Consider the following 72,089-nt stretch of genomic DNA (forward strand, 5'->3'; position numbering starts at 1 on the left):
CAGAATGGGTTCAATCCCAGCAGATGGATCCAGAGCCAGGTGGCCGCCACAAGCTGTCGACGAGGCTGAAGAGAGAAATACAGATGGTGAGTGCTGAGCCAGTCACTTCCAGAAGCGGTTCACACAGTCAGTCAGTGACAACTTATCACAGCTGGTCCAGATAAGCAGGCAGTTAGGCAGAAAGATTCTCTTCAGTTTCTTCAAATCGTTCTTAGTCAGGAAAAGTTCTCAGTTCAGTTTGAATCAGTGATAATTAATCACAGCTGGTCCTGGTAAGCAGGCAATTTGACAAAAATGATTCAGTGCTATTTCTTCCAGTTGCTCCTCTTCAGGAAAAGTTCACAGTTCAACTTGTATTACGTTTTAAGCACAGTTCAGTATGCAGTAGCTTGTAAAAGCAAAAGAGAGCAAACACTTAACTTGGCTGATGTGGAGCATGAGAGCTCCGTCACAGGCTACAGGAAAGTCTTGGTTTGCTTCAGCCACAAGCTGCGTCTTTTCAGGCTGGTGTGTGGAAACACCAAGAGAAAAAAATAGTTGAGCAAGAGAAAAATGACCAGTCTTACCGTGGAAGGTTTTCAGAGTTTCTGGCCAGGATGGAGTGAAGAGCCAAGGTCATATACTACAGTTGATGAGATGTGGAACAGGTGTGTCGATCAGCTTGCGGCACGCCACCTGTGCAGAAAAGTAAAAAAAGCAGCAGCAGACAGAGCAGGCAGCCCACAACACTTCACCAGGTTTGCACACACTGTAGCTGGTATTTTGGCCCATTCCTTTGGGCCGACTGCGCTGGAAATTATTAATGTCATTAACCTCTGCATCTGTTCCAAAATGTTCTAAATCAGCAGTGATTAGACCATTACTTAAGAAATCTAATCTTGACCCTAGTGTATTGAAAAATTACAGGCCGATATCAAATCTATCATTCTGTTCCAAAATTTTAGAAAAGGTGGTTTCACGGCAGCTTGTAGACCACCTTACTGAGAATGATCTTTTTGAGCCGCTGCAGTCTGCTTTTAGGAAATATCACTCCACAGAGACAGCGCTCACTAAAGTAGTGAATGATCTTCTGCGAGCAATGGACTCAGACACCACTACGGTTTTGGTGTTGTTAGATCTCAGTGCTGCGTTTGATACTGTGGATCATCATATTTTGCTCAATAGGTTGGAGAACTTTTTTGGGATTACTGGAAGTGCCCTTGCCTGGTTGACGTCATATCTGTCCAGTCGTTCTCAATGTGTCTTGTATAATGGCACTACCTCTGACCTTGCTGACATGAGATTTGGGGTTCCACAGGGATCTGTTTTAGGCCCCTTGCTTTTCTCCTTGTATGTGGCACCCCTTCGGTGTAAACTGCGGAGTTTTGGGATTGCCTTTCATTGTTATGCTGATGATACTCAGTTGTACATGCCGATAACTGCAGGAAATCTCACGCCCATAAAATCCCTGGAGGACTGTCTTCTATCAGTGAGAAGTTGGATGTCTAGTAACTTCCTTCTTTTGAACTTTGATAAGACTGAAATGATTGTTCTTGGTCCAGCGAGACATCGGCATCAGTTTGACCAGCTGGTGCTCAGCCTGGGTTCGTGTGTCATACATCATACGGACAAAATGAGGAACCTTGGGGTAATTTTTGATCCCACGTTGTCTTTTGACCTCCACATCAGGGATGTTACTAGGACTGCTTCTTTCCATCTGAGGAATATAGCGAGGATCCGCCCCATCCTGTCCATGGCTGATGCTGAGACCCTGATTCATGCTTTTGTTTCTTCTAGACTAGATTATTGTAATGTTCTATTTTCAGGGTTACCACAGTCCAGCATTAGGGGTCTTCAGCTGGTTCAGAACACTGCCGCCAGGCTTCTGACACGTAGCAGAAGGTTTGAACATATCACACCCATTTTGGCATCTTTGCACTGGCTCCCTGTCTCTATGAGAGCACATTTTAAGGTTTTGCTATTGACTTATAAGGTTGTTCATGGACTGGCGCCATTTTATCTGGCTGATCTGGTGGAACTCTACGTGCCGGCCCGGGCGTTGCGGTTGCAGGATGCGGGACTTCTCTGTGTTCCCAGGGTGAAGAAGAAGTCAGCAGGTTAAAGAGCCTTTTCGTATCGTGCACCCACCCTGTGGAACAGGCTGTGGAACAGCGGCCGTGAGGCAGGACATTTTTAAGTCAAGGCTCAAAACCTATTTTTATTCTCTTTCAATCAATCAATCAATCAATTTTTTTATATAGCGCCAAATCACAACAAACAGTTGCCCCAAGGCACTTTATATTGTAAGGCAAGGCCATACAATAATTATGTAAAACCCCAACGGTCAAAACGACCCCCTGTGAGCAAGCACTTGGCTACAGTGGGAAGGAAAAACTCCCTTTTAACAGGAAGAAACCTCCAGCAGAACCAGGCTCAGGGAGGGGCAGTCTTCTGCTGGGACTGGTTGGGGCTGAGGGAGAGAACCAGGAAAAAGACATGCTGTGGAGGGGAGCAGAGATCGATCACTAATGATTAAATGCAGAGTGGTGCATACAGAGCAAAAAGAGAAAGAAACAGTGCATCATGGGAACCCCCAGCAGTCTACGTCTATAGCAGCATAACTAAGGGATGGTTCAGGGTCACCTGATCCAGCCCTAACTATAAGCTTTAGCAAAAAGGAAAGTTTTAAGCCTAATCTTAAAAGTAGAGAGGGTGTCTGTCTCCCTGATCTGAATTGGGAGCTGGTTCCACAGGAGAGGAGCCTGAAAGCTGAAGGCTCTGCCTCCCATTCTACTCTTACAAACCCTAGGAACTACAAGTAAGCCTGCAGTCTGAGAGCGAAGCGCTCTATTGGGGTGATATGGTACTACGAGGTCCCTAAGATAAGATGGGACCTGATTATTCAAAACCTTATAAGTAAGAAGAAGAATTTTAAATTCTATTCTAGAATTAACAGGAAGCCAATGAAGAGAGGCCAATATGGGTGAGATATGCTCTCTCCTTCTAGTCCCCGTCAGTACTCTAGCTGCAGCATTTTGAATTAACTGAAGGCTTTTTAGGGAACTTTTAGGACAACCTGATAATAATGAATTACAATAGTCCAGCCTAGAGGAAATAAATGCATGAATTAGTTTTTCAGCATCACTCTGAGACAAGACCTTTCTGATTTTAGAGATATTGCGTAAATGCAAAAAAGCAGTCCTACATATTTGTTTAATATGCGCTTTGAATGACATATCCTGATCAAAAATGACTCCAAGATTTCTCACAGTATTACTAGAGGTCAGGGTAATGCCATCCAGAGTAAGGATCCGGTTAGACACCATGTTTCTATGATTTGTGGGGCCAAGTACAATAACTTCAGTTTTATCTGAGTTTAAAAGCAGGAAATTAGAGGTCATCCATGTCTTTATGTCTGTAAGACAATCCTGCAGTTTAGCTAATTGGTGTGTGTCCTCTGGCTTCATGGATAGATAAAGCTGGGTATCATCTGCGTAACAATGAAAATTTAAGCAATACCGTCTAATAATACTGCCTAAGGGAAGCATGTATAAAGTGAATAAAATTGGTCCTAGCACAGAACCTTGTGGAACTCCATAATTAACTTTAGTCTGTGAAGAAGATTCCCCATTTACATGAACAAATTGTAATCTATTAGACAAATATGATTCAAACCACCGCAGCGCAGTGCCTTTAATACCTATGGCATGCTCTAATCTCTGTAATAAAATTTTATGGTCAACAGTATCAAAAGCAGCACTGAGGTCCAACAGAACAAGCACAGAGACGAGTCCACTGTCCGAGGCCATAAGAAGATCATTTGTAACCTTCACTAATGCTGTTTCTGTACTATGATGAATTCTAAAACCTGACTGAAACTCTTCAAATAGACCATTCCTCTGCAGATGATCAGTTAGCTGTTTTACAACTACCCTTTCAAGAATTTTTGAGAGAAAAGGAAGGTTGGAGATTGGCCTATAATTAGCTAAGATAGCTGGGTCAAGTAATGGCTTTTTAAGTAATGGTTTAATTACTGCCACCTTAAAAGCCTGTGGTACATAGCCAACTAACAAAGATAGATTGATCATATTTAAGATCGAAGCATTAAATAATGGTAGGGCTTCCTTGAGCAGCCTGGTAGGAATGGGGTCTAATAAACATGTTGATGGTTTGGATGAAGTAACTAATGAAAATAACTCAGACAGAACAATCGGAGAGAAAGAGTCTAACCAAATACCGGCATCACTGAAAGCAGCCAAAGATAACGATACGTCTTTGGGATGGTTATGAGTAATTTTTTCTCTAATAATTAAAATTTTGTTAGCAAAGAAAGTCATGAAGTCATTACTAGTTAAAGTTAATGGAATACTCAGCTCAATAGAGCTCTGACTCTTTGTCAGCCTGGCTACAGTGCTGAAAAGAAACCTGGGGTTGTTCTTATTTTCTTCAATTAGTGATGAGAAGAAAGATGTCCTAGCTTTATGGAGGGCTTTTTTATAGAGCAACAGACTCTTTTGCCAGGCTAAGTGAAGATCTTCTAAATTAGTGAGACGCCATTTCCTCTCCAACTTACAACCCGTAAGTCTGCTTTAAGCTACGAGTTTGTGAGTTATACCACGGAGTCAGACACTTCTGATTTAAAGCTCTCTTTTTTAGAGGAGCTACAGCATCCAAAGTTGTCTTCAATGAGGATGTAAAACTATTGACGAGATACTCTATCTCACTTACAGAGTTTAGGTAGCTACTCTGCACTGTGTTGGTATATGGCATTAGAGAACATAAAGAAGGAATCATATCCTTAAACCTAGTTACAGCGCTTTCTGAAAGACTTCTAGTGTAATGAAACTTATTCCCCACTGCTGGGTAGTCCATCAGAGTAAATGTAAATGTTATTAAGAAATGATCAGACAGAAGGGAGTTTTCAGGGAATACTGTTAAGTCTTCTATTTCCATACCATAAGTCAGAACAAGATCTAAGATATGATTAAAGTGGTGGGTGGACTCATTTACTTTTTGAGCAAAGCCAATACAGTCTAATAATAGATTAAATGCAGTGTTGAGGCTGTCATTCTCAGCATCTGTGTGGATGTTAAAATCGCCCACTATAATTATCTTATCTGAGCTAAGCACTAAGTCAGACAAAAGGTCTGAAAATTCACAGAGAAACTCACAGTAATGACCAGGTGGACGATAGATAATAACAAATAAAACTGGTTTTTGGGACTTCCAATTTGGATGGACAAGACTAAGAGACAAGCTTTCAAATGAATTAAAGCTCTGTCTGGGTTTTTGATTAATTAATAAGCTGGAATGGAAGATTGCTGCTAATCCTCCTCCTCGGCCCGTGCTACGAGCATTCTGACAGTTAGTGTGACTCGGGGGTGTTGACTCATTTAAACTAACATATTCATCCTGCTGTAACCAGGTTTCTGTTAGGCAGAATAAATCAATATGTTGATCAATTATTATATCATTTACCAACAGGGACTTAGAAGAGAGAGACGTAATGTTTAATAGACCACATTTAACTGTTTTAGTCTGTGGTGCAGTTGAAGGTGCTATATTATTTTTTCTTTTTGAATTTTTATGCTTAAATAGATTTTTGCTGGTTGTTGGTGGTCTGGGAGCAGGCACCATCTCTACGGGGATGGGGTAATGAGGGGATGGCATATCTTATGGATAGTTTTTATTTTTATTTGTTTTATTCTTTTACTTCTGTTTTTATTTATGTATTTGATTTTTTTTATTCATTTTTAATTATTTATTCAATTTTATGTTGACTTGTTTTATGTAAGGCGCCTTGAGACGGCTTTTGCTGTGATTTGGCGCATTATAAGCTAATTAAATTAAATTAAATTAAATTCCTCCATGCAGATCTCCTCTAGAGCAGTGATGTTTTTGGGCTGTTGCTGGGCAACACGGACTTTCAACTCCCTCCACAAATTTTCAATGAGGTTGATGTCTGGAGACTGGCTTGGCCACTCCAAGACCTTCAAATGCTTTTACGGAACCACTCCTTTGTTGCCTGAGTGGTGTGTTTGGGATCATTGTCATGCTGGAAGACCCAGCCACATTGCATCTTCAATGCTCTCAATGAAGGAAAATCTCATGATACATGGCCACGTTCATTCTTCCCTTAACAGGGATCAGTCGTCCTGTCACCTTTGCAGAAAAACGGTCCCAAAGCATGATGTTTCCACCCCCATGCTTCACAGTAGGTAGGGTGTTCTTGGAATGCAACTCAGCATTCTTCATCCTCCAAACACGACTAGTTGAGCTTTTACTAAAAAGTTCTATTTTGGTTTCATGTGACCACATGATATTCTCCCAATCCTCTTCTGGATCATCCATATGCTCTCTGGCAAACTTCAGATGGGCCTGGACACATACTGGCTTAAGCAGGGGGACACGTCTGGCACTGCAGGATTTGAGTCCCTCTCTGCGTAGTGTTTAGCCTTTGTTACTTTGGTCCCAGCTCTCTGCAGGTCATTCATCAGGTCCCTCGTTGTAGTTTTGGGATTTTTGTTCACCGTTCTCATGATCATTTTGACCCCAAAGGATGACATCTTGCATGCAGCCCCAGATCGAGGGAGATTATCAAAGGTCTTGTATGTCTTCCATTTTCTTACAGTTGCTCCCACAGTTGATTGATTCACACCAACCTGCTTGACTATTGTAGATTCACTCTTCCCAGCCTGATGCAGGTCTACAATTTTCTTCCTGGTGTCCTTCGACAGGTCTTTGGTCTTGGCCATGGTTGAGTTTGGAGTCTGACTGTTTGAGGCTGTGGACAGGTGTCTTTTATACAGATAACGCGTTCCAACAGATGCCATTAATACAGGTAACAGGTGGAGGACAGAAAAGCTTCTTAAAGAAGTTACAGGTCTATGAGAGCCAGAAATCTTGCTTTTTTGTGGGTGACCAAATACTTATTTTCCATCACAATTTACAAATAAATTCTTTAAAAATCCTACAATGTGATTTCCTGGATTTTTTTATTTTCATTTTATCTGTCACAGTTAAAGTGTACCTATGATGAAAATTACAGACCTCTCTCATCTTTCTAAGGGCCTGGTCCCACTGGTGTTTAGGAAGATTTGTGTATGAATTGCGCACAAAATTGGTGCATATTCGCTAAACATCCGCACTATCCGTGTAACATGCCTGTATGTATTGCTCCAGAAGCTGTATTGTTGGTGTGATTAGTGATGCCGAAAGGCCTGAGTGCGCTTCTTTTATGACCGCAATGCAGATGCCGTGCACGCGCAACATGTATGCGATGCATTCATAATACACCCATAATACTGCCGTGATAATCGCAATGTGTCGGATCAGTTTCCTCACTACATGCATTATATAACTGTGATTGTTCATCATATATTTACTATACATTATTAATATATCTATAATTCATACTGGGACATTTGTCATTTTTGGCCACTTTTGTTGCAGACGGCAATGAACTTTGTATACTCAATTCATGCGCAAATAATCCTCTCCCCAGTGGGACCGGGCTATTAGTAGGAGAACTTGCACAATCAGGGGCTGACTAAATACTTTTTGGCCCCTCTGTATGTTTAATTCAAAGAACCTTTCAATGTGGCCATCACACCAAAAATGCAGGGAGCTACAAGCAACATTATTATAACATTGAACAAATGTTGTACAGCCAGTACAGCTCCAGTCTATACACTGCTATCTCCGTTGTCCATCTATGGGGCAGTACCTTTCAGCGTTGATAGGATGAACTTGTGACAGCTAACAAATCAGGTAGTGCTGTGGGTGGGGCATTGGTAAAAATCAGAAAGCTGTTTCATATTTCACATGGTCGTATGGGTAATGGGCCATTTTCTCTATGTGATGGGTCCTTCTTAGACAATTCTGACCACCATTCTTTCTCAGTTGATGGAGGTTTCATGTTGGAACTCTTTTTGTGGCCAATCCCTCTCACCCAGGACACAAACTCTTTGTCACCCTCCCCTCCAGCAGTTGGCTGAGGTCCATCCAACTTACTTGGTAATAAATTTGATTCTGATTCTGATTCTTTTGGCAAAACAGTAGGTTCTGTGAATTGTTCTAGTCAGTAAGCATGTTTCCATTACATCCAAACTTCACAATTTGAAGTAACGAACTGAAAATACACTTTATGGAAACACATGTATTTCAAAAACACCCTCAAATATTAAAAAAAAAAAAAAAAAAAAAAAAAAATGCTCACATGACATGATTTTTCAGGCAATTCAAAAAGGCCTTATTCTGAAAAACTGCAAAGAAAACTTTTTTTTTTCTGCTACTGTAGGTCACATGACATAAAGAGCCACATGACATTCCACTATACATGACATGGTACATGTGAATACAGTAAGAGACAAACAGCTTTAACAGCTAAAAGATGGTGTTGCGGTAATATTGGAGGAAAAACAACAACAACAAAATGGCAATATTTAGCTGGACTTACCCATTAGTCACCATGACTATTGGAATTATAGTTATCGTTAGAAGACAAACGTAGCTGTCGAATACAATCACTCAATGGAAACGCTATCATTTCGCTATTTTTTTTTTGTCCATATTCTCAAAATATCCCTTCAATTTTGCATAAATCTGGAATGGAATCCCAGCTGCTGTTAATGATATCTTTTATGTGTACATTTGTTGTGGTTAAAGCAGACTGGAAAAATGGAAAAGTACATACATTAATAGATGGCCTCAAAAATAGATTGCACGGAACTAAACAACAATATTCCCAAGGAAAAACTCAAAGTACAGTCTCACCCCTGCAAAAACCAGTTTGACTGACAGGAAGTTGGCAGGTTGTCTTGTTAAAAAAATCTTGAGGGTGATGCCAAGCTGTGTCCCCATTTCCCCCTTAGATGAAATTCTTGAACTGTGATGTGAAACCATCACTTTCTTCTCTGTAATATTTTATAACCCTGCACATCATGATTCAAAACTGTCCACATGCCCACATGCTGAGAGGAACAGACTTTTTTCTCCTTTTGGCTTTTTTTTTTGTTTGTTTTTTTACAGAGACAATATGGCTTACACACACACACACACACACACACACACACACACACACACACACACACACACACACACACACACACACACACACACACACACAAGCTCAACAGGTTTGGAAGCCAGCAAATGAAAAATGGTGTGTGTGGGGCCGAGGGGTAGAGTTTCATATATCCTGGAGAGGAAATGCAAAAAACATCCAAATGCAATGTAACCAAACACAAGGTTGCAAAATGCAATAAAACAAAATTTTAATGCCATTTATTCAAATGCTTTCTGGTACAGGAAGCCACGGGATCTGTTTTTAATTATGTGTTATCCTGCTGATCGACATTCAGGGTGTCCGTTGATCTGGCAATCAGTTTTTTCAGAGCACGGTTTCAGCGTTGTGCAGTAAAAGTCAGTCATGGTCTCATAAAAGTTCTGACATTCCAGCCACATAAACAGAATAAATAAATAAAGATTGAATGAAAGAAAGAGCACTTTCTGGACATTAAAGAATGGCTGTGACCACCATGACAAGGTCACTAGGTCCATTTTCAGTCATTCATTCACACACAGCCATAAAATCTGTCAGAGTAAAGTAGCTCTCCAGTCTCCAAACCTGAGATTGCCTTGCAGCTAATGGGTCACAGAATGAGCATGCATGCACATTTGGATATGCATCCAAACTACCACAGAACATGTTGACAAGAAGTCCTGAGCTTGCAGTGAGCATGTGGAATACGATACGTTCGGAAAGTATTCACAACGCTTCACTTTTTCCACATTTAATGTTACAGCCTTATTCCAAAATGGAGTAAATTCATTTTGTCCTTAAAAAGTCTACTGACGATACCCCATAATGACAACATGAAAAAAGTTTTTTTTGAATTTTTTGCAAATTTATTACAAAAATAAATAAATAAATAAATCACATGTACTTAAGTATTCACACCCTTTGCTCAATATGTTGTTGATGCACCTTTGGTAGCAACAACCATCTCAAGTTTTCTTGAATATGATGCCACAAGCGGGGGACTCCATTGTTCTGCTAGGGGACTTCAACCCACACGTGAGCAATGACAGACCTGGAGAGGTGTGATTGGGAGGAACAGTCTCCCTGATCTAAACCTGAATGGTCATTTGTTATTGGACTTCTGTGCTAGTCATGGACTGTCCATAATGATCACCATGTTTGAACATCGGGATGCTCATAAGTGTACCTGGTACCACAGCACCCTAGGTTGAAGATCGGTGATCAATTTTGTGATTGTAAATCTGATCTGAGGCCGCATGTTCTGGACAATCGGGTAAAGAGATGGGCAGAGCTGTCAACTGATCACTATCTGGTAGTGAGTTGGATTAGAGGGTGGAAGAGGACTTTGGACAGACCTGCCAAGCCCAAATAGATAGTGCGGGAGAACTGGGAAAGTCTAGAGGAGCCCACTGTCTGACAGATCTTCAACTCACACCTCCAGCAGAGCTTTTCTAGTATCCCTGTGGAGGTTAGGGGCATTGAACCAGAATGGGCAATGTCCAAAGCTTCCATTGCTGAAGCTCCAGCAGGGAGCTGTGGCCTGAAGGTCTTAGGTGCCTCAAGGGGCGGCACACTCGAAAACCATGGTGGGCACCGGTGGTCAGGGAAGCCTTGCCACTGAAGGAGTCCTTCAGGGATATATCATCTCTGAGCACTCCGATGGCAGTCGCAAGGTACCGACAGGCCAAAGGGAGGCAGCCTCTGCTGTGTGGGAGGCAAAGCAGTGGGTGTGGGGGAAGTTTGGAGTAACTATGGAGAAGGACTTTTGGTGGGCACCAAGGTGCTTCTGGCGTCCTGTGAGGCACCTCATGAGGAGAAAACAGTTGTGGGCGGTTGTGGATGGGGAACCATCCAAGCTGTTTGCAGTAAGTATGGGATTCTGTTGACTTCAACTGAGGATGTAATCCGGCGCTGGAAGGAACACTTTAAGAAACTCCAACATCAGATCAGAGCGCCATCTATAGTAGGGGCAGAGTTGGAAGCTGATGGGAGAACATCTTCAATTTCCCTGCTGGAAGTCACTGAGGTAGTCAAACAACTCCGCAGTGGCAAGGCCCCAGGGGTTGATGAGATCTCTCCAGAAATGGCTGTGGGTTTGGAGGGTCTGTCTTGGATGAGACGTCTCTTCAACATTGCGTTGAGGCCTAGGACAGTGCCTAGGGAGCGGCAAACTAGGGTGGTAGTCCCCATATTTAAGAAAGAGGACCAGAGAGAGTGTGCCAATTATAGGGGCTTCACACTACTCAGCCTTCCTGGTAAAGTCTACTACAGGGTGCTGGAAAGAAGAGTTTGGCGATAGTCAAACCTCTGATTGAAGGGAAACAGTGCAGGTTCCATCGTGGTCATGGAACAACTGACCAGCTCTTCACTCTTACACAGATCCTGGAGGGTGCCTGGGAGTATGCCCATCCAGTCTACATATGTTTTTGTGGAGTTGGAGAAGGCGTATGATCGGGTACCTCTGGAGGTGCTACAGGAGTATGGAGTGAAGGGGTCCCTTCTCAGGGCCATCCAATTTCTGTAGTCACAAAGCAAGAGCTGTGTTTGGGTGCTCTGCAGCAAGTTGGACTCGTTTCCAGTGTTGGTTGGCCTCAGCCAGGGCTGTGCCTTATCACCAATGCTCTTTTGATATTCATGGACAGGATATCGATGCATAGTTTCCAGTTTGGTGGGCTCAGGGTCTCATCACTGCATTTTGCAGATGATATGGTCCTTTTGGCTTGATCACCTTGTGAGCTCCAACACTCACTGGATCGGTTTGCAGTTGAGTGTGAAGCAGCTGGGATGATTATTATTACACTAAATTACTCTAAATGATTACTATATTACACTACATTTGTGAGCCAAATACTTTGGTGAACCTATTTCTAGTACCAAAACAGTTTGTCCAAATGAATCATAGCATTAGCACTGCTGAGGAGGAAGAACAGTGTGTTCGACAAAGATTTGAATGAAGAATTTTCTAAAAATGCTTTTCATTTTTTCAGATGTAGAGCCACAACATTTCTACAAACAGTGTTGTAGACAAATATGTGACACATATTCTAAAAACTGAGATAGTTTATACAACACATAAGTGTTATAGTACTAAAAAAAAAACATCATACCTTAAAGAGGAATTTTAGAAAGTGTGGTAAAATTTATAAAATACTCTTACACCCCAGAAGATTAAAGAGTTAGTTTTGGCAAATGTCAAGATAATTGGGATCAAAGGTCAGAATTTACATTTTCTGAAACTGTCAGTGTGAGATCAAATTTTCCAAAGGTCAAATCACTGGTGCCAGCAGTCTTTCTCTTTGTTTTTCATTCAAACTTCAACCAAATTTTGCACACAAATTAAAATAGCATCCATCAAACTTGTCAGTGGTCAATAATTAGATCAAACGTCATGTCTGTTAGCTGACCTACTCGTCCAGTCTTTTTTTCTGATTTCAACCAAACTTGACACAAATCAAATAAGGTTGAGCCTGCCTGAAGGATTTCATGTGGACAAAAAGTGAAGGTCAAGGAATTTTATTTTCATAGAGCTGGTCCAAATGTGGCACACATATAATTGTTCTGGTAAGGTCATAAAGACATCAATATTTGAGAGTGAAAGTCACTGGGGTCAAATGGCAAATTGCAATTGGTCCTTACTGTCATAATGCCTACAGGCATGATTACATAGTGATAATGAATCTATAACATACACTTTCTGGAAAAAATAAATAAATAAACAAATTGTTGCTGTAAAGGCATATTACTTTGTTGCTGCAGAAAGTGGCTCTTCGAAGGGCTGATTCCTTCAACAACGTTTCTTAGAAATCGAGAGAGACTGATGAGGGTTTACGCATGACACCAATCAATCTGTAAAACAAATTCTCCTTGTCACTGTGTGCTGTGTGCCATTCTACAGCAGACAGGCATTCTCTCTGCATGCAGACAATGTCCTCAATTTGTCAGTGACACAATAACAGCTCTGACAGACCCCATTTGCATCACTCTGTGAACAACAAATGTAATTGATCACCATATTGATTATTGTGTTTTGGAGAGAGAAAAGAGAAAGACATTTTTGTGAGCACTTGAATGATCACGTCCTTAATTCATCTTTTTAACCTTTCTGCAGATGCGTTAAAAAAAAAAAGAAGAAAAGAAAAAACAAGTCAGGAATAGGGCATCATGAAAAAGAATTGGTGCTTCATTGATGTAAAACAACCCACCAAAGTCTGGGATAAAGGTAGTTTGTTGCTTTCAATTGCATTTGGCGGCACCAAGGCAAATATTAAAGTTCTATCTGTCACACAACAGCAGGTAGTACCGCCTTACCACAGCCCATAGCTGTTGTCCACAGCAATTAGGCTCTCCTAAATTTTCTCCAGTGGGTTCTGTTTGAGTCATAAAATTGCACATTTTCTAGGAACAACCTATAATCCAGCTTCAATTCCACCCTTCCCTATGCCATTTTTACAACTCCAAAATAGCCATGATAGTTAATTTGGCAGCACAGTCTCGTTTTACAATCCCTGGCAGTAATTATGAAATCACCGGCCTCGGAGGATGTTCATTCAGTTGTTTAATTTTGTAGAAAAAAAGCAGATCACAGACATGACACAAAACTAAAGTCATTTCAAATGGCAACATTCAGGCTTTAAGAAACACTATAAGAAATCAGGAAAAATAATTGTGGCAGTCAGTAACGGTTACTTTTTAGACCACTCAATTCTGAGGAATAAATGATGGAATCACCCTGTAAATTTTCATCCCCAAAACTAACACCTGCATCAAATCAGATCTGCTCGTTAGTCTGCACCTAAAAAGGAGTGATCACACCTTGGAGAGCTGTTGCACCAAGTGGACTGACATGAATCATGGCTCCAACACAAGAGATGTCAATTGAAACAAAGGACAGGATTATCAAACTCTTAAAAGAGGGTAAATCATCACTCTGGACCAAATACAAACAACAAGGGAAGGTTGTTAAAGGCAAACATACTGGTAGACCAAGGAAGACATCAAAGCGTCAAGACAGAAAACTTAAAGCAATAAGTCTCAAAAATTGAAAGTGCAAAACAAAACAAATGAGGAACGAATGGGAGGAAACTGGAGTCAACGTCTGTAACCGAACTGTAAGAAACCGCCTAAAGGAAATGGGATTTACATACAGAAAAGCTTAACAAAAGCCATCATTAACACCTAAACAGAAAAAACAAGGTTACAGTGGGCTAAGGAAAAGCAATCGTGGACTGTGGATGACTGGATGAAAGTCATATTCAGTGATGAATCTCGAATCTGCATTGGCAAGGTGATGATGCTGGAACTTTTGTTTGGTGCCGTTCCAATGAGATTTATAAAGATGACTGCCTGAAGAGAACATGTAAATTTCCACAGTCATTGATGATATGGGGCTACATGTCAGGTAAAGGCACTGGGGAGATGGCTGTCATTACATCATCAATAAATGCACAGGTTTACGTTGATATTTTGGACACTTTTCTTATCCCATCAATTGAAAGGATGTTTGGGGATGATGAAATCATTTTCAAGATGATAATGCATCTTGCCATAGAGCAAAAACTGTGAAAACATTCCTTGCAAAAAGACACATAGGGTCAATGTCATGGCCTGAAAATAGTCCGGATCTTAATCCAATTGAAAATCTTTGGTGGAAGTTGAAGAAAATGTTCCATGACAAGGCTCCAACCTGCAAAGCTGATCTGGCAACAGCAATCAGAGAAAGTTGGAGCCAGATTGATGAAGAGTACTGTTTGTCACTCATTAAATCCATGCCTCAGAGACTGCAAGCTGTTATAAAAGCCAGAGGTGGTGCAACAAAATACTAGTGATGTGTGTTGGAGCGTTCTTTTGTTTTTCATGATTCCACAATTTTTTCCTCAGAATTGAGTGATTCCATATTTTTTTTCCCTCTGCTTGGTCAAAAAAGGAACTGTTACTGACTGCCATAATTTTTTTTTCCTGATTTCTTATAGTGTTTCTTAAAGCCAGAAAGTTGACATTTGAAATGACTTTAGTTTTGTGTCATGTCTGTGATCTGCTTTTTTCTACAAAATTAAACAACTGAATGAACATCCTCCGAGGCCAGTGATTCCATAATTTTTGCCAGGGGTTGTAGAGCAGGCGATAAAGGGGTAAAATTTGACGCATATGACATCATTTCTGTATTCCGGGGGCAGAAACACAGCACTTTCTCTGAGTTGTTGGGCAGATTACATGCAAACAAAGTGAAAATGTAAAGAAAAGTGACGATGCGGTGGAAAGTGGACATATGTTGTGGTTTGTTTATGATCCAGAGCTAAAACGTGTTGAGGCAGTTGTGCAGGTGAGAGAACACAGCTATTCTGGTTAGCTGTGTAGTCTAACACTTACTGACACGACCGCTTCCATTTGCCTTGTCTTCCCTTCTCCACTGGGAACCAAAAAAAAAAATCTTCACTTTTCGCGATTGCGTCAGCGATTGCAGCCAAAAACAAAACAGTACACCATTTTCCCGTTAGAATTGACGCTGTTTGTGGGAAGAGACTAATCCTTGGGCGGAGTGTGGGAGTGTCCGCACAAACCATTGGGAGAATGGGGGTTTCAGCGGAAACCAATTTAAACCAGGATGTCTTAATCCGGCAGGTCCGCAAGGTGACAGCGAGTATGCTTTTAAGTTTACCAAGCGGGGCTGAATGGTTTGTGCTGAAACTCCCACTCCGCCCGGGGATTCTCTGCCATGTTCGTGCCAGCTATCCCCAGATGTGGTCAAATCCCGCAATATGACGTGGGGTTCAAACGAGATTGCTGCCCTATTGTTACACTTTTCCACAAACACAACACAGATGCCCAAAAAATATTTTTCGACATTGCCCACGCAAATCCACGCAAACAATGGGGAGTACATGCAAACTCCACACAAAAAGGCCACAGGTGGGAATTGAACCCATGACCTTTTGCTTTGAGGCAACAGTGCTAACCACTAATCCACCATGCTACACTTTTAAAAGTGTAGATGTTAAGCCTACATCCTAATACTTGACTGATTAAAATAATTTTTGCACTGAGTGAAAAACTGAATCCTAATGCTACTGTTGTGTGGGCCGCCAGAAGAGGAGGTACTGCTGGCCCACCACCAGAGGGCGCCCTGCATGAAGTGCGGGCTTCAGGCACGAGAGGGCGCTGCCGCCACGGACACAGCCGGGGGTGACAGCTGTCACTCATTATCTCTTGACAGCTGTCACCCATCTACACTTCATCATCTCACTCCATAAAACCCGGACGTCATCTCCACCTCATTGCCGAGATATCGTCGACCTGTTAAGGTAACATTCTCAGCCTTGATCTGTGCCGTTCCCACTGTCGCCAAGTGCTTGCTCACAGGGGGTCGTTTTGACCATTGGGGTTTTTACGTAATTGTTGTATGGCCTTGCCTTACAATATAAAGCACCTTGGGGCAAATGTTTGTTGTGATTTGGCGCTATATAAATAAAATTGATTGATTGATTGATTGATTGTGCCGTACTGACTTTGTTTAGTGAACTCGTTTTTGCAGCTGTTTTCCTGCGGAGTGTTTATCTGGAGATTGGCGTGACCGGCGACAGCTTCGCTTTACACCCCCACCAGATAAGTGTTAAGACAGGAGCTGCACGAGTGTGTGTTAGAGGTGGAGGTGGACTCTCCATCATTGTTGTTACTGGGTGTGCACACACCCATATCTTATTGTCTCTGCTCCTTGCCAGCAGTACCAGATCCGACATTCGGAGACGGTGGCCACCTGGGGACTCGGGACTTGGCGGCTCCAGTATTCGCCAGGTTCGGTGGCGGAGGAAATCGTGTGGTTCCGGTTCTTCTCAGGACAGACGTCTTCTATTCTCGAGCCTGCCCACACGTCACCCTTGTGATTGACTGTTTGCAAAATTTCACATTCCTCTGTGTTGTGGTTGTGCTCATTCACAACAGTAAAGTGTTCATATTCAACTCTTTCATTGTCCGTTCATTTACGCCCCCTGTTGTGGGTCCGTGTCACTACACTTTCCCAACAGGATATCTCGGCCAGCGTCATGGATCCCGAGGGGCATCACCCATCTGTTGAACAGCCAATGGAAGAGCAGGGTGCACGGGCTTCTGCAGGAGGCGTGCTCGGTGAGTTGCAGCAAATCCTCACCGCCTTTACCGCTCGGCTGGATCTGATGACCGAGTAAAACGTCATCCTTAATCACAGGCTCTCACCGCACAGGTGGAAGCGCGCGATCAGGACGCTGCTGCGGCTCCTCCTCCTGCCGTCCCGGTGCCGGATATAAACATTCCACTGGTCGTTCAACGACCCCCCCCACCATCCCCTGAAGCATACATAAGTCCGCCAGAGCTGTACGGGGGTTGTGTGGAGACGTGCGCGGACTTTCTGATGCAGTGTTCGCTCGACTTTGCACAACGGCCCGTAATGTACGCGTCCGACGCCAGCAGGGTGGCTTATGTAATTAACTTGCTTCGTGGTGAGGCACACGCTTGGGCTACAGCGCTTTGGGAGCAAAACTCATGGCTCCTTACCACTTTATTGGTTTGTGAGGAGTTCAGAACAGTGTTTGATCACCCTAACAGAGGAGAGACTGCTTCAACCAGGCTGCTGTCAATGCGACAGGGGCGCCGGAGTGCAGCCCGATATGCAGGTCGACTTCCGCATCACGGCTGCGAGGTGCCGGCTGGAATAACATTGCGCTCCGCGCCGCCTTCGTAAACGCGACTGTCATCGGTCTGAAGGAGCACCTGGTAGCGAAGGAAGAACCGTGGGATTTAGATGGGCTTATCGATCTTGTTATACGGTTAGACAATCGGTTGGAGGAACGCCGCCGGGAGCGAGACGAAGGACGTGGCCGGGCACGCGCCGTCCTTCGAAAAGGTTCCGCCCTCCCCACTCTCCACAGCCTCAACGCTCCGTTTGGCTACAGCTCCCCCTGCTGACGAAGCTATGGACACGAGCAGGGCCACATTTAGACCACCTAACAGACAGAGGAGGCTGGCCCGCGGGGAGTGCTTTATCTGCGGTTCAAATGAGCATATGCAGAGAGACTGCCCCAAGCGGTTAAACACCAATGCCCGCCCCTAGAAACTGGGCTAAGGGTGGGCCAAGACATTCACGTGGGACACACACATATTTCCACACGACTCCCAGTTACAATCCTGAGCGGGGATTTAACCCTTCAAGCCCCAGCACTGGTGGACACGGGGTCAGAAGGGAATCTGCTGGACAGCAGATGGGCAAAGGACGTAGGGCTCCCTCTGGTGGCGCTTCCTTCGCCATTGCAGGTGCGGGCACTAGATGGCACCCTTCTTCCTTTAATCACGCACAAAACACAACCTGTAACTCTGGTGGTGTCCGGAAATCATCGGGAGGAGATCGAGTTTTTTGTGACTCCCTCTACCTCCCACGTGATTTTGGGTTTCCCGTGGATGTTGAAACACAATCCCCGGATTGATTGGCCGTCTGGGGTGGTGGTTCAGTGGAGCGAAACCTGCCAGCGGAGGTGTTTAGGATCCTCGGTTCCTCCTGGTTTACAGGCTAAGGAGGAGGTCAAAGCCCCACCCAATCTGACGGCGGTGCCGGTTGAGTACCACGATCTTGCTGACGTCTTCAGCAAAGATCTGGCACTCACCCTCCCCCCGCACCGTCCTTACGATTGTGCCATTGATTTGATTCCGGGCGTGGAGTTCCCGTCCAGCAGGCTGTACAATCTCTCATGTCCTGAGCGCGAATCAATGGAGACTTACATCCGGGACTCTTTAGCTGCCGGGTTGATCCAAAACTCCACCTCCCCGATGGGTGCAGGTTTCTTTTTTGTGGGCAAGAAAGATGGCGGACTCCGTCCATGCATTGATTACAGGGGGCTGAATGAGATTACGGTTCGCAACTGATACCCGTTGCCATTGTTAGATTCCGTGTTCACCCCCCTGCATGGAGCCAAAATCTTTACAAAGTTGGATCTTAGGAATGCGTATCACCTGGTTCAGATCCGGAAAGGAGACGAGTGGAAGACGGCATTTAACACCCCTTAGGTCACTTTGAGTACCTGGTCATGTTGTTCGGCCTCACCAATGCCCCCGCGATGTTCCAAGCTTTGGTTAACGACGTCTTGCGGGACTTCCTGCACCGAATCGTCTTCATATATCTGGACGATATACTCATCTTTTCTCCGGATCCTGAGACTCATGTCCAGCATGTACGTCAGGTTCTGCAGCGGTTGCTGGAGAACCGGTTGTTTGTGAAGGGCGAGAAGTCCGCGTTTCACCGCGCTTCTTTGTCCTTCCTGGGTTTATCATCTCCTCTAACTCCGTCGCCCCTGATCGGCCAAGGTTGCAGCGGTGAGAGATTGGCCCCAACCAACAAGCCGTAGGAAGCTGCAACAGTTCCTCGGCTTCGCAAATTTTCTATAGGAGGTTCTTTAAGGGCTACAGTCAGGTAGTTAGCCCCCTGACAGCCCTGACCCTCTCCAAAGTCCCCTTCACCTGGTCGGATCGGTGCAAAGCCGCGTTCAAGGAGTTGAAACGACGGTTCTCTACTGCGCCAGTTTTGGTGCAGCCCGACCCTAGCCGCGCAGTTTGTGGTTGAAGTGGACGCCTCTGACTCAGGGATAGGAGCGTGCTATCCCAGAGCGGAGGAGACCGATAAGGTTCTTCACCCGTGTGCCCTACTTTTCTCGCAGGTTGACCCCGGCTGAACGGATCTATGACGTCGGCAATCGAGAACTCCTTGCGGTGAAAGAGGCTCTTGAGGAGTGGAGACCCTGTTGAGGGAGCGTCTGTTGCCGTTCACGGTTTTCACTGACCATCGAACCTGGAGTATATCAGGACCGCCAAGCGGCTGAACCCCAGGCAAGCCCGCTGGTCACTGTTCTTCGGGCGTTTTGACTTCCGGATCACCTATCGCCCCGGGACCAAGAACCAGAGATCAGATGCCTTGTCCCGGGTACACGAAGACGAAGTCAAAACTGCGCTGTTGGATCCACCGGAGCCCATCCTTCCGGAGTCCACTATCGTGGCCACCCTCACCTGGGACGTGGAGAAGACTGTCCGGGAGGCCCTGGCACGAGCCCGGATGTGGGAACTGGACTGAAGGACAGACTATATGTCCCACCAGAGGCCAGGGCTGCGGTCCTAGACTTCTGTCACGGTTCCAAGCTCTCCTGTCATCCAGGGGTGTGAAGGACCATGGCAGTTGTCCGGCAGCGCTTCTGGTGGGCGTCTATGGAGACCGACGTCCGGGAGTACATCCAGGCCTGCACCACCTGCGCCAGGGGCAAGGCTGACCAACAGGAGGTCCCAAGGACTGCTCCAACCGCCTTCCTGTGCACTCATCGCCCCTGGTCCCACATCGGCCTGGATTTTGTCACGGGCCTCCCACCGGTCCCAGGGCAACACCACCATCCTCACGATAGTGGACCGCTTCTCCAAGGTGCCACTTCGTGGCCCTCCCGAAGCTCCATACGGCCCAGGGACAGCGGACCTCCTGGTCCACCACGTCCTCCGTCTGCATGGGATACCTACTCGACGTTGTCTCGGATCGTGGTCCCCAGTTTTCCTCTCAAGTCTGGAGGAGTTCTGCAGAGAACTGGGGGCACCGTGAGCCTCTCGTCCGGGTACCACCCACAGACGAACGGACAGGCAGAACGGGCCAACCAGGAGCTGGAAACAGACCCTCCGCTGTGGACATCTGAGCACCTGACGGCACTGGAGGCCAGCAACCTGGCTGGATCGAGTATGCACATAACAGCCAGGTGTCTTCTGCCACTGGCCTCTCCCCGTTTGAGGTGTGTTTGGGGTACCAGCCCCCATTATATCCCGTGGTGGAGGGAGAGGTTGGTGTGCCCTCGGTCCGGGCCCACCTTCAGAGGTGCCGTCGGGTGTTGCGCACCGCCCGTTCTGCCTTGTTGAAGGCCCGGACGAGGGCCAAGGCCCAAGCAGACCGCCGGCGGTCCCCGGCCCCTGCATACCAGCCCGGGCAGGAGGTGTGGTTGTCGACGAAGGACATCCCGCTTCAAGTGGAATCCCCAAAACTGATGGACAGGTTCATCGGACCATTCAGAATCCTCAAGGTCCTCAGCCCTGCCGCAGTGAAGCTCCAACTCCCAGCTTCACTGCGGATCCACCCGGTATTCCACGTCTCCAGGATCAAACCACACCACACTTCACCCCTCTGTGCTCCCGGTCCAGCGCCGCCTCCTGCCCGGATCATTGACGGGGAGCCGGCCTGGACAGTGCGCCGGCTCCTGGACATCCGTCAAATGGGCCAGGGGTTCCAATATCTGGTGGACTGGGAGGGGTATGGACCCGAAGAACGCTCCTGGGTGAAGAGGAGCTTCATCCTGGATCCGGCCCTCCTGGCCGATTTCTACCGTTGAGAGGGGGGGTCCTGTTGTGTGGGCCGCCAGAAGAGGAGGTACTGCTGGCCCACCACCAGAGGGCGCTCTGCCTGAAGTGCGGGCTTCAGGCACGAGAGGGCGCTGCCGCCACGGACACAGCCGGGGGTGACAGCTGTCACTCATTATCTCTTGACAGCTGTCACCCATCTACACTTCATCATCCCACTCCATAAAACCTGGACGTCATCTCCACCTCATTGCCGAGATATCGTCGACCTGTTAAGGTAACATTCTCAGCCTTGATCTGTGCCGTACTGACTTTGTTTAGTGAACTCGTTTTTGCAGCTGTTTTCCTGCGGAGTGTTTATCTGGAGATTGGCATGACCGGCGACAGCTTCGCTTTACACCCCCACCAGATAAGTGTTAAGACAGGAGCTGCACGAGTGTGTGTTAGAGGTGGAGGTGGACTCTCCATCATTGTTGTTACTGGGTGTGCACACACCCATATCTTATTGTCTCTGCTCCTTGCCAGCAGTACCAGATCCGACATTCGGAGACGGTGGCCACCTGGGGACTCGGGACTTGGCGGCTCCAGTATTCTCCAGGTTCGGTGGCGGAGGAAATCATGTGGTTCTGGTTCTTCTCATGACAGACGTCTTCTATCCTCGAGCCTGCCCACACGTCAATCTTGTGATTGACTGCAAAATTTCACATTCCTCTGTGTTGTGGTTGTGCTCATTCACAACAGTAAAGTGTTCATATTCGACTCTTTCATTGTCCATTCATTTACGCCCCCTGTTGTGGGTCCGTGTCACTACACTTTCCCAACAGCTACATTTACACATAACGACAAGTCACGAATGCCACGAAGTATACATTCTTGCCTGCTGATCACAAGTGTGATGACTTGAGGGAGAGGCGTCAGGTCTCCTCAGAAACTGCTGCAACCTGTTATCACACATTATGATTAATGGCACATGTTGCTGGTGAATTATCAGGAACCATTACGCACAGTCAAGAATAATGTTCCATGCTGTTCTGCGCTATTGCGCGGAACGGTGCATCCGTTCTGTCACATTGTGAATGAGGTGAATTGTCTCCACACACACACACACACACACACACACACACACACACACACACACACACACACACACAAACACACACACACACACACATATTCATCCATCAGCAACTACAATTCAGATCACTCCATTTTGCTCCTCAAAATCCACTGTAGAATTTTGTGATTGCATGCATAGTTGGGCCCTGTGCCATGGAGTGGTGCAGAAAGGAGGAGATAGAGACAGCCAGATGTGTGGCTCCACGCGGCTCTCATCTCGCTCGCTTTCCCAAACATCAGGCACAGCAGCAGCAGCAGGTGGAAGACCTGCACGAACTCGCTGACGAGCATTGGAACAAAACTTTTAGCCGACTTGGTGTCACTGTCCTTCTTCAGCATACTGCAGCAATGAAACTGAATGCGGTGTAGCAGGGTTTAACTGTGTGCATGTCAGAGAAGAACACTGTCATGCTCTATTAAGGATCACCACTAATCAAGATGGATCAACACACTCAGTTCCGACCTCCACGACATGAGGCAAAATGAGGGTGGTGCGTAACATTCGTAGAAGATTTTTTTTTGACAGCCAACATGCACTATTAAGAAACCTATTGAGATGCGTTAAATCATGTTAAGAATGTCAGGAATGTGCCAAGAATGATGCAAATATGATATTCGTAACACTTCCTGCCTATGTGTAAACGCAGCATAAAACACCTGTAAAGTCCAGGTTGACACTGAACAGACCTCATTTCTGTGACAATAATAAGCTTCCATAGTTAGTTAGAGGGGCAGGTTGTGCCATTCCTGGTGGGGAAAACTTGTTTTATGGGAATTTGGCACCTCCTGCTGTTGCAGATATATTGACATATAAAACCTGAGACGACCCCTGGAGCTAATACACAAATTAATTCAATTCAAATTTATTTATATAGTGCTAAATCACAAAAAAAGTCATACAAAGGCACTTCACATGGGTAAGGTCTAACTTTGCCAACTCCCTGGGGAAAGTACATAGGTGACAGTGGTAAGGAAAAACTTCTTTGGTGTTTTTTTGAGAAAGAAACCTCAAGCAAAGGAGATTCAGAGTGGTTACCCATGGCTTAGGCCATTCTAACAGTAACAGAGTGAAGCGAAGTGCAGATGAACAAAGTGCAGACAATAAAAGTCATGAGCATTCAAAATAGAGTTCAGAATAATCTGATTCTAAAAGGTCACAATTTTTGGTCATTGCTAGATGCCACAGGTCAGCATTATCCCATTGGCAGATTGTCATGAGTAAGGGGGGTGAAGAAATTTCGTCCAAAGTCCCATGTCCCAGTTATGGCAGTAGCACCTCAGAGAGCAGAATCAGTCAATCACAACTAATGCATTAGTTCCCAGCAGTAAACCAGCAGAGAAGCACAGGAGTTACCGAAGTTGTTGCCGGCAGGTGGCCTTTGCTTCACTAACAGAACATGCAGAACATGTACCGGTATGAAAGGTTTAATTGGGTCTGGCAGGTAGGGAGAGACTAGTCCTGAAGGATTTTCTAAGTTAATCACAAAACTTTCAAATCAAACCTCATAGGGACAATGAAGTGAGGCTAAAAACATGGTCAGACTTTCTACTTCTAGTCAAAGTTATAGCAGCAGCATTTGGAACCAGTTGAAGGCCTCTAATGCTGGACTGTGGTAACTCTGATAATACGATGTTGCTGTTATCTAATCTTGAGAAACAAAGGAATGGATAAGATCCTCTGCATGAGCCATAGACAGGACTTGATGAATCCTCACAATATTATGGAGGTGGAAGAAAGTAGTCCTGGTGAGTTCTTGTGTAGGTCAAATGATGGTGTGGGATCAAAGATCACCTTGAGGTTTTTCACTTTATCACTGTACATATAACACACAAGTCTAAATTAAATTGCACTAAAGGTTCACTCAATGGAAACACTAGAGCACAGACTTCTCAGATGATTTGTTCATGTGCACACAGAAAGCCATATTATCTCAGATATTTGTAATAATGTTCAAACAAATACAGAGAAGTCCATAGCAGCTAGCAGTTACTGCTAGTGGGCCCTAGATTTAACTTGTTGGCACTCAGCTGTCACTTGAAGTAACCACACCCCTTCTTATTCAGCTTTCACTTAACTTAATCATTCAACTTTATGGCTTAAAATAGCTGAAACTGACTTATTACAAAATAAATAAATCAATAAATAACCCTCCATACAGTTGTTATGACTCAGGAAATTCGTTATAAAGACCAAAACCATTTATTGTGCCAGTGTCATGATCCTGCCTGTGACGGGCTCCTGTCAGAGTTTTGGACTTGTGTCAGCTCCCAGGTTCTGAACGTCTGTATTTATATTCTTGTCATGCTCCTGTTATCATTGGTTTTGTTTTCTGTTCATGAATCATTTATTGTGGTCCTCTGTTGGTGATTTTGTAGTTTCTGCTTTTGTTTTGTTTACCTTCTGTGTTTTGTAATCTGGTTATGTTCCGCTAGTTGTTTATTGCATTCTCTGTTTATAATTTATTTTGTTTTGTTTGTCATTGCATTCTTCTGTCACTGGTTTTGTTTTCTGTCATTTATTTCCTGTTTAGCCTGTAGTCTGTTTTGCCATCTCATTATTGGTTATTTGCTTGTATACATTAGCCGGTATCAGTTCCATTCTAGTTTTGGTTATAGTCATTAATTTTCTTGTTTTCCTCTTTTTAGACTTGTCACATTATTTCATAGTTCTGCCCCTTTTTTTTTTATGATAATTGTCTGTCTTGAGCACGTCATGTTTTTCACCGTTGGTTTTTCTGTCACTTATTTCTCTTGCTTTAGTCTGCTTTGCTTTTTGTCTCACTGCACCCTCTTGCACCTGCCCTTATGTTTCTCGATCACGCCCCTTCAAGAACCATCCTCACACCTGTTCCTCTTTCACACCCTGATTAACCAGCTCATTATTTAAGCCCCCATTGTCCCTCACTTCCCTGCCAGATTGTTGAATATATTTCACTTTCCAGCCTTCGTTCTGTGTCCTGTTTTGCCTTGTTCTCAGCCTGCCGGTATTTGACCTTGTTTTGCCCTTGACATCATATTTGTCTTTGTGTATGAACACCACCTCACTGTGTATTTTGACCTGTTCCTGTTTTTTGGACCACACCTCAGCCTCACGCCTGTTTGCTACCTTTGCCTCGCTGCTGGATCTCCTGTGTACCAACCTACCACTTGTTGAACTCATTAAAGCTTTTTCTTACACCATCAGTCATATGAGTTCACATGTGTGTCCACCCCATTGGAGCCGCACCTGACAGAAGAATCTGGCCAAACATGGATGCAGTGAACTCTCTTCCTGCAGTCACAGCCATGGACTTGGTCACCATTAAGGACACTGAACAGACCTCATTTCTGTGACAATAATAAGCTTCCATAGTTACACCCTGATTAACCAGATCATTATTTAATCAACTTCTTCTTCAAATGTTTCCATTCCTAGTACACGCCAATGAGGAAGTTTGATTATCTAGACTGAGCTTGGGATCTAGTTGAAGCAAACACTTAGTTATACCAATTTTTCCCAGACCTGGAAAATCTGGATGAAGTGTTTTCTGCAGGGAGGCTCCAGCCTGGATCGGACAGCCCGAATTACACCTATCGACCAGCCTCCCGCTCAGAGACAGCGACTCTGAGTGGGAGGCCGTTGATGATGGCACGTCATCGGAGACTGAAGCACAGGTGCTCCAGGCACTCTACCACAGTGTTTTTTTTTAAATACAGGACTTCTTTATTGAGTTTTTGGACTGTTCAGATCAGCGGCACAGAAACGAGTTTTTGATTCATTAGATCAAATATTGCGAGCCTGATTTCATATTTGCATATCCAGACTTAACCAACATTAAACACTGTTTTGCAAGGACAGATTCCATCATATTGAAGATCTCATGGATTTTTTGATTGAATCGGCTCTTCATGATTCCTGTGTATCAAAACCTCAGCTGTCATCTGCAGCAGCACTGACCATGCCTGGCTCGCTGCCAATTCTGGCTCCATAAAACACATTAACATGGATGCCAGCTGGGCCGTGTCATCCCCAATTTTTGCTTCTGCCCTGGATATTTTTCATTGTATGCAAATTTTGGTTGACCAGTTATTCCCCCCATTGTTGTTTTGTTGGTTTGTCTCCTTTTGATGGCTTCCTCTGTTCTTTTCGTAGTGTTATTTATTTGTCCCGCTAGTGTGAGCTTATGCACAAGCCTACACAAGCGGGACAGCGCTTAGCTTTAAAACAAACATTATGGAGTTTGTGTTGCTGACGAATGACGATGTGAAAGAGCTAATTGACGGTGCTAGTTCTTCTAACCCACACACACACACACACACACACACACACACACACACACACACACACACACACACACACACACACACACACACACACACACACACACAAAATCCACTCCGCTGTAAGCCGTCTGGAGGCATGAAGAGCTGTTCGGATGAAAATCTGAAAAGCTGACATTATTTTTCACTGGACTGAGGAACTACAAGAAGTCTTTTTTTTTTTTTTTTGAAGTACGAAGTCAATGCACAGCGTCACCAGACTACACGTCACAATTTGGACTCCTATTTAAAGGTCGTGTTGCACTTCAGCAGCAGTGGAACACCAAAATGTAAGTCCCTTTTCTGTTGTTTACAAATTAATAAAATATCAAATGACAACGATCTATTTTAGTTGTTATATAAAACAAATGAATGTTTTTGCATTCTTTCAATGGAATGCATATTTAATTTGGTGAAAGCTGGATCAAACCATTCAACTCAGCTTTGCCTCTTTGAATGGTATGTTTCAGCCTGCACCTCATGAAATATTGGTACCATTGAACTCATAAACATTCATTATTTGTATATCTACTGACAGCTGTGGCTTGTATCTGCAATGTGGCCACCAAGGATTTTGAAGCACCCTTATTTGCTTTGTGCAACTTCATCATGTCCTTGCACGTATTTGAGTACTGTAAAGTAATTCACACTGTAAACCTTGCTTGTTTGAGTACATCAGCAGTGTTCCTCTCTAATTGAAGATGTACATCACACTGGAACAGTTGCATATTATTAACAGGCAAAACAAGGGCCAATTGATCATTAGTGCATCAATATGTAGTTTGCATAAAATTATTTCCTTTAAATAGTCTATGTATGAGGTGACACAGGGTTGGCTCATCAATAATGTAAATGAGCCATGAGGGCATTAAGAAGCTGTCTGTGGGAATGACACACCACCAGGCATCAGGAAGTTAATATACAATACAGTATTCTACCACACAGGCTAATAGACAGGCTGTGTCCTTAAGCAGTTTCAACCCACACAAATACCACACTGTGAAAATTTGAAAACCAAAACATTACTTATCGGAGCTGTTCTTTCACAATTCAAAATACAACAAATCACATTTTAGGTTAGATCAGGCGGGACCGTACTTGTGAGAAACGTCTCGAGGCAGCTTTGTTGTGATTTGGCCCTGTGTAAAATGAAATAAATTGAAAAATGAATTTTTAACTTTCTTTTTCTTTTCATTTAAAATAGTAAAAACATTTATGCATGAAATGAATGAGTGTGATCTGTACGGTTACAAATCTATTAGGTCTAACCCCCATTTTCACTTTCACAGATATGACTCTCAGGACACTGATGTCACTGTGGCAAGTTGTTTCAAATGTTCCAAGATCTAATGTTTTTCTGATCCAATGGTTCAGTTTGATTTGATGTCTCAAACGTTCCGTTGCTAACCATCACAAGTTTTTTCCCTCTCTGGCTTTAGCTTCTGTTGGCATGAGGTGAATCTTATTTCACCTGCGGTTTCTGCATTTATGTACTTTTTTTTTTTTTTTTTTTTTACGTTTGCTCAGTTTGTTCTCCTGGTGTGGAGTGTCAGACTGTAGCACACAACATTTGAGGACAATCGAATTAAAGCTGTAATTCATTAATGTACACCCTTCTCTCAGTTCATACCACCCAGACACCTCCCCCCTTACCCATGCACAAACAATACAGACCATTTTTGTATGCTTTTATCAGACAAAGGCTTGCAGAAATCAAAGTGGGCAGATTTGAGCTTGTAAGCAGTGACTTGAGCTTGTAACCACAGATTTGTGGTTGCACTGGAAAACTGACTCAAGTTAAAAAATAAAGACAAATAATTCCAGCATTTATTTGCAAATAAGTTTGCAGCCATCATTTTGTTTTTGAAAATATCAATTTAGATGTGAAAGTGGAAATAGACATGAAAAGCTCAATCAATTTTCAATTTCAATTTGTTTTCATTTATATAGAGCCAAATCACACAAAGGTTGCCTCAAGGCTCTTCGCACAAGTAAGGTCTAACCTTACCAACCCCCAGAGCAACAGTGGTAAGGAAAAACTCCCTCAGAGGAAGAAACCTCAGGCAGACCAGAATCAAAGGGGTGACCTTCTGCTTGGGCCATACGACAGACACAAATTACAAACAATTCACAAAACGAACATACAGGAAATGTTGCCAGTGCACAGGACGGTTTCTGGAACAGATACCACACCCATATCTGGACGGGTCCACACCTCAAACAGAGAGAAAAGAAAAAAGCAGAATCAAGCATCAGAAAGACAAATACAGTGTAATGTGCATTAAGCAACAAGAAAAATAAGAAAAAAAATCTGTAAAACTAAACTCATATTCTGTTCTCAGAATGGGTGTTGTACTGTAGATTGGATATTCTCATGGTCTGAGAGAGCTTTGGGTGCCTTTGGCAAACTCCAGGTGAGCTGTCATGCCTTCCATCTGGCCACTCTACCATACAGTTTGATTGGTGCTGGTGGATTGCTGCAGAGATGGTTGTCCTTCTGGAAGGTTCTCCTCTCTCCACAGAGGAATGCTGGAGCTCTGACAGAGTGACCATCAGGTTCCTGGTCACCTCCCTGACTAAGGCCCCTCTCTCCCAATTGCTCAGCTTAAACAGGTGGCCAGCTCTAGGAAGAGTCCTCGTGGATCTGAGCCTCTTCCATTTATAGATGATGGAGGCCACTGTGCTCATTGGGACCTTCAAAGCAGCAGAAATGTTCAGAACTACATAGGAGGACCTGGTCAATGACCTGAAGAGACCTGGGACCACAGTCACAAAGATTACATTAGTAACACATGATGCTGTCATGGTTTAAAATCCTGCAGGGCAGCAAGGTCCCCCTGCTCAAGCCAGCACACGTCCAGGCCATCTGGATGATCCAGAGGAGGCATGGGAGAAGGTCATGTGGTCAGATGAGACCAGAATAGAGCTTTTTGGAATCAACTCCACTTACCATATTTAGAGGATGAGAACAACTCCAAGAAAACCATCCTGACCGTGAAGCATATGGGTGGAAATAGTAGAGAAGCTTGAATCTTCAACTTGACTGGGTTGCTTGACGCGAGGACGTTTTGCTTCAAATCGCAGAAGCTTCCTCAGCTAAAATTTTTGCTCTGGTGGTCTGACTTCTGTCTTGACTCTTCTAGAGAAGAATAATCAAGAAGTCACAAAAGCTTGAGTTTTAAACCTAACCAGACCCCTCCTACTGAGAGGCAGACTGCTATAGGCTAGTAACTAAACAATAGCTCTAATTAGCACCTATTGTTCTCTAGTTAGCACCCTCCTAATGACAGGGCAGCTGTCCCTCCTAATGATGGGACGGACCCTGTCATGATGGCTCCCTTGACGACTCTGCTGATGACGTGAATGACTCATTACCATGAACAAAAGACTGAAACTGCTTTGACCTGAGTACCCCATTGTAAACAGGGGATATAGCATGCCCCAGACCCCCTCCCCGGTTAAGGCTGGGTTTCAAACATTTCACAAAGAATGCCTCCTTGACCCCTCTCTCAAACCATTTCTTCTCTCTGGGTAATATTTTAACTTCCTTGTCCTCAAAGGTGTGGTTAGTGTCTTTAAGGTGGAGATGAACTGCAGACTGAGGTCCACTGGCACCCTCTCTGCGGTGCTGGTATAGCCTTTTGTGTAAAGGTTGCTTAGTCTCACTTATGTAGTGTTCGTTACAGTTTTCCTGACATCTGATAGAATACACTACATTGTTGTGTTTGTAACTAGGGATCCTGTCCTTAGGGTGTTAACCGGTTTAAAGTAAACTGGGATTTTGTGCTGTCTGAAGATCCTCTGTAGTTTTTCCCCTACTCCTGCTAAATAAGGGAGAGACACTCCTCTTCTTCTTGTCTCCATCTCCTGTCTATCTGGTCTCTTTGTTCTCTGGGACTTCTGCACTTTGTCCAGGGACCATCGTGGGTACCCACATACTGTGAGGGCTTTCCGGACAAGTTGTTGTTTTTTAACCCTTCCCTCTGCAGTTGTGGGCTCTGTGTTGAAGCGTCCTGATCACCCCGAGCTTGTGTTCAAGGGGGTGGTTTGAGCCAAAGAGCAGATATTGGTCAGTGTGAGTTGGTTTTCTGTAAACCCCTGTCTGGAGCTGCCTGTTCTCTCCAATCGTAACATCACAGTCAAAGAAGGCTAAATGGTTGTTTCTGGCGTCCTCACGTGTGAACTTGATATTGGCGTCCACCGAGTTGATGTGGTCTGTAAAGTCCTCAAGTTCCTGTTGCTTGATTTTAACCCATGTGTCATCAACATATCTGAACCAGTGACTGGGAGAGATGCCCGTGAAAGACGTCAAGGCTGTCTTCTCCACTCGCTCCATGTACAGATTGGCCACAATGGGGGATACCGGAGACCCCATGGCACAAGGGAGGATAGATGGGGTCATGTATTGCTAGATTTTGGCAAACAACCTCCTTCCCTCAGTAAGAGCATTGAAGATGGGTCATGGCTGGGTCTTCCACCATGACAATGACCCCAAACACACAGCCAGGGTAACTAAGGAGGGGCTCCGTAAGAAGCATTTCAAGGTCCTGGATGGCCTGGCCAGTCTCCAGACCTGAACTCAATAGAAAATCTTTGGACCCAGAATTCTTGCTGGTTGGTAGGGGTTCAAATACTTATTTGCAGCAGTAATATACAAATAAATTATTAAAAAAATCATACATTGTGATTTCTGGATTTCTTTTAGATGTCTCTCACAGTGGACATGCACCTATGATTTCTAAGTGGGAGAACTTGCAAAATCGCAGGGTGTTCTTGAAATACTTATTGTCCTCACTGTGTATATATATATATATATATATATATATATATATATATATATATATATATATATATATATATATATAAATTTTGTCTGATTTTTTAACCTACTTTAACCTACTTTTTAAAGAAAGCAATAAGTCCAAATAACAGACAACTTAAAACAAGTTTTACTTTTATTTGATCAAAAACTAACAAAAGTAACCCCTACCCCCCCCCCCCCCCCGAAATTAAAGTGCGAGCTCTTCTTTTGTTGAACAAAAAAATACATTGTAGTGAAAAGAAACAGACTTGTTTACATTCATACTTAAAGCTGCACCATTTTCAAAAACACTAACAAGGAATTCTCTTAGTACTGAAGAAAAACACACAATGTGTCTAATTTGTCTTTTATCTCAAAGGTTCTTGAGAAAGTTGTTTTTACACAATTGCAAAGGTTTGTAGATTGTAATTCTGTTTTGGAAAAGTTTCAATCAGGGTTCAGATCAAGACACAGCACAGAGTCTGCACCATTGAAAGTGCACAATGATGTCGCCCTGTCTGTTGATGGTAAACGCCCTGTTGCTTTGGTGCTGCTTGCTCTAACAGCAGCGTTTGATACTGTTGATCATTCTGTTCGTTTATCCCGACTTAAAAATGTTGGTATTTGTGGTACAGTATTGAAATGGTTTGAATCATATTTATTAAACAGGAAATTTTCTGTTATGATCGGTGACCTGTCCTCCTCTGTTGCCCCTCTGTCATGTGGAGTGCTCCAGGGCTCTATTGTGGGTCCCATTTTATTTTCTCTTTACATGTTACCATTGGGGTCCATAATAACAAGACACAAACTTTCATTTGACTGTTACGCAGATGATCTGCAAATCTATTTGCCAGTGTCATCAAATCGAGTGGACAACATTAAACGTCTCATGGACTGCATAGCCGATATAAAACGGTGGGTAAACCAGAATTTCCTCCATCTAAATGAGGAAAAAACTGACTGCATTTTGTTTGGCGACACCTCATTTGAAGACTTTGGGTTACTGGCTTCTAATTTTAAATCTACAGTAAAAAACCTTGGTGTCATTTTGGACAGTTCTTTAAGATTTGAAAACCAGATTGCCAGTGTGGTTAGAGCGAGCTTTTATCAATTACGTCTTTTAACAAAGGTAAAACCTTTTTTAAACCATTCAGACCTTGAAAAAATAATTCACGCGCTTATTAGTTCAAGGATCGACTACTATAACGCACTTTATGTTGGAGTCCCTTGGTCCTGTCTGAATCGCCTCCAGCTGGTACAAAACGCCGCTGCCCATTTTTTAACAAACGTACGTAGATGTCAGCACATCACCCCAGTCCATTCTTCATTGCATTGGCTTCCAGTTTCTTTTAGAGTTGATCTTAAAATTTTGCTTTTTGTTTTTAAAGCCCTCAGTGGCCTTGCCCCTCTGTACTTGTCCGAGCTCCTGAAGGTTCGGAGCTCGACCAGAGCCTTGAGGTCCTCAGATCAGCTCCTGCTGGATGTCACTCGAGTGAAATATAAACACTGGGGTGATTGGGCTTTTTCAGTCACGGGGCCCAGACTCTGGAACAAACTGCCCCCTGACATGCGCACTATCACTGACTTTGGCCTCTTTAAATCTGGGCTTAAAACTCATCTTTTCAGACTGGCTTTCAACACGCAGTAGCACATTGACACTTTACCTGAATGTATTTTCCTCTTTTAGTTGGGTGCATTTATGTATTCTTTTAATTGTCTTATACATTTTAAATTGTTTTTGTTTTATTGTGAAGCACTTTGGTCACCTTCGGTGTTGTAAAGGGCTATATATATATACACTCAACAAAAATATAAACGCAACACTTTTGGTTTTGCTCCCATTTTGTATGAGATGAACTCAAAGATCTAAATCTTTTTCCACATACACAATATCACCATTTCTCTCAAATATTGTTCACAAACCAGTCTAAATCTCTGATAGTGAGCACTTCTCCTTTGCTGAGAAAATCCATCCCACCTCACAGGTGTGCCATACCAAGATGCTGATTAGACACCATGATTAGTGCACAGGTGTGCCTTAGACTGCCCACAATAAAAGGCCACTCTGAAAGGTGCAGTTTTATCACACAGCACAATGCCACAGATGTCGCAAGATTTGAGGGAGCGTGCAGTTGGCATGCTGACAGCAGGAATGTCAACCAGTGATGTTGCTCGTGTATTGAATGTTCATGTCTCTACCATAAGCCGTCTCCAAAGTCGTTTCAGAGAATTTGGCAGTACATCCAACCAGCCTCACAACTGCAGACCACGTGTAACCACACCAGCCCAGGACCTCCACATCCAGCATGTTCACCTCCACGATCGTCTGAGACCAGCCACTCGGACAGCTGCTGAAACAATCGGTTTGCATAACCAAAGAATTTCTGCACAAACTGTCAGAAACCGTCTCAGGGAAGCTCATCTGCATGCTTGTCGTCCTCATCGTGGTCTCGACCTGACTCCAGTTTGTCGTCGTAACCGACTTGAGTGGGCAAATGCTCACATTCGCTGGCGTTTGGCACGTTGGAGAGGTGTTCTCTTCACGGATGATGCGAAGGAGATGTGTTGCACTGCATGAGGCAAATGGTGGTCACACCAGATACTGACTGGTATCCCCCCCAATAAAACAAAACTGCACCTTTCAGAGTGGCCTTTTATTGTGGGCAGTCTAAGGCACACCTGTGCACTAATCATGGTGTCTAATCAGCATCTTGGTATGGCACACCTGTGAGGTGGGATGGATTATCTCAGCAAAGGAGAAGTGCTCACTATCACAGATTTCAACTGGTTTGTGAACAATATTTGAGGGAAATGGTGATATTGTGTATGTGGAAAAAGTTTTAGATCTTTGAGTTCATCTCATACAAAATGGGAGCAAAACCAAAAGTGTTGCGTTTATATTTTTGTTGAGTATATATATATATATATATATATATATATATATATATATATATATATACAGAACTACACAGGAGGACCTGGTCAACCTGAAGAGAGCTGGGACCACAGTCACAAAGATTACATTAGTAACACATGATGCTGTCATGGTTTAAAATCCTGCAGGGCAGCAAGGTCCCCCTGCTCAAGCCAGCACATGTCCAGGCCCATTTGAAGTTCACCAGTAACCATCTGGATGATCCAGAGGAGGCATGGGAGAAGATCATATGGTCAGATGAGACCAGAATAGAGCTTTTTGGAATCAACTCCACTTACTATGTTTAAAGGATGAGAACAACCCCAAGAAAACCATCCCAACCATGAAGCATGGGGGTGGAAACATCATACTCTGGGGGTGCTCTTCTGCAAAGGGGACAGGACGACTGCACCATATTGAAGGGAGGATGGATGTGGTCATGTATTGTGAGATTTTGGCAAACAACCTCCTTCCCTCAGTAAGAGCATTGAAGATGGGTCATGGCTGGGTCTTCCACCATGACAATGACCACAAACACACAGCCAGGGCAACTAAGGAGGGGCTCCGTAAGAAGTATTTTAAGGTCCTGGATTGGCCTGGCCAGTCTCCAGACCTGAACTCAATAGAAAATCTTTGGAGGGAGCTGAAACTCCAAACCTGAAAGATTTGGAGAAGATCTGTATGGAGGAGTGGACCAAAATCCCTCCTGCAGTGTGTGCAAACCTGGTGAAAAACTACAGGAAATGTTTGACCTCTGTAATTGCAAACAAAGGCTACTGTACCAAATATTAACATTGATTTTCACAGGTGTTCAAATACTTATTTGCAGCAGTAACATACAAATAAATTATTAAAAAATCATACATTGTGATTTCCGGATGTTTTTTTTTTTTTTTTTTTAGATTATGTCTCTCACAGTGGACATGCACCTAAGATGAAAATTTCAGATCCCATATAGGTGTACCTTAGTAAACACAATTGTAGAGATTTGCTGATAATAATCACTGATAATAACCCACTGTCCAGTAAAAGTTCTCACAAAAAAATGAACAAAGAAACCTTAATTTACTCTGAAGTATCTGGATATAGTGTCAACAAACAAGGATGCAAGATTGCCAATATTATTTTGCACAGTGGAGCTATAGGGTCTAATGGTCCTGCAGTGGATGCTCAAATACTGGAAGGAAAATGCATAGCTTCCCAATGCCAGACACAAATAATAATAATAATAAAAAATCCATATAAATGAAAAATTAGCACTGTCATCAAAAGTAATTAAGCCCCCTGTCCATTAGCCTTGACACAATGACACAGGAAAAAAAAAAACATCCATGTCAACTCTGGCAGCAGCCTGCTCTGATCAGATAAACATTTTTTTGTTTTGCTTTGACTCCTGATTACAAAATGATTAGCCAGCATGTCTGTCTCCTGCCTACCCTTCAGATCCCCTGTTGTTTGATTGACAGATGTGTTGATGTGCTGTTAAGTCTGTGTAAGTGGTCGACCCTCCAAGCCCCAAGAACACATACGCAAACGCACACACACACGCACACACAGACTTGTCCTTAAGACAACAATGATGTGATCACATTAAATTACATGCTATTTATAAATCAACAAATGTTCAGGACTGTGCACTCTACCAGGCTGCTGAGAACTCCTCTTTGGGAAGGTGCTAAACCACCTTCTTGGTTACATGATGTAGTATGTAATCCCATCTATTGTTGGACATGCATGTAATAAGGGGTTCATGCCCGGCAGGGCTGGGGATAGCAATTGCAAACCAACACTGTTCTCAGTCCCAGCAGGGTGGGAAACCTATTATTTTTGTTCTGTTTTTTGTTATTATTATTATTATTATTATTATTATGTTCCCCTTCTTTATTTTTCCCCCTCTAACTGTTAACTGCAGCCTAGACCATACTAGCTGGAGAGGTGCTATTTTCAGAACGGGCACAAAACCAACTCAGATGTAAAAAAAAAATTAAACAGATCCAACTATAGCGGCCAATATAGAAGCAAATAGAGTGTATCTGGAAAGTATTCACAGCCCTTCACTTTTTTCCACATTTTGTTATGTTACAGAGTTACTACTCCAAAATGCATTAAATTGTTTCCCTCAAGATTCTACACACAATACCCCATAATGACAATGTGAAAAAATATTTTTAAACTTTTTGCAAATGTATTAAAAATAAAAAAAGCTAAGAAATGATGTGTACATAAGTATTCATAGCCTTTGCCACAAAGCTCAAAATTAAACTCTGTGGCTCCTGTTTCCACTGATGATCTTTGAGATGTTTGTACAGCTCAATTGGAGTTCACGTGAGGTAAATAGAGTTGACTGGACATGATTTGCAAAGGCACACACCTGTCTCCATATAAGGTCCCGCAGTTGACAGTGCGTGTCAGAGCACAAACCAGGCATGAACTACAAGGAATTTTCTGTAGACCTCCTAGACAGGATTATCTCAAGGTTCAAAGATGGGGAAGGGTACAGGAAACATCTCTGCTGCTTTGAAGATCCCAGTGAACACAGTGGCCTCCATCATTCATATATGGAAGAATGTCAGATCCACCAGGAGTCTTCCTAGAACTGGCCGCCTGTCTAAACTGAGTGATCATGGGAGAAGGGCCTTAGTCAGGGATGTGACCAAGAAACCAATGGTCACTCTGTCACAGCTCCAGCATTCCTCTGTGGAGAAAGGAGAACCTTCTAGAAGGAAAACCATCTCTGCAGAATTCCACCAATCAGCCCTGTATGGTAGAGTGGCCAGACAGAAGCCACTCTTTAGTAAAAAGCAGAGGGCATCCTGCCTGAAGTTTGCCAAAAGGCACCTGAAGGATTCTCAGACCAAAAATTCTCTGGTCTGATGAGACAAAGATTGAACTCTTTGGCGTGAAGACCAGGTATCATGTTTGGTGGAAACCAGGCACCATCCCTACAGTGAAGCACGGTGATGGCAGCATCATGCTGTGCGGATGTTTTTCAGCAGCAGCAACTGGGAGACTAGTCAGGATTGAGGGAAAGATGAATGCAGCAATGTACAGAGACATCCTGGATGAAAACCTGCTCCAGAACACTCTTGACCTCAGACTTGTGCGAAGTTTCATCTTTCTGCAGAACAATGACCCTAAGCACACAGCCAAGATATCAAAGGAGTGGCTTCAGGACAACTCTGTGAATGTCATTATGTGGCCCAGCCAGAGCCCAGACCTGAATCTGATTGTACAACTCTGGAGAGATCTGAAAATGATTGTGACCTCAGAAGCTTAAGTTACTAAAATCAGCTTGATGGGCCTTAACCCATACTCGCACGAGCGGCACTAGTTTAGCTTATGACAAGCTAAAAGTGGACGCTCTTGTTTTGGCCGAAGAACTAACCAGTTTCTGGGTATTCTGTGTTAGCACGCGCCTGCGGCCGACGTGCTTGATGAATTCCTGTGCAAAATGTAATTCCCAGACCTGCGATGACAGTGCATTTTTACGGGTAACAAAAACATCAGGAGTATATTTGGCACAAGAACTTGTGTATCTTGTGTGTTTTTATGCCTAAATGATCGCTAGTTAATACTCACAGTCATCCAGCAGCATCTTCTCACGTCAGCAAATTCAGCGTTGGGTCAGGCGAAAGTAGTCCGGCGAGCTATCCTACAAGGCCAAAATAGCAGTGATGTCACCCCATAAGAGCAGCACGCTGAGCAGGCTGGCCTTAACCTACCTGAGAAATAAAATTTTAGCTGCCTGTTAAAAGCACATGACAGAGGTTGGAGTCATCTTCATAACAAACAATAACTGGTCTGGACAAAGCTTACCTGTCTGATGCATAATGGTGGACAGTGGCTGCCTGAATAAAGTAGTTTCAACTGAACACTAGGGAGTGCAATCAATCTAAAAAGTCTCAAAATTGGCTAATCAGAGTTGTACCAAATTTCACATGGGTAACCTTGGGACAGGTCTTGCTTAAAATACATTAGAACATCATGATTGTTGAAAGGGGGTGTGGGCTATTGGCTTTTTTATTCAAAAAGTAGGAGTGGCTCACACCATTCAACCTATCAAGCTGAAATTTTTAGGAATGATACAGACCAGTCAAGATAGGGACTTTACAAGTTGACATTTTTCACCCGAGAAGTTGCGGTATAATTAAGAAAAACACATTTTGACCAGAACAACAGATTCTTTGGCATGTGCCTCCTGGGTTTTGTTCTCTCATTATAACTGTCATTCTAGAGAGGCATGAGAATTGTAATTCCTGTAGCAATGTGATGGAAGGGTATTTCAATTTTTTAAAAAATTCACTATTGTTGTAATGTCACCTCTTATACAGTAACATTTGCCAATTTGTCTGTCTCTCTTCACTCATACTGTCATGTATTTTAGACTGTCATGTGAGCTGTAATAATAGAAAAAAAGTGTTTCCATTCCATTTTTTTTCAAACGGTTCTTTTTCAAATGGCCTGAAAAAAGCATCTCATGCAGTCATAAAACCTTTTATTGCAATTTATTTTAATTTATTTTTTAAATACACATTTCCATTAATCTTATTTTGATGTTCTTACTTCAAATTGCATAATTTGGATGATAAAAGAAATGCACTGAATGTCTGTTAGTAGTATAACTAAAAAATAAAACCACACACAATTTCAGTGAAACTGAGTGAGCAGATTGATTATTTTCCAGAAAATGAGTGACTCATTTTTGGAGGTGGTCCACAATATATTCTGGAACTGATATCTAGAAGACGTGTTGGCACATAGCAACATTTAACTCAAAAAGTCAAGAAGACGTTGATGAAATATGGTGAGTGGATGGATAATGTCGTACAAAATCAGGGATTTTATTTTGAACTTGAAACATATTTTGGATCCAGAATAAGTCTTAACGGCCCTGTAACACTTAATATGAATGAGCACGAGCCAAACCGAATTGGGCAGAATGTCAAAAAATAAAATAAAATTGTGCTACATATAGGAGCGAATAAGAACTGCAGAGGACAACTATACGAATACCCAGACTGTCTCTGACCTGCCCCGACTGATCCGTGCACATGCTGTGCGCATTGACCTCCGATTGCAGTACAAATGTAGGTGGAACACTGTAAGAGTACCTGGACAGCTGCCAGAATGCAGTAAGAACAATAAGAATGTACATACAAGCTGCATGATTGTGGTTCGGCAGAATATATTCCAGCAGCTCTCGAGGTACGCTTGTGGTGCATTCAGGCACATTCAGAACGTGATCAGAATGTCACGAATGGTGTTTTCACTGTCTGATTGCTTAGAATGCAGTTGGACTGCGGTTAGATGTCACTTCAACTGCCATTTGATATTTCTCCACTTCGATTGCACCCCGAATGTTTTGAACATGAGCAAAACATTTGGGGCAGCTGCACAACTGTGTAGGACTGTTTGGACTGCACTCAGACTGCTGTCCGACGGCCACGAATGCACCTCGACACCTCCTGAATGTGGGTCGAATTTTCATTTGGCCAGCATTCAGCCTCATTCAGCCTTTAGTGTGACCAGGGTATAAGCATTCAAGCACATGTGGCCTTAGCAGAGTTACGTGTTATCTGAGTGCCTTCAGGTTTCTACTAATAATCCTTGCGAGCGGGCCAACTATAGGTGTAATGTCAGTCAGTGACTATCTGCAAAATTTCCTCCAGTAACACAAACCTAAAGTTTTATGACCTTTCAAATTTCACAAAACTGTCAAAAAACTTTGTTTTTACCAAAATGCAAGTGTTATAATGTAGATCTATTTTTGTAACATTTCAAAATTACAGCTCATTTTAATGAAAAGAACATATTTACCTGGGGAGAATTTCATAGTGAATATTTTGTTTTCCTTCTAATGCCATCATACACATTAACTGCAGTAGGAAGCACGTGCACATCTGTGAAGTTTTAATATCACTTGTGTCTTGATCCACTCGTTTGATGTGCATTCCCAGGGTGTGTATGCTAACATCCATAAGATGTCTTGAAAATCACTTCAGAGGTTTTATCTGGTTTCAAAAACAATGCTTTTAGATTTAGAAGCATTGATTTCTCACTATCTTTTCGCTGCGGGGGTGGTGGCAAGTTGTTAAGTGTACTTGTTTCCGCTATGGAAGGTTCCTGGCTCAAGGCCGCTCCTTCCCTTTCTCCATTCAGAAAGTGGAGTTGCGTCAGGAAGTTGCATACGAGTGAAACAAGAGAGAAGCTGAAGGGACTTAATATTTCTCGCTAACTCTTACAAACGATGTGACAAACAGAAATAAGCCCATTTTGGAGTGTCTTCTGGAATATTGGTTTATTTTGTTCAACCGAGCAACTAGCTGACATCACACTGCCTTTATTTGCTTCTACTGGAAGTTGCAGTGACCTTTCCAGCACCCCATGCTTGGATCAGGGAGAACCCCCAGGTGATCTATGACTTCACTACCAAATGTGGGCCTTGCACAGGGTATGGGTCCAGTTAAACCTTAATCAGAAGAAGCACCTTTAAGTGACTGATATTGTGATTGGCACATTTCAAAAAGTATTCAAATCTATCCATTGCCCAAACACCTCTGACCTTTATGTGTATCATAAAGACAATATCTGGATCGGTTTTGTTGCAATTTGATCAAACGTGGTTGCAAAGAAATGACAGTAACTTATAGTTTGAATTTTCATAAATACAGACTGACAGACTGCATTACATTATAGTTATCTGGATGCACAGCACTTCATGGGTATGATGGGAGCACTGGGATTCAGTGTATATACTGGAAAATGGACATAGTCCTCTTGACAGCAAAGTTAGTATAACAGTGCCATTGCTCATGTGGCTCTATGGGTCAAGCCCACATCATGCAGCTGCACTGTTATGAGTCACATGGATCTGGTGGGGGCATGGGAGGCTGTCACATACAGGGCTTGGACACCATGTATACCTGTTGGCAAGTGTAGTTCTAAAAAATGTAGGTTAATTTATGTTGTGCCACAACCATAGACAGTTGCTGACAGGCCATGATGATGATGATGTCACGCACAGAGGGGGCATCCCCTGAAAACTGATAACCCTTTCTTTAAAAAAAAAAAAGCAACCATTCATATTATCTCGATTATACTTCTTGACAGCTCTAATCTGGTGTGTTTTTGCCGAGCTGACACCAAGTATTTTTTCTTCAAATGCCTTTTTTTCTGGATTATTTTTGCAGTGATTTTTGTGGTTACTATGACAGCCATTTTAAAGCCAATGTTGTGGTATTTGCTTTGACAATATAGTATGAAATATACTACTCATGCCTTTGAAATTATTCTTTATTAACTTGGTAATGACCATGTATTGATATATGTATTATATATATATGTAAAGCTGTGCAGCCTTTCAAATTTCACAAAACTGACAAAATTTAGTTTCTACCAATATCCAAGCATTACAGTGTAGGTATCTTTTTGTAACATTTTGCAAAATTACAGCTAATTTTAATGAACAGAACATAATTATCTGGGGGAATTCCATAGCGAATATTTTCTTCTCTTCTTATGCCATCATGCAAACGAACTACAGGAGGAAGCATCTGTGCATATGCGTGAGGCTTTGAGATTAACTGTGACCTGACCCATTTGCTTGAGGCATGTTCCTGGGATGTGCACGCTAATATCTGTAAGATATCTTGTAAATCACTTCAGAGGTGTTATCTGGTTTCAAAAACTGTTTTTAGATTTAGAAATCTTTATTTCTCAGTAACCTTTACAAAATATATGAAAAACAAATTAGAATTATACAGAAAAAAAAACAACTCTTTCAGAGTTTTTAGAGTGTTTTCTGCCATTTTGGTTTATTATGTTTGAGCAAGCAGCCAGCTGACATCACACTGCTTTTCTTGACTCCAGTTGGCTGTTGCTGGGTGCTTCCTATATAAATGAAATTAATAAATTGAATTGATCAGGAGACACCCACATGACCTGACATTGCTACCAAATGTAGCTCATGACATCTGATCACTTAAAATTCTCCCCTTCAGGGACAGAAATTCTAAATTGTTTCCTGACAAAGTTGCCTCAAGTCACTTGTTATAACTGGATCTTGGGGTGAACCAAGACATAACATAAACATGACTCCCCACTCCCAAGGATGACCATACTTCGAAGGCTGCAGTTCAAAATACACCAATTTATTATTCTTAAATACAACTTCAGGGTGAGAAAAAAGCCAAAAATAGCAAATAAAACAAACAACCAAAAACTCTGTTCTTTCCTGGTGCTCAAATAAAACACCAAACAAGAGTGGTCTTACCTAAGCTCCTAAGCAAAAACAGGAGAAAACTATCAAAATAATGTGGCTTCTCACCCCTACTTACAGAAAATGTTGGACTGCTTTACAAGATCAAATAGTTACAAAATAAGAGTACATGCTGGGAAAGTGAAGTACACGGACCCACGCCAGGGGGCGTGAATGAACGGCCAATAGGATGTCTGAATAAATAACAATTTATTCTGCAAATATGCACAAACAACCAAATATGCTTTTAGTCTGTCAATCCCAAAACACAGTGATGCGTGGGCAGGCCCGAGGGTAGGAGACGCCTATCCAGCGAGAGCTGGGACCCACGATGTTCCACCGCCAACGGAGACCTGCAATACGCCAGAGCTGCCAAGTCCTGTGTCCCCAGGTGGCCACCGCTTCCAGCTGTCAGATCCAGTACTGCTGGCAGGAACAAACACAGGTTAAGGTGGGTGTGTGTACACCCAGCAAACAGTCAGCAACAAACAGAAATGCTCCTGAAGGAATAAATCCAGATACTCCCAGAGAGCAGAGGAAAAATGGAGAATGTGCAGTGTCAACGGTTATACTCAGTAAGTCAGAAGTGAGGAGTGGAGACGCCAACTCCTCCAACTTCCACAAATTCGGCTACAAGCTGCAAGTTTAAGTCACAACTGCAAAGGCTTTAGAAACAATGAATGTGCGAACGGCACAAAACGGCTGAGAAAGTTTACCTGTAGGGTAAGCTGATAACTCGGCAGAGTGTGATGTCTCTCCCAGACTTTTATAGATGGTGATGATGATGATGATGATGTGTGACAGCTGTCAGCTCCATGCACCTGGTGGACTCCTCCGACAACTGCGCCCTCTGGTGCCTGAAACCCGACAACAGGCAGGGCGCCCTCTGGTGGTGAGCCAGCAGTACCTCTTCTTCAGGTGGCCCACACAACAGTACAAAAGGATTAACTAAAGAAAAACAAGTGTCCTCTGACACATCGAGCCCTGGGGATTGGTTTCAACCCACTGATCTGTATATATTACTGGATCGCTCATTGGCCAATATTTTTGAAGAAAACCGGCCACCATATTACCACTCCAATGTCCCACTCCTGAACGCTCCTTTCTATTGATCTTTAATGAGGCGCACATAAATTGATTCTTTGTAATTTTGTTAAAAAATACCTTCATGTGCAGCTATAAACTGTGCAAATCACCTGATCAAAGGCTGTGGACAAACATTTCATCCGTGAGTATGATTGAAATGGGAAGTAATGAACAATAATTTGAAGAGTTCTATCCCTTATTCCATCATATAGGCAAAGATAATAATAATAATAAGTGGTTTATTAACTTAACATGTTATATTTTGTGTTGGATGAACTATTTTAATACATTTATTAGATCTACTTGTGCATAGTTTTGGAGCTTTAGGCGTTGTTGCTATGAGCTTTATTACTAATATTAGGCTGAAGCTCATAGAGCTGTGTGTAATAAATGTCACTGCAGGGAAAACTAACTCTCCTGTAGCTAGTTAATGGTGTTTTATTCTTTTATTGCAACTATTTAAAAAAATCTATTTCTGTGTTATCCATCATGCCTTTTGTTATCCATCCACTTTTTCCAACCACTTTTGTTGATGATATGGAACCAATAAACACACACACACATGCATATATATATATATATATATATATATATATATATATATATATATATATATATATATAAGCTTGCTGATGATTCCACAACACTTGTATAAACTTTGATTAAAGACTGATAATTTTTAGAATTGAGTATTTGTCCCAGTGATATATGAGTAAGTGAGTATAGAAGGGAAGAAAGTGTCAAAGTAATAAAAGAAAGAAAAAATAAATCAAATAGCTAATCATGACAGGCATGAATTAGAAGGGATCAATCTTACAATATCCGAAGAACAAAAATAAGTAAATGAGAAAATCAGATCAGTTATTAATTGAAATCATTGATATTCTAATTAGCTGTCTATGTGCGGTCTGCATAAATTGGGAGTGGCAAGATGGCCACCGGTTTGCTTCAGTGGATTGTACGAGTGTGTGGGCCAATGAGCTATCCAGTAATATATAGAGATCAGTGGTTTCAACCTTCTCTATAAACTGAGACCTTCACTGCTGGACCAATCAGCCGGTGCCATCTGTACAAGCTCACCTAAAGCAAGAGAGACTCACAGCACACAGAATAAACAATGACACACCTAGGTGGGGAGGGTAAATACACTCATATGCCACAAAAAAAAAAAAAAACATATGACCTCATGGTCATAACATCACTTTACACAAGTAAGGTCTGACCTTACCAAACCTAGAGCAGTCACACAGGCAACAGTGGGAAGGAAAAACTCCCTCTTATGATTTGAGGAAGAAACCTCAAGCAGACCAGACTCAAGGGGGTGACCCTCTGCTTGGGCCATGCTACCAACACAATTGACCAAACAAATATACAGGAAATTTTCGGAGTCCATTCCAGTGCACAGCAGGGGAGGGTTGCAGAAGAAGACACCACTCCCATCTCTGGATGGATCTGCATCTCAAACAGAGAGAAAAAACAGAATCAGACAGAATCAGAAAGACAGCAGAAAGAAGAGGATGAAGAGTGGAAAGGCAGTTGGTCCAGATGACATTCCAGTGGAGGCATGGAAATGTCTAGGAGAGATGGCAGTAGAGTTTCTAACCAGATTGTTTAATAAAATCTTGGAAAGTGAGAGGATGCCTGAGGAGTGGAGATGAAGTGTGCTGGTTCCTATTTTCAAGAACAAGGGTGATGTGCAGAGCTGCAGTAACTACAGAGGCATAAAGCTGATCAGCCACAGCATGAAGTTATGGGAAAGAGTAGTAGAAGCTTGGCTTAGAAAACAGGTGAAGATCTGTGAACAGCAATATGGTTTCATGCCAAGAAAGAGCACTACAGATGCAATGTTTGCTCTGAGAATACTGTTGGAGAAGTACAGAGAAGAACAGAAAGAGTTACATTGTGTGTTTGTGGACTTAGAAAAAGCTTATGATAGGGTGCCAAGAGAAGAGCTGTGGTATTGTATGAGGAAGTCTGGAGTGGCAGAGAAGTATGTTAGGGTAGTGCAGGACATGTACAAGAATAGTGTGACAGCGGTGAGATGCCATAGGTATTAAAGGCACTGCGCTGCGGTGGTTTGAATCATATTTGTCTAATAGATTACAATTTGTTCATGTAAATGGGGAATCTTCTTCACAGACTAAAGTTAATTATGGAGTTCCACAAGGTTCTGTGCTAGGACCAATTTTATTCACTTTATACATGCTTCCCTTAGGCAGTATTATTAGACGGTATTGCTTAAATTTTCATTGTTACGCAGATGATACCCAGCTTTATCTATCCATGAAGCCAGAGGACACACACCAATTAGCTAAACTGCAGGATTGTCTTACAGACATAAAGACATGGATGACCTCTAATTTCCTGCTTTTAAACTCAGATAAAACTGAAGTTATTGTACTTGGCCCCACAAATCTTAGAAACATGGTGTCTAACCAGATCCTTACTCTGGATGGCATTACCCTGACCTCTAGTAATACTGTGAGAAATCTTGGAGTCATTTTTGATCAGGATATGTCATTCAAAGCGCATATTAAACAAATATGTAGGACTGCTTTTTTGCATTTACGCAATATCTCTAAAATCAGAAAGGTCTTGTCTCAGAGTGATGCTGAAAAACTAATTCATGCATTTATTTCCTCTAGGCTGGACTATTGTAATTCATTATTATCAGGTTGTCCTAAAAGTTCCCTAAAAAGCCTTCAGTTAATTCAAAATGCTGCAGCTAGAGTACTGACGGGGACTAGAAGGAGAGAGCATATCTCACCCATATTGGCCTCTCTTCATTGGCTTCCTGTTAATTCTAGAATAGAATTTAAAATTCTTCTTCTTACTTATAAGGTTTTGAATAATCAGGTCCCATCTTATCTTAGGGACCTCGTAGTACCATATCACCCCAATAGAGCGCTTCGCTCTCAGACTGCAGGCTTACTTGTAGTTCCTAGGGTTTGTAAGAGTAGAATGGGAGGCAGAGCCTTCAGCTTTCAGGCTCCTCTCCTGTGGAACCAGCTCCCAATTCAGATCAGGGAGACAGACACCCTCTCTACTTTTAAGATTAGGCTTAAAACTTTCCTTTTTGCTAAAGCTTATAGTTAGGGCTGGATCAGGTGACCCTGAACCATCCCTTAGTTATGCTGCTATAGACTTAGACTGCTGGGGGGTGCACCACTCTGCATTTAATCATTAGTGATTGATCTCTGCTCCCCTCCACAGCATGTCTTTTTCCTGGTTCTCTCCCTCAGCCCCAATCAGTCCCAGCAGAAGACTGCCCCTCCCTGAGCCTGGTTCTGCTGGAGGTTTCTTCCTGTTAAATGGGAGTTTTTCCTTCCCACTGTAGCCAAGTGCTTGCTCACAGGGGGTCGTTTTGACCGTTGGGGTTTTTCCGTAATTATTGTATGGCCTTGCCTTACAATATAAAGCGCCTTGGGGCAACTGTTTGTTGTGATTTGGCGCTATATAAAAAAAATTGATTGATTGATTGATGTGCAGTCGGAATGACAGACTCATTCAAGGTGGAGGTGGGATTACACCGAGTCCTTTCTTTTTTGCAGTGGTGATGGACAGGTTGACAGATGAGATCAGACAGGAGTCCCCATGGACTATGATGTTTGCAGATGACATTGTGATCTGTAGTGAGAGCAGAGAGCAAGTTGAGTCTAGTCTGGAGAGGTGGAGATATGCTTTGGAGAGAAGGAGAATGAAAGTCAGTAGAAGCAAGACTGAGTACATGTGTGTGAATGGGAGGGAGCCCAGTGGAATACTGCAGTTACAAGGAGTAGAAGTGGTGAAAGTAGATGAGTTTAAATATTTGGGGTCAACTGTTCAAAGTAATGGAGAGTGTGGTAAAGAGGTGAAGAAGAGAATGCAGGCAGGGTGGAGTGGGTGGAGAAAGGTGGCAGGAGTGATTTGTGACCGAAGAATATCAGCAAGAGTGAAGGGGAAAGTTTACAAGACAGTAGTGAGACCAGCTATGTTGTACGGTTTAGAGACGGTGGCACTAAAAAAAAGACAGGAGGCAGAGCTGGAGGTGGCAGAGGTGAAGATGTTGAGATTCTCTTTAGGAGTGATAAGAATGGAAAAGATTAGGAATGAACATATCAGAGGGACAACTCAGGTGGGACGGTTTAGAGACAAAGTCAGAGAGGCGAGATTGAGATGGTTTGGACATGTGCAGAGGAGGGACCCAGGGTATATAGGGAGAAGGATGCTGAGGATGGAGCCACCAGGCAGGAGGAGAAGAGGGATGCCGAAGAGGAGGTTCATGGATGTGCTGAGGGAGGACATGCAGGCGGTTGGTGTGACAGAGGAAGATACAGAGGACAGGGTGAAATGGAAACGATTGATCTGCTGTGGCCACCCCTAACGGGAAACAGCCGAAAGACAAAGAAGACATCAGGAAGACAACAAATACAGTATAATTTGTCAGCATTAAGCAGCAAGAAAAACAGAAGAAATACTAAGGTGATTGCAGGCCACGAGCCCTAAGCTTCACTAAAAGACCCAGACTTTAGATAAATTTGAGGCTGTGGCACACTCTGTTCCTTAATAAAATTAATTTAAAAGGGTAAAAAGCATAGTAACAGACTATGCCAGTATGCTAGCCATACAAAAGGGAAAATAAGTGTGTCTTAAGTCTGGACTTGAAAGTCTCTACAGAATCTGACTGTTTTATTGATGAAGGGATATCATTCCACAAAGCAGTTGCAGAATAACAGAAAGCTCAAATTGGCAAAATTATATTATTAAATTAATATTCATTTATATAGCACCAAATTACAACAACACTGCCTCAAGGTGCTTCACATGGGTACGGTCTAACAACCCACTCCTGAACAAGCACAAGGGCATAAATCGTAAAAAAAAACAAAAAAAACCATAGGACATCCAGCTTTAAGTAGTGACTATTTACAGATTGTATTTTATATATGTTTATTTATTTGAAATGGGACAGTGCATATTAATGGACACAGTTACATGTAAATATGCCGCATTATAAGATTATATGATAAATGCTAATTTCCATCCGTAGTCCCAATAACATAAAACAAACTAAGGCCACACAACATAACAATTCATGACAGAAAAACAATTAAAACAAAATACACATACAGATATTTACAATTCAAAGCAACAATAATTGATAGATAATAAGTAGCCGACAAGTGGAGGAACCAAAAGAGTTTCATGATGGGTGTTGAGGTGCAAAAGTACTGAACCAAAAGAGTTTCATGATGGGTGTTGAGGTGCAAAAGTACTGTATTAAAGTGACAAGTGCTAAGTGCAAAAGTGCTTCAGTGCCTGGTTGTAATTGCACATTACAGTACTAGGTTGTATTGCACATTGCCCAGTACACTCATTTGCAAGTGTAAATATTGCACAGGGTGTCATACACAAGTTTATTATGTAAAGACTACTAAACCATGTAATAAGATAAAGTACACAAGGGTATTGTGTACATATAACTGAAAAAGAAACTCGAATGGTGCCTCCACAGTTGAATTGTGTTGCAGGCTACATAAGGTTGCTTATCTGATTTGCAGTAACAAAGCTTTAAATTGTCCTTTGAAAGTACTGAAAGTGGTGCTCTCTCTGATTGTGACTGGGAGGTTGTTCCAAACTTGCCCACCTTTAATGGATAACACATTCTGACCAAAGGTGGTCCTTCTATGAGTAATCTCACAGCCACCTCTTGTGTCAGATCTTGTACCATACCCTGTGAGTCTTTTTATGTGTATGAATTCTTTAACAGGAGTTGGTGCTGGTCATGTAAACATTTATATATGAAGCAGGCATATTTTAATACCTTCAGATTTTATGCTTTTCCAGAACCTTACAGTGATGATAAGAGTTAGATTGTCTGTCATATATCTTAACTGCTCTGTTATACAGCTACTCTATGGATTTTAATACCGAGGTGCCTGCAAATGCCCTGTTAGTGAAACAGTAGTCAGTGTGTGAGAAAACCATGCTAAAGAGATACGTTTTGGCTGCATTCATTGTTAGAGAGGGACATATTTGTTTAAAATTTAGTAAATTAAAATTGACTGTTTTTGACTTTTTTAATGTGTTTTTGAAGGACAAGTTTGACTCCAAGATAATTCCAAGATATTTAAATTGAGATACCAGCTCCAACTCCTCCCCGTCAAAGAACACAGTGGACCTTCTAATATCAGTGGGACATTTGCTAAACATCATGCATACTGTTTTTTTTTTTTTTTGTATTTAACTGTAGGCAGGTGTCATTTAACCAGTGTTGTATATTGTGAAGAGATGTCTTTCACATTGTTTCCATGAGTAAAAATGACCACATCATCCGCGTACATTTCTGCATTGAAATCTTTGCACACATTTGGTAAGTCTAAGGTCTAAGTTCTGTCTAAGGTTTTAGAAAAGGTTGTCTTTTTACAGTTACAATCATTTTTAGAAGACAATCTCATCCTTGAAAAATTCCAATCTGGGTTTAGATCACGGCACAGCACTGAGTCAGTGTTTTTAAAAGTTCATAATGACATTACTTTGTCGGTGGATGCAGGGAATCCCGCTGTGCTGGTTCTGTTGGACCTCACAGCAGCCTTTGATACTGTGGATCACACAGTACTTGTCTCCCTGTTAGAACATTTTACTGGCATTCATGGTACTGCACTTAAGTGGTTTAGATCATATTTGGCTGAAAGGAGCATTTCTGTCATGATTGGGGACCTCTCCTCATCAACTGTTCATCTGTCTTGTGGAGTGCCGCAGGGTTCTGTCCTTGGGCCAATTCTATTTTCTTTGTACATTCTGCCATTGGGGTCAATTATAACCCAGCACAACCTGTCATTTTATTGTTATGCAGATGATCTGCAAATCTATCTGCCTCTGAGGACTAATGGGAGTGATGCTTTGTCATCATTATTTAATTGTATTTGTGATGTAAAGCAGTGGCTGTCTCAAATTGCCTTTACCTGAATGATGGTAAAACTGAGATCATGGTGTTTGAGCGCTCTGGCATACCAAATGTGGTAACACCAAATTTTAGTGCTTTGGCTAACTATGTAAAACCAGCTGTCAAGAATTTGGGAGTGATATTTGACAGCTGGTTTGAGGTTCGATCAACAGATAAATTCTGTTGTCAAAGCTAGTTTTTTCCAACTTCACCTTTTGGCTAAAATAAAGCACTTTCTCAGTAGACGTGATCTTGAGACAGCCATTCATGCTTTCATCAGCTCCAGACTTGATTATTGTAATGCACTTTATTCGGGCATTAATCAGTCGTCTCTTGCACGTCTCACATTGGTGCAAAATGCTGCTGCTTGTCTTTTAACAAACACTTTTAGACGTGAGCATATTACGCCTGTCCTGTACTCACTCCACTGGCTTCCAGTTCATTTTAGAATTGATTTTAAAATTTTAATATTTGTTTTTAAAGCTATTTATGGCCTTGCACCTCCCTACTTGTCTGAAATTTTAACTTTGCGCACCTACAGTAGGACATTAAGGGCGTCTGGCCAGCTTTACTTAGATGTTCCAAGGTCAAGATATAAATGCTGGGGTGATCATGCTTTCGTGGTAGCTGGCCCCAGACTGTGGAATGAGCTACCTCTTGAGTTACGTACTAATCCTGACGTAGCACTTTTTAAATCTAAGTTAAAGACTTATTTATTTAAACTGGCTTTTAACACTTAGTGGGGAGGTGACATGTTCTGTTATTTTTATGTTCTTTTTTATGTGTTGTTTTAAAATTTTATTTTATATGTGTTTTATTTTTGTAAATTTGTGTTTTTAATGTTAAGCACTTTGGACACCAGTCGGTGCTGTAAAGCGCTTTATAAATAAATGTTGATTGATTGATTGATTGATTGATTGAAGTCATTTATGTACAGTGAGAAAAGTAAAGGTCCAAGGATTGATCCTTGTGGGACACCGACTGGGTTGTTAAGAAAAGGGGATTTAAAACCATTTACAGTGAGACATTGTACTCTTTTTGTTAGATAAGATTCAAAGCATTGTATTGTTTCAGATGAGAAGTTAAAATATGGAAGTTTTTCAGAAGTATTTGGTGGTCTACTGTGTCGAATGCCTTTCTAAGGTCTAGGAACACAGGACCAACATACAAGTTTTTAATCCAGCATATATACTCAACAAAAATATAAACGCAACACTTTTGGTTTTGCTCCCATTTTGTATGAGATGAACTCAAAGATCTAAAACTTTTTCCACATACACAATATCACCATTTCCCTCAAATATTGTTCACAAACCAGTCTAAATCTGTGATAGTGAGCACTTCTCCTTTGCTGAGATAATCCATCCCACCTCACAGGTGTGCCATACCAAGATGCTGATTAGACACCATGATTAGTGCACAGGTGTGCCTTAGACTGTCCACAATAAAAGGCCACTCTAAAAGGTGCAGTTTTGTTTTATTGGGGGGGGGGGGGGGGGGGGATACCGGTCAGTATCTGGTGTGACCACCATTTGCCTCATGCAGTGCAACACATCTCCTTCACATAGAGTTGATCAGGTTGTCAATTGTGGCCTGTGGAATGTTGGTCCACACCTCTTCAATGGCTGTGCGAAGTTGCTGGATATTGGCAGGAACTGGTACACGCTGTCGTATACGCCGGTCCAGAGCATCCCAAACATGCTCAATGGGTGACATGTCTGGTGAGTATGCCGGCCATGCAAGAACTGGGACATTTTCAGCTTCCAAGATTTGTGTACAGATCCTTGCAACATGGGGCCGTGTATTATCCTGCTGCAACATGAGATGATGTTCTTGGATGTATGGCACAACAATGGGCCTCAGGATCTCGTCACGGTATCTCTGTGCATTCAAAATGCCATCAATAAAATGCACCTGTGTTCTTCATCCATAACAGACGCCTGCCCATACCATAACCCCACCGCCACCATGGGCCACTCGATCCACAACATTGACATCAGAAAACCGCTCACCCACACGACGCCACACACACTGTCTGCCATCTGCCCTGGACAGTGTGAACCGGGATTCATCCGTGAAGAGAACACCTCTCCAACGTGCCAAATGCCAGCGAATGTGAGCATTTGCCCACTCAAGTCGGTTACGACGACGAACTGGAGTCAGGTCGAGACCCCGATGAGGATGACGAGCATGCAGATGAGCTTCCCTGAGATGGTTTCTGACAGTTTGTGCAGAAATTCTTTGGTTATGCAAACCGATTGTTTCAGCAGCTGTCCGAGTGGCTGGTCTCAGACGATCTTGGAGGTGAACATGCTGGATGTGGAGGTCCTGGGCTGGTGTAGTTACACGTGGCCTGCGGTTGTGAGGCTGGTTGGATGTACTGCCAAATTCTCTGAAACGCCTTTGGAGATGGCTTATGGTAGAGAAATGAACATTCAATACACGAGCAACAGCTCTGGTTGACATTCTTGCTGTCAGCATGCCAATTGCACGCTCCCTCAAATATTGCGACATCTGTGGCATTGTGCTGTGTGATAAAACTGCACCTTTCAGAGTGGCCTTTTATTGTGGGCAGTCTAAGGCACACCTGTGCACTTATCATGGTGTCTAATCAGCATCTTGGTATGGCACACCTGTGAGGTGGGATGGATTATCTCAGCAAAGGAGAAGTGCTCACTATCACAGATTTAGACTGGTTTGTGAACAATATTTGAGGGAAATGGTGATATTGTGTATGTGGAAAAAGTTTTAGATCTTTGAGTTTATCTCATACAAAATGGGAGCAAAACCAAAAGTGTTGCGTTTATATTTTTGTTGAGTGTGTACTTCTTTCTTTCTAAAAACACACAGTTTGCTGACCTACTGGAGTGATGGGGATGGAAGCCAAATTGCATCGGATGAAGTAGATTAGGTCCTCTATTCAGATGTTCAATCAGTCATTTTGAGACCCATTTTTCAATTATTTTAGAGATCACAGGAAGAATGCTGATTGGCTGGTAATTGACCACTGATGTCTTATCCCCAGATTTAAATATGTGCTTTACTGTGGCTAATTTCCAGGATGATGGTACTTTCTTTGAAATAATTGACTGATTAACAAGAATAGTGAGTGAAATAAATTTTCCTTTTGTTCAACAAAATCAAGGTCAGAGGTGGAAGATATTGGCTCTTTTTGTTTCAATTCAGTCATCATCATGTTCGGCTGTCAGCCATTGCTGAGTGGGATGGCAACTTCTTTGGTGCGAGTACAGTCAATTTAGCATTTTAATATTTATGTGTTTATTTATGCACATATTCATTTATTGAAATATATTTGCAAATTAATAATGCAGTGTATGTAGTCATACAATATGTTGCATTTGTTTTACATTATGGTGGAGCAAACATGAATTGAGGCTAAATAAATAGATAAATACATAAATCTGTAAAAACAAATAATGTGAGAATAAATGTATTTATATTGTTTATTTATACATTTATTTTTATTTTAATACATGTATTTATACATTTTGACATGTATTTATACTTTAGTACATTATTTATATATGTATTTGTACTTTAATACACACATTGAAATTATTTAGACATTTATTTTAACTTTTACACATGTATTTAGACATTTTTACATTTATTTAGTCTTAATGTTTAGTACTCTGAAGGATTGATAAATAAATGGATAAATCTATTGTTAATAACACAATTTAAAAGCAGAGGGAGCATAATCCCATACCACACAGGAAGTCAAGATTAGAATCTCACTGGGCCAGGGCAGCTTGTGAAAGATTTCAAAACTAAACATGGAAAATTTCCAAACTCACTATGTATTCTGTCAATATTTTGTGTGTATAGTTAATCTCTCACTAGTATCTGATGCATGTGACATCTGATCTCCAGATAAGAAAGAATTCACTCTCTCGAAATATTTTATAATTTTGATTTTATTAAATGTTTTTAGCCAAATATTTTAAGAACAGCTCATTTCACCAAGTGTTGTGTTAGTGTGTTACAGTTAGAGCAGCTGATGTGAGGTTGATTAGAAGAAAATGGTTTGATTTTGGTAACTGATGAAATAATGGTTGATGACAATGTGATGACTCATTTAGATTAAAATAGATAGAGCCGAGGATGCCCTTGTTTTTGTTTCAGTAGCAAGAGGAATGTTCATTGATCAGCCATGTGGCTGGAGCAGCTCATACTTTGATAAGGATGTGATAAAAGCATGATAAGCACAGTATCTCACATCTTTGGCCATATTGATTTACTGCTGGTATGTAGAAAATACAGACACCACCCTCTTCTTTCCAAAACCATCTTTTGAATAGGATCTCTTTGCAGTATTCAGGGTGTAACAATGCATCATGAATTGGAATAATCATTTCCATTTTTAATAAGTATTGTGATATTATGAAAAGTCAACAACTACACAGAAGAAATAGTAACTTCTTACAGACTAATAATAAATGAAATCATTTATTATTATTCTGCAAGAAGTTACAAATAGGAAACAGATAAGATCAAGGATTACAATTTACACTTCAGAATAATTTAATTAAAGTTAAAACATTCACCACACATTACTTTCTCTATAATTACTGGGAACAGTTCTGTAATTATGTATTGTGATATGTTTCTAATTGTGGAACTAGTGTATTGTTCCACCCTGAGCAGTTATAGTGGGGTGGCATAGCCAGCCTATTGTTTATTTTGTCATAAAAGCACCATTTTTGACAGACATATTCTAAACTAACTTTAAGATGTCATGGCATCCTGGAGCTAACCTCTAATAACCTACAGAGGTCAATGAAAAATTACACAGGAGTCAAAATTTAAAAATGTCCCAGTCATATTGGTCTGTCATAAAGGTATGCCATGTTATTTGTCTGATCATAAAGATTCCAAAAAGGTATTGTTTGGACTATCTATGGCTAAATGTTATGGGGTTATGGGGTAAAAACAGCAAAAATGGTGACAAAGGTCAATTTCAGTTTGTACAGGGGTCAAAAGATAAAGTTGCTCCAGTTTTGGTAAATAAAAAAAGATGCAAATTATTGGTTGAGCTAATAGGATTAATAAATTGAATAGTTTCACTGTGTTGAATGCTTGGTCTCCAAAGTAAAGGTCAAACAAGGTCAACATCCATTGGAGTGTATGACATACGTATGACATGTTACCCGATAACAAGATAACTAAGCATGACAGATGGTGCAAGTATTCCTTTTTTAAAACCCTATTAACTCACTAATATCTCATCACATCCTGTCTGTGAATGATGCTGAGACCCTGATTCATGCATTTGTTGCTTCTAGTTTGGACTACTGCAATATTTTATTTTCTGGTTTACTGCAGTCCAGCATTAGGGCTCTCCAACTGGTTCAAAATGCTGCTGCTAGACTCTTGACAGGAAGCAGAAAGTTTGACCACATTACACCCATTTTGGCATCTCTTCAATGGCTTCCTGTCCCTGTGAGATCAAATTTTAAGGTTCTGCTATTAACCTGCCATATTATTCATGAACTAGCACCTCCTTACTTAGCTGACCTAATCAAGACCTATGTGTTCTCAGGGCGCAGGACTACTTCGTGTCCCTAGAGTGAATAAAAAGTCTGTGGGTCACAGAGCTTTCTCTTATCATGCCCCTGTCTTGTGGAATGATCTCCCTGCATCAATAAAACAGTCAGATTCTGTAGAGACTTTCAAATCCAGACTTAAGATGCATTTATTCTCACTTTCGTATGGCTAGCATACTGGCATAATATGGTACTATGCTTCTTACCCTTTTAAATTCATTCACTCATTCATTTATTCATCTTCTACTGCTTAGTCCAATTAAGGGTTGCGGGGGGCTGGAGCCTATCCCAGCAGTCATAGAGCGCGAGGCGGGGTAGCGTGGGTGTTGTGTGGGCCGCCAGAAGAGGAGGTACTGCTGGCCCACCACCGGAGGGCGCCCTGCCTGAAGTGCGGGCTTCAGGCACGAGAGGGCGCTGCCGCCCCACAAGAGCGGCCGAGGTGACAGCTGTTACTCATCGGCTATGACAGCTGTCACCAATCATCTATGCCTCACCCCTGATAAAAGCAGGACGACACCTCCACCACGTCGCCGAGATATCATCCTATCAAGGAGGTAATTTGTTCTCAGCCATTGTTTTGTCTACCACAGACAGTATTTGCTTGTGTTATTTTTGCAGTAGGGTTTGTGAGTGCTTGCAGCTGGAGGCTGGGTTTGGACTGACGTCTTCACTCCAAACCTTTGATAAGTACACTTACTACTGCACGTGCCAGCTTTCTGGTGTTAAGGTGGAGGTGTTTTCCCACCTGACTTGCTGACTGTTTTTGCTCTTCGCCAGCAGTACCAGATCCGACACGCAGAGACGGTGGCCACCTGGGGGAACTCGGGACTTGGCGGCTCCAGTATTCTCCTGGTTCGGTGGCGGAGGAAATCGTGTGGTTCCGGTTCTTCTCCAGACGGACGTCTCCTATCGTCGAGCCTGCCCACACGACACCTTGATTGATTGACTTTGTATTCATTCTGAAATCTGCTGTGTGTAATTGTGGCATTCACAACAGTAAAGTGTTCAGATTTGACTTCTTCTATTGTCCGTTCCTTTGCGCCCCCTGTTGTGGGTCCATGTCACTACACTTTCACAACAGTGGGTCTCAGTCTCAACTATATCTAAAGTCTGGGTCTTTTAGTGATGCTGGCGATCACCTTAGTATTTCTTCTGCTTTCCTATTGCTTAATGCTGACAAATTATACCTTAAGTGTAATTTTTCTGTGTCCGAGATGTGGCTGGATCCAAGTGCTGCATTACATGATTTCTGTAATCGATGTGAAACGGACTCTGTTGCAGGAATAGGTCCACTGAGTGCCTCGATGAGACCCCTCCCCAACCCCACCTATAGTGGACTGGACACCTGCATGGACTCTCATCAATTGCTGTTGTGTTGTGTTCTGTATTGTAACCCTTTTTGGTAGCATGGCCCAAGTAGAGGGTCGCCCCTTTGAGTCTGGTCTGATTGAGGTTTCTTCCTCAGTATCATCACAGGGAGTTTTTCCTTACCACTGTCACCTTTGTGCTTGCTTTAGGGGTTGGTAAGGTTAGACCTTACTTGTGTGAAGCACCTTGAGGCGGCTTTGTTGTGATTTGGTGCTATATTAATTAAACTGATTTGAATTCTTGCATCATTCCAGTTCCTAAGAAGAACTGGCCCATTGAGCTGAATGACTTCCGACCAGTGTCATTAACTTCACACCTGATGAAGACGTTGGAGTGGCTTTTCCTTGGCTTCCTCAAAGCCCAGGTGCAACATGCCCAGGACTGTCTGCAGTTTGCATATCGGGCAGGTGTTCGTGTGGAGGATGCCATCCTCTACCTGCTACATCGAGTCCACTCACACCTGGATAAGGGAAGCGGCACAGTGAGGATTCTCTTCCTGAACTTCTCAAGCGCCTTCAACACCATCCAGCCCTTTGTGCTTCAGGACAATGAGAAAAGGATGCAAGAGGACCTCTGTCTCGCCACTTGGATCTCCAGCTACCTCACCAACAGGCTGCAGAATGTCAGGCTGAGGGAAACCACGACTGACACTGTGATCAGCAGCAACAGAGCAGCACCGGAGCACCCCAGGGCATGGTGCAGGCCACTCTTCTCTTCACCCTGTACACCTCAGACTACTGCTACAACTCTGAGCTATGTCACATCTAGAAGTTTGCAGATGACACAGTTGTTAGCTTCATCAGGGATGACATACAGGAGGAGTACAGGAGCCTAGTGAAGGTCTGCTGCCTGGTGCACACAAACCATTTACATCTCAATGTCATGTTTTGGCCCTGGACCTGCACAGAATCTGCTTTTGTCCCCCAGTCTCTGTCTGTTTCCCTCTCTTTGTCCTTCTGTCCGACCCTGAGTGTTTATTTTGTGTTTCTTCCACTTTGGTCTTGGTTTTATGTTCTGTTACACTTCAGCCACGTTAAGTTCTGTTCTAGTTTAGTCTCTGCTTTTTATTTAGTCATACTGTGTTATCACATTAGGTTTTGAGGGTTATCTGTTACACTTCAGCCACTTATTGAGTTCTGTTATAGTTTAGTCTTCATCCTTTAGTTTCTGGTTATTCAGTCACTGTCTTGAGTACATTTGTCAATCAGGTTTTTCTGTACACTCCTGCCACATGTTGAGTTCTCATCTCGTTTAGATCCAGCCTTTAATTTTCTGTTCTGTTTCTGCCTTTTCATTTGTTTATTCTGTTTCTCACATTTGGATTCTAGGTATCATTATTTCCTAATTGTTTAACATTTGTTCTGTCACTGTCACATTCCTCTTTTTTCTGCTTTTGTCTGACACGCCCACCTGTCACTCCACTCTTGTCTCACTCAGCCACGCCTTCTTTCCTGCACCTGCATCTCATCACGCCCTGATTATCCTCTGCTTTTAAACCCCTTGTCTTCCACCACTCACTGCTAGTTCATTGTGCATAGTGCCTCGTTCCAAGCCTCTCGTGTTTTCTGCCGTAGTCTGTTTTTCTTGCCGTGTATGACCTTCGCCTGTTTTGACCTTGCCTTTTGCCTGAGCTAGTTAACCTGCTTCTCTGTGCCTGAACCCTGCTTGTTCTTTGACTATGTTTTTTGCCCCCTCCGATACACCTGTTTTCCCGTGCTGGAACTCTGCTTGTTACTGAGCACGCTGCCGCCTCAAGACTGTCTGTACCTCCGCCTGCCTGCTTGTCACCCTGTGTATCGACCTGCGCCTGTTTTTGATTAAACCTTTTTCTAAATCCCACCTCTATGCGATGAGCCTGCATTTGTGTCCACCTGCCGGTCGTGCCATGTCCTCACAGATCCTGACACTCAATAACTCAAAGGAGCTGGTCATTGACTTTGGGAAGTTCAGACCAAGACCTCGGCCAGTGCTGACCAAGGGAGCTGAGGTGGAGGCTGTGGATTCCAAGTACCACAGGCTGTGGATGGACAGTAAACTAGACCGCACAACCCACACCAACCATCTGTACAGGAAGGAACAGAGCAGGCTGTACTTCCTGAGGAGGCTGCGGCATCTGCAGGAAACTCCTGTGGATGTTCTACCAGTTCATGGTAGCCAGCGTCCTCTTTCACACTGTGCTGTACTGTGGGGCAGCACATCCATGGAGGACATATCCAGGCTGGACAAACTTATCAGACGAGCTGGCTCTGTAGTTGGCATGACGCTGAACTCTTTGGTGACGTGGCAAAGAAGAGAACACTGGACAAATGCTGGACAGCATGGATGATGTCAGTCATCCTCTTCACACCGTCATTAGCAACCAGAGGAGCCTCTTCAGCCACAGACTGCTCCTTCCCAAGTGCAGGACCATCAGACTGAAAAACTGCTTTGTCCCTCAGGCCATGAGACTGTGCAACTCCTCACTCCGGGGGGGAGTAACAGGAAGACAGAGGATGGAAAGGAGAGGAATAGTAGTAGCCAGTAAACGAGTAGCGAGCAGTATTTCTGGTATTTATATTTTTGTATTTATATTTTCAAATTGTTTATAACTTTCACTTTTGATACTCTGTGTACTTCTTACCCTGTGTTCTGCTATACAATGCTGCTGGAACCTCAATTTCCCTGAGGGAGTCTTCCCAAGGGATTAATAAAGATCTATCTAATCTAATCTTGTCAATATTTGATAACTTCATACTTTAGACACATTTACAACAGAGTACCATACTGTTTGTATTAATTTATTGATGTAAATAAAGTCCAAGAGATCGATCGATCTATCTATCTATCTATCTATCTATCTATCTATCTATCTATCTATCTATCTATCTATCTATCTATCTATCTATCTATCTATCTATCTATCTGTCTCTGTATTTTTATTAAAAAATTTATTTTTGTGTATGAAAACATTTTGTTTTTGTTGTTCAATGTCATATTCTGATGATACAGAATTGGATAAATAATGCATTACTTGTAAGTGTAACACCAAACCAGCCATTAAACTATACCGTTGGGTAACTACTGCCTTTTCCTGTGAAGCTATAAATGTCAGTCTCAACATTCTCAAATTAAAGTATTAAAAAACAATATTTAAACCTTGGACCTAATTGACACAAACTGTATCCTCTGGGAGTTCTGCCATGATTGCTGACATAATAGTTTTATGATGCCATAATAGTAACCGATTGATGTCAACGTAGCAGTCTGTTTAGGTTGAAAAAATTACTGTACACACCATCATTCACATGGACTTGAAGAAACAGAATGCAGTCATAAGAAAATTGTGGGTATTATGATATAAATACTCTGACATTGTTCAACATCATGTTATGGTACATGAAGAAGGTTTGCTCTAAAAGTATCACAGAATTTAAAATTCAAGCTACCAGTTTTATGTGAATGAACAAACACAAAACCAAACAAACTGTCAAAGACCTTTGTTTCCCTTTTCCCTAAACACGAGAAGGTGATAACCATTGTGCAATCAAACAGGCATTTGTGCTCTTTGTGTCCCAGCAGCAACATGATCATGTGTTCCAGCACACTGTACCTTGACCTTTGCTTTCTTTGCAGGTTGTTAGTCACATTTCAAAGTACACCACCACAGGAACAGAAGATTAACAGAATTTTCCACACTTTATAATTTATATATATATATATATATATATATTAGAAAATAAATTTCTCACAGGTAGACAGTGCACACTGAGGCAGACTGAAGCCAACATACTGTATGATGCATGAATCACATAGCGAATCCAGTCTGCTTTTAAATTAATCAAAAAACAAAAAGAAACTATGTAAGTACTACTCAATCATGTTTGTAAAAGCACAATATCTATGGAAAATGTCCAAATCAAACATAAAGAAATGATACACTCCTGAAAGACTGCCAATGAAATATGAAATCCCAAGCATGATTGAATAAATCCATGACGCAAACACGACTCTATAAATCCAGAAGTGGTAGAATCAAGGGTGACGTTTCTTCTGCTCACCTGATCAAGAGTGTGATTTAACAAGGCTGGGAACATCTCAGAGGTGATGTGCCCAGCGCTTACTACATAGTGTTTAGTGTTTTGCTATGTGCTTGTTTTGCTACGACTGTCCTGGGAGAGGTGAGAGAAAGCACACCTAACACATGGACATGGACCTATCCAAGATAGCGCCACGTGAAGGCGCCCTGGTATTATGGTGCTCCCTCTTTTGTCTGTTTTTGTGCGTAAATCGAGTGTCATCGTGCCCCTACACATGCGAGGAGCTTCTGAACTTCAGATCATCAACACCCACGGACATTACGCCAGTTTTTTTTAGTGCCTGCAGCTGAACTGGTTCACTTTTTGGCCAAAAGAGTGAGACGCCGGCGGTGAGGAAAAGGAGCTGGAGCTCTCGTGCGCCTCAGACGAAGGGGCACACGCACGCCCCTACCTGGGATATTTCTCTCCAACGTCCGCTCACTCCACAACAAGATGGATGAGCTGGCACTGCTGATAAAGAAGAATAGAGATTTCTCCTCATCTTGTGTACTGTGCTTCACGGAGACGTTTTTAAATGCACAGACACCGGACTGCGCGCTCCAACTAGAGGGATTCCAACTCCTCCGCGCAGACAGAGACCGAGCACTCTCTGGTGGAAAAACTAGAGGGGGAGGACTCTGCTTCTATATCAACAACGCCTGGTGCTCCGATGTGACTATGATCTCCCAACACTGCTGTCCCTCTCTGGAATATCTCCTCATAAACTGCAGACCGTTCTACTCTCCACATGAGTTTAATTCTTTCATACTTTGCTCTGTGTATATTCCACCGAGCGCGGACGTGCACGAGGCCAAGCGTGCGCTCGCGGATCAGATTATGAGCGTGGAGAGAGACTTTCTGGACTCTCTTGTTATAATTCTTGGTGATTTTAACAAAGGGAATCTCAGTCCGGAATTACCAAAATACAAACAGTGTGTTAAATGCCCGACCAGAGAAGGGAGCACGTTAGATCATTCTTACACGACAGTGAGTGGTGCGTACCGAGCGGTGGCCCGTGCAGCTTTGGGACTCTCAGATCACGTGATGGTCCACTTGATCCCCGCATACAGACAGAGACTAAAACTCTCTAAACCTGTTGTGAGGACATCTAAAGTGTGGAGCAATGAAGCTGTGGAGGAGCTACACGCGTGCTTGGGCACTACGGATTGGGATATGTTTGAGGCTTCAACAGACAGTCTAGATGACTACACCGACACTGTGACATCATATATTCATTTCTGTGAAGACAGCATCATCCCACAGCGCACCAGAGTGAGATATAACAATGACAAGCCCTGGTTCACACCTAAACTCCGGCAGCTCCGTCAGCAGAAAGTGGTGGCTTTCAGAGAAGGAGACAGAGACAGCTATAGAGGTGCAAAGTACAGATTTAGCAAGGAGGTGGCATATGCTAAATCCATGTACAGTTCACGTCTGCAGCAAAGGTTCTCTGCCGATGACTCAGCCTCTGTGTGGAGGGGGTTGAAAGAGATCACCAACTACAAGCCCAAAGCACCTCGTTCTATTGACGACCTGAAGCTGGCCAACGACCTGAATGTCTTCTATTCACGCTTTGAAGACGACTCACACCTCCCCACCCCCCACACAACTGGATATTCAAACATCATGGACCTCCCCCCTCTCACCGCTGCCCTCCCCCCTCCCCCCGTTGCCCTCTCCGTCCAAGAGGAGGACGTGAGAAGACACTTCAAACGGCTGAATCCACGTAAGGCCCTGGGCCCAGACTGTGTCTCTCCTGCCACCCTGAGACACTGTGCTGATGAGCTGGCCCCAATCTTCACGGGGATCTTCAACACCTCCCTGGAGTCATGCCATGTTCCAGTCTGCTTCAAGTCCTCCATTATAGTTCCAGTCCCCAAGAAACCACGCATCACTGGACTTAATGACTACAGGCCTGTGGCTCTCACGTCTGTAGTCACGAAGACCTTCGAACGCCTGGTTTTATCCCACCTGAAGTCCATCACCGACCCCCTCCTGGACCCCCTGCAGTTTGCCTACAGAGCCAACAGGTCTGTAGACGACGCCATAAACCCGGCCCTGCACTCTATCCTGCAGCACCTGGACTCCCCAGGAACCTATGCTAGGATCCTGTTTGTGGATTTCAGCTCTGCATTCAACACCATCCTTCTGGCTTTGCTCCAGGATAAGCTTTCTCTGCTCCACATGCCCGAATCCACCTGCAGGTGGATCACAGACTTCCTGACGGACCGGAGTCAGCATGTGAGGCTGTGGAAAGAATGTCTCAAACACTCGGGCTCTCAGCACAGGATCTCCACAGGGCTGTGTCCTTTCCCCTCTGCTCTTCTCCCTGTACACTAACTGCTGCACCTCCAGCCACGACTCCGTAAAGCTCATCAAGTTTGCGGACGACACCACCCTCATTGGACTCATTTTGGATGGGGATGAGTCTGCCTACAGGAGGGAGGTGGACCGGCTGGTGACCTGGTGTAGCAGCAACAACTTGGAGCTCAACGCCCAGAAAACAGTGGAGATGATCGTGGACTTCAGGAAAGCCACAGCCCCCCCGCCCTCCCTCACCAACAGCCCCATCACCACTGTGGACTGTCACCGGTTCCTTGGCACCACCATCACCCAGGACCTCAAGTGGGAGTCAACCATCAGCTCCCTCATCAAGAAGGCCCAGCAGAGGATATACTTCCTGCGGCAGCTGAAGAAGGCCAAGCTGCCTGTCCAGCTGATGGTGCAGTTCTACACGGCCATTATCGAGTCCATCCTCTGCTCCTCCATCACGGTGTGGTACGCCAGGGCCACAGCCAGGGACAGACACAGACTGCAGCGCATTGTGGCCTCTGCTGAGAAGGTGATCGGCTGTAGCCTTCCATCTCTCCACGACCTGCACGTCTCCAGGACTCTGGGCCGAGCAGGTCGGATCACAGCCGACCCTTCTCACCCTGCTCACAGTCTATTCAAACCAATCCCCTCTGGCAGGAGACTACGGTCCATCTGGACCAGAACCTCCCGCCATAAGAACAGTTTCTTCCCCTCTGCCATTAGACTCATGAACTCCTCATAACTCAGTCACCTTAACCTTAACTCTGTCACTTTATCATTTTATCATGGGTCACTTTAGACAATGTACTTTGGTTTTAATTGCACTCCTCCCACTGCACTGTTTTTTTCTGTTCCTCTTTCTTTCTGTTTTTCTGTTGCATACAGCCTTTCATATTTCATATGTCATTTTTTATATTTTGTCTTATTTTGGCACATATTGTATATTTTATCTTAGCATTTTATATTGCTCTCTGTTTAATGTTGCACCATTATATCGAAGCAAATTCCTAGTCTGTGAATCCTGTTCATTGGCAATGGCAATAAACTTCTTCTGATTCTGATTCTGATTCTTTAGCTTGAAGTTATATTGCAGCCTGAACAAACTGGTGGTATAAATTCCTGACTGCAGATATTGCACAGAATAGTGTTCCTGTCCTCTGTTTCATCTGGTTGTGTTTTAAATGTAAAGTATCCATTCACAGGCTAACAGTGTCTTATTGTTTATACAAGCATTTATGAAGATGCTATGCATGGAAAGACAAAAGGGTCAAATAATATTGAGGGTGTGAATAATTGCTTACATTTTTTGACACTTTATTTCAACAGCCATAACATATATATCCACTATGGCAAGGTGAAAGAGCAAGATCCTCACCGGCAGAAGCTTCCTATAGCAACCCTGTGCTATTTCTGTCAGAAACAGTGTGCATCAGATTGGGCCTGTTCACTCATCCCCACATCCACCATTCCATCCGAATATCCAATCCAATCCAATCCACTTTATTTGTATAGCACATTTAAACAACAGAACAGTTTCCAAAGTGCTGCACATAAAAATGATTATACAAACTATACAAGAAAATAAACCAACTCAGATACTAATAAATGAACATAAAAACAATAAAACAATAAATAAATAAAACACTGGGCCACAAGACAACAGAGGACCATACAACTCATGCAGAGCTAAAAGCCAGAGAATAAAAGTGGGTCTTCAGACAAGACTCAAAACACTCCACTGTGGGGGCCTTTCGAACGTGGAGAGGCAGAGCATTCCAGAGTCTGGGCCCAGCCACAGAGAACAAATAATATAAATATACGAGGTCTGTTAGAAAAGTAACCGACCTTATTATTTTTTTCAAAAACCATATGGATTTGAATCACGTGTGGTTACATCAGACATGCTTGAATCCTCATGGGCATGCGAGAGTTTTTTCACGCCTGTCGGTTACGTCATTCGCCTGTGGAATGGCTCAGAGACTGTTTCTTTGTTTGATAAAATTTTTTTCAAAAACTGTAAGGCACAACTGAGTGGACACCATACGATAAATTCAGCTGGTTTTCGGTGAAAATTTTAATGGCTGATGAGAGATTTTGGTCTGTTAGTGTCACTTTAAGGACGGCCCATGGCGCCTGACGGCGATCTGTGCTCCGAGGCGGCGTCGTCTCGCTGTTTCAAGCTGAAAACTTCCACATTTCAGGCTCTGTTCACCCAGGTCGTCGTCAGAGAACAGAGAAGTTTCAGAAGAGGTCGGCATGAGGAGTTTATGCAGACATTCCACTGTTAAAGGTGATTTTGTAATGAAAGAACGTGCGGGCAGATTCGTACGTCGGGCCGGACCCGACTGCGGGGGGGTCGCAACAGGGAAAAACACCTCCATTGGAAACCTTAACGGACAAGTTGGAACATGCCCAGCTGTTAAACAATTTCTCAGATACTCACTTGTTGAAAGTCATCAAAAGCCGCCTGAATTTTATAAATGGTTTTCAACACGGAGGTGTTTTTCCTGTTGCGGCGTAGACGGATTTGTGGCGTCGTCACGGAACCGACTCGGCGAATTTGCCCGCACGTTCTTTCATTACAAAATCTCCTTTAACAGTGGAATGTCCGCATAAACTCCTCATGCCGACTTCTTCTGAAACTTCTCTGTTCTCTGACGACGACCTGGGTGAACAGAGCCTTAAATTAGGATATTTCAGCTCGAAACAGCCAGACAGACGCCACCTCCGACCGTGCCGTGCCGATCCGCTTTGTGAGCTGTCCTTAAAGCGAAAGAAACTTCACAATCTCTCATCAGCCATTAAACTTCTCACCGAAAACCAGCTGAATTTCTCAAATAGTGTCCACTCGGATATCCCTCACAGGTCCTGAAAAATTTTTGATAAAGCAACGCGCGCCGTCTCCAGCAGCGTCTCAGACAAAGGATTTCAGCTGAGAGGGCTGGACCAGTGCTCACTCAAAGCCTGCCCACAGGCGAATGACGTCACCGACACGCGTGAAAAAACTCACGCATGCGCACAAGGGTTCAAGCATGTCTGGTGTAATCGCACGTGATTCAAATCCATATAGTTTTTTTTTTTTTTATAAAACTGCCGGTTAGTTTTCTAATAGACCTCGTATATATATAAAGGTTTAGACACACTTTTCTATTCAACTGAATGGTAATCTGTGTCTAAACATTTGACTGGTACTGTATATTCTGTATAATATTGTATGCACACAATATTGTGTTGCTCACTAATTTAGCCACTTCAAAATTAGCAGTATATAGCAGTTTATCACATTTGCTTATTAAGTACAACCATTCATAATTACCTGGGATCACAAATATGTTACTGACTTTGCTAAATGTTGATAATGTCCATAATGGCATTTCTTCATGAAACCTACGAGTTATTTTTCGACAATGTTTTTAAAGATTCTGTCGCATGTTGTGTGATATTGTCAACATTCAGTGATAGCATATGATGAAATCATAACTCAGTTCAAAACCTTCTGTTCCGAAAGATTGGATGCTCAGCTGATTATAAATCACCTTGGAAACACACGGTGATGCAAAATCTATAATGTGCACATCATGCTTAGAAACATACTTTAGCATTCAGGAGCACCGCTACAATTGCCTGTTAGCATGCATTTTGCATTTATTTACCAATTAAAAATGCATTTGGTATGGATTTGAAAGTACTATGCAAAGCTGCAGTGTTCCTGTAAACAGATTATGGTCCTGAGGGACTGTGTGGTATTGAATGACTAAATAGGCCTACTATGATTTATGATAATGCACAAGAGGAACAGAGCTCCTACCCACAGTCTTTTGACTCCAACTGGGAACTAAAATATTAACATATTCCCATCACTATTACTTTTAACCAGTATGCATCTGTGCATCTTCTGTTGTATGGTAATTATTCACCACATGGTCTGTTTTCATTGTATCAAGTTTTCAAAGATGTTAAACTCTATTCAGTGGGACTGTAATTTCTTTGTCTCTTACACAGACACATGCAAATCTAAACTTACATCCACAAAAAGTCAAATAAGCAACTTTTTTTTTCGTTAAAGGAATCTAAGACTCAAACCTGCTTTGCAACTTGAGACTCTGTTCTCCCAGATTCTCTTAAACCTGATCAGCAGGGGCTACAAACCCCATGTTCAACATGGAGTGCATGTGAATTCACTGAGTGGGAGAGAGGTGTTTGCTCAGGCCGCTTTTGTTTCAAACTGACGGGTTGAATGCTCCACAGAGTAAAGGGAGATTTGGGCTGTTACGATATGTGACAGCAGAGATTACAGAGGTAATCCCCCCTGCCCATCAGGGAACCATCTAGTATTCAACTTGCTCTTACTAGTCTGCAAAAACAGTCAGTGTAATTAACCAATCTCTTAATTTATACCTTATTTAAATTAAATTTGTGTATTCTGCAGAGCAGTCAAACTAAATTTCTTTCATTCTGTGGCTCAGCTATGTTTAACTCTAAGGCCAAGCTATTATCCTTTTAGCTGTAGGTTTGCAAGACTTTAGAATAAGTGGTCCTGTAGATTTGTATTACAATAGGCCAGTTCAAGATGACAACTAATTAAGAGGCTTCCTGTTTTTTTTTCTTTCATTTAAAATCACATAGACCTATATTATGTTTTAGTGAGATTGCAGAGGGGAAATAAACCCTCTTCCAAAAAGGTTCTTTATAAAATCAGATTTGAGAACCAGCACGTATTATTACCTCTGACAAGGAGGTTTATGTTTTCACCTGTGCTTGCTGGCTTCTTCATTTGTCATTATTAATACTGAAACACCCGTGGAATTGCTTTTGTGAAGCCTAAGCTGAATACCAATCACTGATCCCTCAAATGGCACTGTATCAAGGACTACCATTCATTAATAGCTGATATAACCATATGGGTAAGGGATTAATTTGGGAAATCTTTGCCAAGCACGACAATATGGAATTTCATTTACAAATGTCACTTAAAACTTCACTGTGCAAAAAAGGAAGCCTTATGTTAACCTTGTCCAGAAGCAGTGTTGACTTCTTTGGCTTCAGAGCCTCTGGATTGGACCATCACACATGGAAACGTGTATTATGGTCAGACAAATCAGTATTCCACATCTTTTTTGTGAAGAAAAAGGCTTTATATGCTATGGACCAAGGATGAAAAGGACTATCCAGACTAGGGTACAGAAACTGGACTGGCCTGCCTGCAGTCCAGACTTCTTGTTTACAATGGTGATGGACTGGTTGACAAATGAGAACAGACAGGAGTCTCCATGGACCATGATGTTTGTACATGACATTGTGATCTGTAGTGAGAGCAGAAAACAGGTTGGTGAAAGTAGATGAGTTTAAATACTTGGGTCAACTGTCCAAACTAATGAGGAGTGTGGTAGAGAGGTGAAAAAGAGAGTGCAGACAGGGTGGAGTCTTCAGTCAGGAGTGATTTGTGACTGAAGAATATCTGCAAGCGTGAAGGGGAAAGTTTACAAGACAGTAGTGAGACCAGCTAGGCTGTACAGCTTAGAGATAGTGGCACTAACAAAAAGAGAGGACGGAGTGCTGGAGGTGGCAGAGCTAAAGATGTTGTAATTCTCTTTGGGAGTTATGAGAAAGAACAGGATTAGGAATGAACATATCAGAGGAACAGCTCAGGTGGGACGGTTTGGAGACATAGCCAGAGAGGCAATATTGAGATGGGTTGGACATATGCAGAAGAGGGGCCCAGGATACATAAGGAGAAGGATGTTGAGAATGGAGCCACCAGGCAGGAGGAGAAGAGGAAGGCAAAAGAGGAGGTTTATGGATGTGCTGAGGAGGGATATGTAGGTGATTGGTGTGACAGAGCAAGATACAGAGGACAGTGTTGTGCTGCCTTGGATCTGCTCAGCTCCCCCTCCCTACCTGTGTCTGTAGGCACCGCATCATAGAGCTGATTCAGGACACCTGTCAGCAATCATCCAACTGCATATTGGATGTGCGGCGTCGGGGTCCAAGTTTCCTGTATCTGGTCGGACTGGGAGGGCTATGGGCCTGAAGAACGGTCCTGGGTCTCGCGGTGCCTCGTCCTTGACCCCTCCCTACCATTGAGGAGGTGGGGGTACTGTTGTGCTGTCTTGGATCTGCTCGGCTCCCTCTCCCTTCTTGTGTCTCCATGTGCCACATCAAGGAGCTGATTCAGCACACCTGTCAGCAATCATCCTTCATCTAAATATAAACCCTGGTTCTTCCACTCCACAGACGCCAGAAAGTCAGTTCTACTGGTGTGGTATCCCAGCCTTTGTATGTTTCTGTCATTTCATTCCTTGTCTAGATTTGCTGGTGTTCTATAATGTGTTTTTTCTCTGTGTCAGCAGCAACAATGTTTTATGTCAGCTCTGTTGCGGCCACGTGATCTTGGCTCCGGTTACTTCTACCATCTGGTTTGGGAACTCAGCAGCTCACCTTTTTGGTCCAGTCGTTGTCTCTCCCTTCCAGGGCCTCACTCAATGGATTTGTAATTTTATCATTCATTCATTTTTACCCAGTAAATTGTTACTTGATTATTTTTTCATTTTTTTTCATTTTACAACAGGAGTTTCTGGCCACCCATGGACTCAGCGAGAGCGGAAACCGGTCAGCAAGGCCCTCAGCTCACAGTGAACTTTATTGAGCCAACAACAACAGATGTCGACTCTCATCAACCGTCAGCCTTAACACAACAGGTAGCGGAGTCAGACTCTTGTATTTCTGCACTCTCCACACAGTTTGCTCAGCTCTCATCTGTATCCACTCAATCTCCAACTTCAACAGCAACACCAGTACAACCTCTTCAACCTGTAGTACCACCTGCTGCCAATGTTCACAAACCAATAATATGGCATCCTGAACCTTTTTTGGGGGATGGTAATACATGTGCCTCATTCTTAATACAGTGATCATTAGTGATTTTCCAGTGACCATCAAAATATTCCACAGACAGTAGTAAAATCGCTTACCTTGTTATGCTCCTCTGGAAGGAAACCTTGTCCTGGTCTACTGTCATGATCTGGACATTTTACGTTGTGTTTCTGTGATATCATTGGTTTCTGTTTTGCAATGTTTACTTTAGGTTCTAGTTTTGTTTTGTCTTAGTTTAGGTTTCTGTGTTTTATGTGTGATTTCTCTTGCTGGGTTTTTCCTGCTTGGGCTTTGTCTGTCCCTGTCTTTGTTGTCTGTCTCTCTTGGTGCTTGGTGGTGGGCGTCACACTCTGTTTGCGTTACACCCTGTTCTGGATCTTTCCACAGACCTATTTCTAATCTGCAGCTCATCACCTGGGTGTATTTAAGTTCCACTGGTTACACTAGTTCCCCGCCAGATCGTTGCACTCTGTGCCTTCACTTCCAGCTCTGTGTTCTGTGTTTCCAAGTCATGCTACCACATTATGTTTTGACAACCTCCCTGTTTGTACCGACCACACCTTATGCTTGATGTATTGGATCTGTTTGCTCATCGTTGACTGCCTTGCTGTGTACCGGACCCCACTAAATCCTTCAGGAAACGTTTTTACTAACCTACTGTGTTGAGTCCTGCAATTGTATCCAGATGTATCCTGCAATTGTATCCAGCCACCTGTTATTCACTCTCCTTTCTCAGCACAGGACTTCTTGGATTACTTCGAGAAGAAAATTGAGGATATTAGGTTGAGTATATCTCAGCAGGCTTTGGCCCAACCACTGCATACTGCTGTGGAGGTGGATGCGCCTACTGAGGTGGTATCCAGATTTACAGATTTTGACGGTATCTCGTTAGGCGCACTGACGAAGCTCGTGACGTCTACTAAAGCACAACCTGTTTAATTGATCCTATACCAACGAAACTGTTTAAGGACTTGTGGCCCATTCTTGGACCAACTGTGCTGGAAATTGTAAATCTCTCATTGACTTCTGGATCTGTTCCTAGGTGTTTTAAGTCTGCAGTGATCAAACTATTACTTAAAAAATCTAATCTCGACCCTAGTGTATTGAAGAATTATAGACCGATATCAAATCTGTCATTTTGTTCTAAAATCCTGGAA

General features: G+C 42.8%; 1 long non-coding RNA gene across 1 annotated transcript; it reads right to left on the minus strand.

Annotated features, from left to right (window-relative positions):
• Positions 1-31,467: 31,467 nt before the first annotated feature.
• LOC117502493 lies at positions 31,468-56,278 on the minus strand. The gene is made up of 3 exons (XR_004558315.1): positions 56,156-56,278; positions 39,907-39,916; positions 31,468-31,482 (listed from the first exon to the last, which is right to left on the minus strand). It is a non-coding gene; the product is annotated as an uncharacterized LOC117502493 (long non-coding RNA).
• Between the last annotated feature and the right edge of the window lie 15,811 nt (positions 56,279-72,089).

The sequence above is a fragment of the Thalassophryne amazonica genome, chromosome 2, assembly GCF_902500255.1.
Source record: "Thalassophryne amazonica chromosome 2, fThaAma1.1, whole genome shotgun sequence".
Classification (NCBI taxonomy): domain Eukaryota; kingdom Metazoa; phylum Chordata; class Actinopteri; order Batrachoidiformes; family Batrachoididae; genus Thalassophryne; species Thalassophryne amazonica.